Raw genomic sequence first — 72,089 nt, forward strand, 5'->3', positions numbered from 1 at the left:
ACTGGAAACAGGGAACAATGACAGAGACAATACAACATACTGGAATTAATTTTGTTAAGGGGGGCAGGCATCTGCTGCCAGGTTGAGAGCTCTGTGGCACAACAGAGACTGGTTACCTGACTACTACCCACTCGTATCAACTAATTTAGGATCAGCCATGTGACGTTACTTATTGTGAGCCAAAACTGTTAATCCAGTTGATTAGCATAACGGAGTGCCTACGGATAGGGATACTCTGTATCCAAATTTGCCCAGGCTAAAATGACAAATATTTATGTGCACCAGTGGTGTACAGAGAACCCAATTGTCACACTTGTGTAAAAGTAAAGATACCTTACCTGAAAGTCATGCAAATACTACTTAAAAGTATTGGGTTATAAATATACCTAAGTATCAAAAGTAAATGCAATTTCTAAAATATACTTAAGTATCAAAAGTCAAAGTCAAAGTATAAATCATTTCAAATTCCTTATATTAAGCAACCCAGACTGCACCATCTTCTAGTTTTTTAAATTTACGGATAGCCAGGGGCACACTCCAACACTTTGACATAATTTACAAATGACGCATTTGTGTTTAGTGAGTCCGCTAGATCAGAGGCAGTAGGGATGACCAGGGATGTTCTCTTGATAAGTCAGTGAATTGAACCCTTGAGTGTCATGGAAAATTAATGGAGTAAAAAGTACAGTATTATCTTTAGGAATGTAAAAGTTGTCAAAAATATCAATTGTAAAGCACAGATACAAAAAAAACGACTTAAGTAGTACTTTCAAGTATTTTTTACTGAAGTACTTTACACCACTGATGTGCATGTGCAGTATCTTTTTTATGAAGCCAAGGGCTCAGTGCTCTGTTGCCGCTCCTCCCTCTTTGATCGCCTTTGTCTGGTCACTGGTGTAGCCTACAAACTTCATGATGTACACAAAACTGTTCGAACTATTGCATTCCCTCAGTAGGCTATTAAGCATAACTGTGATTTCCTACAAACTTCATGTTGTACACAAAACTGTTTGAACTATTGCACTCCGTGCCTCAGTAAGTATAAATGTAATTTCATGTAATTTTTTTCAGTAGTGGAGTAGGCTACAAATATTTACATATTTTAAACAAAATACATCATCGACATGTTTGTACAAACCTGTTGTCAGTATTGCAAACATAACCACGACACTATTTACTCTCGCTACGATATAGCAGCATATTTGGCTAAACTATAGCTTGGGCGATGCAAAACAAACTCACCCATTGTAAAACTCTTTTTACCAGTTCGGATACACGCTTGGCTGCCCAGAGGCAGAACGCAGCAAGACACAGACACAGAGTCTAATTAGCGATTTCATGTCTGGTGCTTTATCCATTGAAAAAGTGTCATCCTACAAATACCTAGGTGTATGGTTGAATGACAAGTTGTCCTTTAAAGTTCATATGGATAATCTTGTGAGGAAGCTTAAATTAAAATTGGGTTTTTATTTTCGTAATAAGGCTTGCTTCCCGCTTATGGCTAGAAAGAAGCTTGTTCAGGCCACTTTTCTTTATGTTGACTTGTTGTATATATGCATGCAACCTCCTCCATCTCACAGAGACTGGACTCTGTTTATCATGCATCCTTGCGCTTTATTACAAATGCCAAGTCACTCACCCACCATTCCACATTGTACCAAAAGGTAGGTTGCACCTTACTTTGTATGCGCAGAAAGCTACATTCGTATGTGTTCATCTACAAAGCCCTTTTGGGTAAACTCCCTCCTCACCACCAGCAGTTACCATACCCAGTCTGCTAGGTGGTTGCTACTTAAAGTCCCCAGGACATTCACAGTATTAGGCCAGACTGCCTTCTCTTCTTATGCACCAGAGGCATGGAATAGTCTACAATCCATGCTTCATCTTGATATGTTAGTGCCAATTAATTAATTAAAAAATATTGATGGAAGACGGAGGAGTGTAAATGCTTTTTTAAAATGCTGAATCATGTTGTATTGTTGTATGTTTTAATTCTGTAATGTATTGATTGTTGCTGCCTTCTTGGCCAGGTCTCCCTTGAAAAAGGCTTTTCTCAATAGGCTTTTCCTGGTTAAACAAAGGTTAAATGAAATAAAAATGATATTTTTTATGCATCAATGCAAACATTGGCTATGCCACACAGGAGGCAGACAGGCAGTCAAGTAGTGTTCTTTTTTCAGGAACTACGATAAGGAAGCAACTATAAAGATTAGCCTACATCGACACAGAAAACGCTGAATGTATTTGCTCCAAAGTGTAGGGACTAGGTCCTGTAATATCTGTTACAATAGACAGGGAAGATTGTAGAATTCATAAAATATGTTTTGGAATGTTTGTTCAAATCACCGTAGGATTTTTTTTCAGCTGTTCAGAAATATGAGGCAGAGAGAGACATCCGCAACAAAAATCATCATGGTTCAGAAGAGGGTGAATAAAGAGGGAAATGTGAAGGGAGGGGGAGTGTGAGCAGCAGCTATGCTAGATTAACAGTATGTGATCCGGATCCTTAGCTTTGAGAAAAAGGTTTCCAGACCGGATTCCGATTCCCTCACAGTAACCAGTATGTAGCTACTTCAGGAACATGGACAGCTACAGCCAGTACCATGTTCATTTCAGGATCATGGACAGCTCTAGTCTGCATCCTGATCTCAGTCTAAACTGATCAGCTCCAGCTAAAGTGGGAAGACACGTTGGAGAAGCAAGTTGCAAGAGGCATTGTGTTTCCTGCTATCTCTATCAATAAGAGCCAATGGAGACCATCACACCATTGTCTTTCAGAACTACAGTACCAGTCAAAAGATTGGACACCTACTTATTTATTTTGTACTATTTTCTACATTGTTGAATAACAGTGAAGATATCAAAACTATGAAATAACACATATGGAATCATGTAGTAACCAAAAAATATTTGAACAAATAAAAATATATTTGAGATTCTTCAAAGTAGCCACCCTTTGCCTTGATGACAGCTTTGCACATTCTTGGCATTCTCTCAACCATCTTCACCTGGAATTCTTTTCCCAAAGGCTTGAAGGAGTCCCCACATATGCTGAGTACTTGTTGGTTGCTTTTCCTTCACTCTGCGGTCAAACTCATCCCAAACCATCTCAATTGTTTTGAGGTTGGGTGATTGTGGAGGCCAGGTCATCTGATGCAGCACTCCATCACTCTCTTTTTTGGTCAAATAGCCCTTAAACAGCCTGGAGGTGTGTTGGGTCATTATCCCGTTGAAAAACAAAGGATAGTTGTAGCGCAACGCTGTGGGACTATATAGCCTCGCTACTGTATATAGCCTCGCTACTGTTATTTTCACTGTCTTTTTACTGTTGTTTTTATTTCGTTACTTACTTTACTTCACCTAATACCTTTTTTTGCACTGTTGGTTAGAGCCTGTAAGTAAGCATTACACTGTTGTATTCGGCGCACGTGACAAATACATTTTGATTTGAAGTGATTTGAAATCACTGACAGTGTCACCAGCAAAGCATCCCCACACCATCACACCTCCTCGTCCATGCTTCACGGTGGGAACCACACATGGAGAGATCATCCGTTCACCCTACTCTGCGTCTCACAAAGACACTGTGGTTGGAACCCAAAATCTCAAATTTGAACTCATCAGACCAAAGGACAGATTTCCACTGATCTAGAGTCCATTTCTCGTGTTTCTTTACCCACGCAAGTCTCTTCTTATTATTGGTGTCCTTTGGTAGTGGTTTCTTTGCATCAATTCGACCATGAAGTTCTGATTCACACAGTCTCCTCTGAACATTTGATATTGAGATGTGTCTGATACTTGAACTCTGTGAAGCATTTATTTGGGCTGCAATTTCTGAGGCTGGTAAATCTAATGAACTTATCCTCTGCAGCAGAGGTAACTCTGGGTCTTTCTTTCTTGTGGCAGTCCTCATGAGAGCAAGTTTCATCATAGCTCTTGTTGGTTTTTGCAACTGCACTTGAAGAAACTTTCTTGAAAGTTCTTGAAATTTTCCAGATTGACTGATCTTCATGTCTGCCATTTATATTGCCATAATATGGACTTGGACTTGTACCACCATTTTTTATTTATTTGATTTATTTCACCTTTATTTTAACCAGGTAGCCAGTTGAGAACTGGAAGTTCTCATTTACAACTCTGACCAAGATAAAGGAAAGCAGTGCGACACAAGCAACACAGAGTTGCACATGGGATAAATAAATGTACAGTCAATAACACAATAGAAAAGTCTATATACAGTGTGTGCAAATGTAGTAAGATTAAGGAGGTAAGGCAATAAATAGGTCATAGTAGCGAAATAATTACAATTTAGCAATTCAACACTGGAGTGATAGATGTGCAGAAGATGAATGTGCAAGTATAGATACTGGGGTGCAAAGGAGCAAAAATAAATCACAATATGGGGATGAAGTAGTTGGGAGGACTATTTACAGATGGGCTATGTACATGTGCAATGGTCGGTAAGCTGCTCTGACAGCTGATGCTTAAAGTTAGTGAGGGAGATATAAGACTCCAGCTTCAGTGATTTTTGCAAATCGTTCCAGTAATTGGCAGCAGAGAACTGGAAGGATAGGCGGTCAAAGGAGGAGTTGGCTTGGGGATGAACAGTGAAATATACCTGCTGGAGCGCGTGCTACGGGTGGGTGCTGCTATGGTGACCAGTGAGCTGAGAAAAGGATAGGTCTATCTTCAGTATACCACCCCTACTTTGTCACAACACAATTGATTGGCTCAAACGCATTAAGAAGTAAATCAATTCCATAAGAACTTTTAACAAGGCACACCTGTTAATTGAAATGCATTCCAGGTGACTACCTCATGAAGCTGGTTGAGAGAATACCAAGAGTGTGCAAAGCTGGCATCAAGGCAACGGGTGGCTACTTTGAAGAATCTCAAATATAAAATATATTTAGATCTGTTTAACACTTTTTTGGTTACTACATGATTCCATGTGTTATTTCATAGTTTTGATGTCTTCACTATTATTCTCCAATGTAGAAAATAGTACAAATAAAGAGAACCCTGGAATGTGTAGGTGTGTCCAGACTTTTGACTGGTACTGTATATCTGTCTCCTATTCATTTCACATGGATGGACAGTAAAATATTAAAATCAGACATAGCCATAGTTTCCCCATGAGTCCTCTCTGACCTCTGGACATTCTGTATAAACCATTTTAGACACATCATTAGCTCAACAATGTACTGAAGTGCAGTCACATTTAACACACCAGTCAATAAACGGATAGGTGTGCATATGATTTTAATCAACTCAAATTGTATTTGTCACATGCACCAAATACAACAGATGTAGCCCTTACAGTGAAATGCTTACTTACAATGCAGTTTTAAGAAAATACTTTTAAAAAGTAAGAGATAAAAGTAACAAATAATTAAAGTTGTACTTTTCAGGTAAGACCCAAATGCAGAATGTGTTGAAGTAACAATGTTTATTACAGCAACAGGGGCAGACAAACGACAGGTGCAGGCAGGCAGGGATCGATAATCCAGAGTAGTGGCAAAGGCACAGGATGGCAGGCATGCTCAGGGTCAGGGTCAGGCAGAGATCAAAACAAGGAGAGCGAAAAAAAGAGAGACGCTGGTTGGCTTGACAAACAAGACAAACTGGCAACAGACAAACAGAGATCACAGGTATAAGTACCCAGGGGATAATGGGGAAGATGGACAACACCTGGAGGATAGTGGAGACAAGGACAGGTGAAACAGATCAGGGCGTAACATAAAGATCAGCAGTAAAATAACAATAGCGAGGCTATATAGAGGGGCTACCGGTCAATGTGCGGGGGGGGGGGGGGGGGCACCGGTGTTGAGGTAATATGTACATGTCGGTAGAGTTATTAAAGTGACTATGCATAGATAATAACAGAGAGTAGCAGCAGCGTATAAGGGGGGGGGGGGCAATGCAAATAGTCTGGGTAGCCATTTGATTATATGTTCAGGAGTCTTTTGGCTTTCGGATAGAAGCCTCTTGGACCTATACTTGGCGCTCCGGTACAGCTTGCCGTGCGGTAGCAGTGAGTACAGTCTATGACTAGGATGGCTGGAGTCTTTGACAATTTTTAGGGCCCTCCTCTGACACCGCCTGGTATAGAGGTCCTGGATGGCAGGAAGCTTGGCCCCAGTGATGTACTGGGCTGTCGTCAACCTGTCAGCATGCCTTTAATGATAAAAGCCTCAGGCCCAGCCCTAGGCCAGACCCCTGGCTACATTTCTCAGGACTGTGTCCAAAGACTCATTTGAGGAGCCTCTTTCAGAAATATATGATGGATTAACTAAAGAAATGCAGTTTCCTTGATGATTCCCATTGTTTCTTTAGATTCTGGTTAATTCTGGCACCAAATAATGTTAGACCTTTAAATCGCAATGTGTTTTCGTCATGACAAGTAGTCTCCCGGAAACATATTTCCATATCAGCATGGAGGCATTTATCAGCATGGAGGCATTTTCTGTGAAAATCACAGTATTTCCAGGTATTCATAACAAAATGGCAGTGGATTTGCAGCTATTTATTGCCACTAAATCCAATTGTGGTTCAATTGAAAGCACACAAATCAAAGCCATAAAGGAAAGCAGAGGTTTGAATTTGTAAATTTCCTGACAATAAGAAAATTGCCAGATGTAAAAGTGCACAACATAAGAGCCTAGCCCTCATGTGATCACAATCACTGGGCTATAATGCTGCAGCAAGGTGCTCAGTCTTTATTTAAATGAACCAATGAGAATAATCTAGATGAGGGTATACTGGAGGGAAAATGTAAAGTTATTGAGAGTGACTCGGAAGCTGGCTATTCTGGAAAAGTGTTGGTACATGAAGCTCATTTACTGCATGTCTATACAATGAAAGCAACTTTGATATGCTATTTGGAAAACAGCAAAAACAAGCAAAAATTACCCCAGCCATTAAAACCTGTTTGGGCTGAGATCCCGCTAACGGGATCGATATGACAACAGCCAGTGAAAGTGCAGGGCGCCAAATTCAAAACAACAGAAATCCCAGAATTAAAATTCCTCAAACATACAAGTATTTCACACCATTTTAAAGATACACTTCTTGTTAATCCCACCACAGTGTCCGATTTCAAAAAGGCTTTACAGCGAAAGCAAACCAAACGATTATGTTAAGTCAGAGCCGAGTCACAGAAAAACACAGGCATTTTTCCAGCCAAAGAGAGGAGTCACAAAAAGCAGAAAGAGGTAAATTAATCACTAACCTTTGATGATCTTCATCAGATGACACTCATAGGACTTCATGTTACACAATACATGTATGTTTTGTTCGATAAAGTTCATATACAAAAAATCTCAGTTTACATTGGCGCGTTAGTTCAGTAGTTCCAAAACATCTGGTGACTTTGCAGAGAGCCACATCAATTTACAGAAATACTCATAATAAACATTGATAAAAGATACAACTATTATGCACAGAATTATAGATACCCTTCTCCTTAATGCAACCGCTGTGTCAGATTTCAAAAAAACTTTACGGATCTAGCACACCATGCTATAATCTGAGTACGGCGCTCAGAGACCAAAACAACCCAAACAGATATCCGCCATGTTGTGTAGTCAACAGAAGTCAGAAATAGCATTCTAAATATTCACTTACCTTTGATGATCTTCATCATAATGCACTCCCAGGAATCCCAGTTCCACAAAAAATGTTTGTTTTGTTCGATAATGTCCATCATTTATGTCCAAATACCTCCTTTTTGTTCGCAGACGAAAAGTAAAAAAGTTCCATTACAGTCCATAGAAACATGTCAAACGATGTATAGAATCTTTAGGATGTTTTTAACATAAATCTTCAATAATGTTCCAAGCGGAGAATTCCTTTGTCTGTAGAAATGCAATGGAACTCAAGCTAACACTCTGAGCGCGCGTGTCCAGCTCGTGGCTCTCTGGCAGACCTCTGACTCATTCCGCTCTCATTCACCCGCACTTCACAGTAGAAGCATCAAACAAGGTTCTAAAGACTGTTGACATCTAGTGGAAGCCTTAGGAAGTGCAATTGGACCCCATAGACACTGTGTATTCAATAGGCCAAGAGTTGAAAAACAACAAACCTCAGATTTCCCACTTCCTGGTTGGGTTCTGTTATACTCACAGACATCATTCAAACAGTTTTAGAAACTTCAGAGTGTTTTCTATCCAAATCTACTAATAATATGCATATATTAGCAACTGGGCCTGAGTAGCAGACAGTTTACTCTGGGCACCTTATTCATCCAAGCTACTCAATACTGCCCCCAGCCCAAAGAAGTTTAACACTTTGGCTGCCATAGGCTAATTTACCTCAGTCGATTTACAAACATAGCGTATTAGCTATAAAATGGTAATGTTATAACCCTGAAAAGGGGAAATATGAGAAATGATTCACACTGACACGTAGAATCAGCAACTGTTCAGTCAGTTGTAATGTTGAATTACATAAAATCATAAACTTTTTAAAAAGGTATATTTTTTCTCAAATGACAGTGTTCACATTTGTATTCCAATGCATTACTAATCAAGCTCAGCAGAAACAAACATCAATGGAGCACACAGATGATTGTATTATCACATTCACGTGAATTAATAAAATATGAATTAATAAAATATTGGGTAATTGGTCAACTATAATCTCCAGTGGGCAATCGCTATAAGACGAACAACCACCGATATAAACGAAAACATACGACATTTTTAGAACCGTATTATCTCCCTCTAATTTTAAGCATCAGCTGTCTGAGCAGCTTACCGATCACTGTACCTGTACACAGCCAATCTGTAAATAGCACACCCAACTACCTCATCCCAATATTATTACTTACCCTCTTGCTCTTTTGCACCCCGGTATCTCTACTTGCACATCATCATCTGCACATCTATCACTCCAGTATTAATGCTAAATTGTAGTTATTTTTGCCTCTAGGGCCTATTTATTGCCTACCTCCCCACTCTTCTACATTTGCACACACTGTAAATAGATTTTTATTTTCTTTTGTGTTATTGACTGTACGTTTGTTTATGTGTAACTCTGTGTTGTTGTTTTTGTCGCACTGCTTTGCTTTATCTTGGATGCGTCGCAGTTGTAAATTAAAACTTGTTCTCAACTGGCCTACATGGTTCAATAAAGGTGAAATTAAAAATAAATACTTTTCCAAATAATTTCATTTTAATTTAGGCCTATAAGGGAAGATATAAACATAACTTGTAACTTCTAATTTGTTTGATAAGACTAGTACAGTACTAACCTGTTTGCTTGGTTCCTCTCTCTATGCGTCTCCCCTGCGTCCACCTGAATTCATTGTAGCCTGCCTCAGCCTGACCACTGTCCGTCTTAGTAGCCTACTCTTTGTAAAGCAATGCTATTATGAGAACAATTTTCTGCTCCTGCTGAGGTAGGCTCCGTTTAAAGTAAGCTTCTTACTTGTCGTAGTTAGCTGTTTGAGAGAATGGTGAATGTGCTGTTAAATCCGGGAGACGAACATAACAAACAAACCCCTGTTCATGATTCCACTCGTTTGCAAAGAGGCAGGCCCAAATAGAAGAACATAAGCATTATGAGTTTTCATCAACGCTGAGAGTAATATTAAGATGTTGATCTGTAATTGATTTTCTTTATGGTGTACAAAATAGCCAATATATGTGACCGCCCGGCTCAAATCGGTCTTATGTAACAAAATTTGAAATTATGTTTTTTACATTGGATAAAAGTAGAGACTCAGAGCTACAAAATGGCATATCGTACATTGCCTTTGAATGATTTGGTACTACTACTGGAGGGCCCTTCTTTGTCTACACCCATTCAGGATCTTTCACACCCTCTTAAGCTTTAGCCCCACCCATCTCTTTAAGGGTTGAGCCGAGCGGTCTGTACCTACAACAGCAGTCAAGCGCCCATGTGAAGACCTTAATTATACACAGATTCAAAATAGCTATTGATAACAAATGTGTATTTTGTGGTTGTGACCCAGAGACTCTTGACCATTTATTTTGGGATTGTTCTTACGTCAGAAGATTTTAGTGAGTTAGAAGATTTTATTTTAAAATAAACTACTCTTAATGTTCATTTTAAAGACTGATATGTTTTATTTTGATCCAAATAATATGGACCCTCGATTTAACTTTCATTGTTAATTTGTTCGTAACTATATATATATATATATATATATATATATATATATATATATATATATATATATATATATATATATATATATATATATATATAAATGAGCGCGTTGGTGACTGCGACTGTGCTGTCAGATTGTCCATTTTTTTAATTCAGAGCGTATTGTTCTCGGAGAGTTCAGAGCTCACACTGGACGCTCTGGCCGATGGGTAGGGTTGATCTGAACATTCTAACCTCATAACGGCAGTCAAGCACATAAGCTAACTGGCTAACATTGGCTAGCTACTTCCAGACACATAATGAGAGAACACCCTACTCTGACAATTTTACTCACCATAGCAGAGCTGGTTAGACGCTTTTCATGTTATCCAGAGTGTTGGTGACAGTAAGTGTGCTGCAGGCAATAATTGAATTCTGCTTTTTTCCAACGTTTACTGACACTGGCCTTATGCAACTGTTGTGGAGCGTTCATAAATTCATTACGAGTTTACGAACGCACCCAAAATGGTTACTTGCATAGTGGAGTCCTTTGTTAAAACATGTAGCTAGCTAGCTAAACAATGAACCATAATCACAACTCATGACGATAATACCCTGCATGAATCTGCAAGTAGCTAACCAATATCCATCAACAGTTCTCGCAGGGACATTCTATTGAAATGGATACTTGCATGCATAGTGAAGGCTTTCATTAAGACATGTAGCTAGCTAAACAATGAACCATAATCACAACTCATGATGTTACTACCCTGCATGAATCTGCAGGCAGTATTTTCCTGAAACGGGTCACATATATGCAGTACCAGTCAAAAGTTTGGACATTCCAGGGATTTTCATTATTTTTACTATTTTATACATTGTAGAATAATAGTGAAGACATCAACTCTAAAAAATAGCACATATGGAATCATGTAGTAACCATAAAAGTGTTAAAAAATCTAAATATATTTTAGATTCTTCAAAGTAACCACCCTTTGCTTTGATGAGAGCTTTGCACACTCTTGGAATTATCTCAACCAGCTTCATGAGGTAGTTACCTGAAATGCATTTAAATTAACTGGTGTATCTTCTTAAAAGCTCATTTGTGGAATTCCTTTCCTTCTTAATGCATTTGAGCCAATCAGTTGCATTGTGATAAGGTAGGGGTGGTATACAGAAGTTAGCCCTATTTGGTAAAATACCATATTATGACAACAACAAACAAGCATAGAGAAACAACAGTGGAAAATTACTTTAAGACATGAAGGTCAGTCAATCCGGAAAATTTCAAGAACTTTGAAAGTTTCTTCAAGTGCAGTTGCAAAAACCATCAAAAGCTATGATGAAAATAGCAATCATGAGGACCGCCACAGGAAAGGAAGACCCAGAGTTACCTCTGCTGCAGAGGATAAGTTCATTAGAGTTACCAGCCTCATAAATTGTAACTCAAATAAATGCTTCACAGAGTCACGTAACAGACACATCTCAACATCAACTGTTCAGAGGAGACTGTGAGAATCAGGCCTTTGTGGTTAAATTGCTGCAAAGAAATCACTACTGAAGTTCACCAATAATAAAAAGAGACTTGCTTGGGCCAAGAAACATGAGCAAGTGCTTAGTGGCACTATTATTTGTTTTTCAACAGGACAATGACCCAACACACCTCCAGGCTGTGTAAGGGCTATTTGACCAAGAAGGAGAGTGATGATGTGCTGCATCAGATTACTTGGCTTCCACAATCACCTGACCTCAACTAAATTGAGATGGTTTGGGATTGGGAGTTGGACCGCATAGTGAAGGAAAACCAAAGTATTCAGACCTCTTGACTTTTTCCACATTTTGTTACTGTCACGCCTTGGTCTTAGTATTTTGTGTTTTCTTTATTTATTTGGTCAGGCCAGGGTGTGACATGGGTTTATTTTGTGGTGTGTTTTTAGAGGAGCTTTCCTCCTCTACAGCGCTACTGGAGTCTCCCGCCTGTTCAGCGCAGCCAGAGCCTTCCTCCTCTACAGCGCTGCTGGAGTCTCCCGCCTGTTCAGCGCAGCCAGAGCCTTCCTCCTCTACAGCGCTGCTGGAGTCTCCCGCCTGTTCAGCGCAGCCAGAGCCTTCCTCCTATACAGCGCTGCTGGAGTCTCCCGCCTGTTTAGCGCAGCCAGAGCCTTCCTCCTCTCCTGCGCTGCCGGAGTCTCCCACATGTTCTGCACTGCCAGAGCCTTCCTCCTCTACAGAGTTGCTGGAGTCTCCTGCCTGTTTGGAGCAGCCTGAGGGGCCAGCCTGCATGGAGCAGCCTGAGCTGTCAGTCTGCATGGAGCAGCCAGAGCTGTCAGTCTGCATGGAGCAGCCAGAGCTGTCAGTCTGCATGGAGCAGCCAGAGATGTCAGTCTGCATGGTGCAGCCAGGGATGTAAGTGTGCATGGAGCAGCCAGGGAAGCCAGTCTGCATGGAGCAGCCAGAGCTGTCAGTCTGCATGGAGCAGCCAGAGATGCCAGTCTACATGGAACAGCCAGATCTGCCAGTCAGCCAGACTCTTCAAGATCTGCCAGTCAGCCAGACTCTTCCAGATCTGCCAGTCAGATCAGGACCCTGGGATCAGCCTGGAGAATATCGCCTTCCTCCTCTACAGCGTTGCTGGAGTCTCCTGCCTGTTTGGAGCAGCCTGAGCTGCCAGCCTGCATGGAGCAGCCTGAGCTGTCAGTCTGCATGGAGCAGCCTGAGCTGTCAGTCTGCATGGAGCAGCCAGAGCTGTCAGTCTGCATGGAGCAGCCAGAGCTGTCAGTCTGCATGGAGCAGCCAGAGCTGTCAGTCTGCATGAAGCAGCCAGAGCTGTCAGCCTGCATGGAGCAGCCAGAGCTGTCAGCCTGCATGGAGCAGCCAGAGATGTCAGTCTGCATGGTGCAGCCAGGGATGTCAGTCTGCATGGAGCAGCCAGGGATGCCAGTCTGCATGGAGCAGCCAGAGCTGTCAGTCTGCATGGAGCAGCCAGAGTTGCCAGTCTACATGGAACAGCCAGATCTGCCAGTCAGCCAGACTCTTCCAGATCTGCCAGTCAGCCAGACTCTTCCAGATCTGCCAGTCAGCCAGACTCTTCCAGATCTGCCAGTCAGCCAGACTCTTCCAGACCTGCCAGTCAACCAGACTCTTCTAGATCCGCCAGTCAGCCAGGATCTGCCGGATCCAACTACCTGCCTGAGCTTTCTCTCAGTACTGGGCTTTCTCTCAGTGCCGAGCTTCCCCTCAGTGCCGAGCTTCCCCTCAGTGGCGAGCTTCCCCTCAGTGTCGAGCTTCCCCTCAGTGCCGAGCTTCCCCTCAGTCCCGAGCTTCCACCTCAGTCCCGAGCTGCCCCTCAGTCCAGTGGGGTCCTTGGTGAGGGTTATTAGGCCAAGGTCGGCGGCGAGGGTCGTGAATCAAAGTACACGTTACAGGGGGACTAAGACTTGGTTGGAGTGGGGTCCACGTCCCGAGCCAGAGCCGCCACCGTGGACAGACGCCCACCCGGACCCTCCCCTATGGGTTTAGGTTTGCGGCCGGGAGTCCGCACCTTGGGGGGGGGGGGGGGTTCTGTCACGCCTTGGTCTTAGTATTTTGTGTTTTCTTTATTTATTTGGTCAGGCCTGGGTGTGACATGGGTTTATTGTGTGGTGTGTTTTTGTATTGGGGTTTTAGTAGGTATTGGGATTGTGGTTGAGTAGGGTTGTCTAGCATAGTCTATGGCTGCCTGAGGCGGTTCTCAATCAGAGTCAGGTGATTCTCGTTGTCTCTGATTGGGAACCATATTTAGGTAGCCTGGGTCTCACTGTGTGTTTGTGGGTGATTGTTCCTGTCTCTGTGTTAGTTGTCACAAGATAGGCTGTATAGGTTTTCGCGTTACGTTTGTTGTTTTGTATTTGTTTGTTTGTTCTTCTTTATTAAAGAACATGATTAACCACCACGCTGCATTTTGGTCCGACTCTCCTTCGACGGAAGAAAGCCGTTACAGTTACATTGCAGCCTTATTCTAAAATTTATTTTTTTAAATCCTCAGCATTCTACACACAATACCCTATAATGACAAAGCAAAAACAGGTTTTTAAAACGGAAATACGTTATTTTCACAAGTATTCAGACCCTTTTCTACGAGACTCTAAATTTAGCTCAGGTGCATCCTGTTTCCATTGATCATCCTTGAGATGTTTCTACCACTTGATTGGAGTCCATTTGTGGTAAATTAAATTAATTAGACATGATTTGGAAAGGCACACACCTGTCTATATAAGGTCCCACAGTTGACAGTGCATGTCAGAGCAAAAACCAAGCCATGAAGTCAAAGGAATTGTCCGTAGAGCTTTGAGACAGGATTGTGTCTGCAGCATTGAAGGTCCCCAAGAACATAATTCTTAAATGGAAGAAGTTAGGGACCACCAAGACTCTTCTTAGAGCTGGCTGCCCTGCCAAACTGAGAAATCGGGGGGGAAAGGGCCTTGGTCAGGGTGGTGACCAAAAACCCAATGGCTACTCTGACAGAACTCTAGAGTTCCTCTGTGGAGATGGGATAACCTTCTAGAAGGACAACCATCTCTGCAGCACTCTACTAATTAGAGCTTTATGGTAGAGTGGCCAGACGGAACCCACTCCTCAGTACATGACAGCCCGCTTGGAGTTTGCCAATAGGCACCTAAAGACTCTCAGACCACGAGAAACAAGATTCTCAGGTCTGATGAAACTGAGATTGAACCGTTTTCTTTCTCCCTTTTTTTCATCATATCCCAATTGGTAGTTACTATCTTGTCCCATCACTGCAACTCCCGTACGGACTTGGGAGAGGCGAAGGTCGAGAGCCGTGCGTCCTCCGAAAAACAATCCCGCCAGGACACACTGCTTGACACTATGTATGCTTAGCCCGGAAGCCAGCCACTCCAATGTGTCGAAGGAAACACCGCCTGTCCCGCCACAGGAGTCACTAGTGCACGATGGGACAAGGATGCGCAATGGGACAAGGCCATCCCAGCTGGCCAAACCCTCCCCTAACCCGGATGACGCTGTGCCAATTGTGCGTCGCCTCATGGGTCTCCTGGTCACGGCCGGCTGCAACACAGCCTGGTATTGAAGCAGGATTTGTAGTAACACAGCTAGCACTGCGATACAGTACCTTAGACTGCTGCGCCACTCGGAGGCCCCTCAAGATTGTACTCTTTGGCCTGAATGCTAAGCATCACGCCTGGAGGAAACCTGGCACCATCTCTACGGTGAAGCATGGTGGTGCCACTATCATGCTGTGAGGATGTTTTTCAGTGGCAGGGACTGGTAGACTAGTCAGGATCGAGGCAAAGATGAACGGAGAAAAGTACAGAGAGATCCTTGATGAAAATCTGCTCCAGAGCACTCAGGACCTCAGACTGGGGTGAAGGTTCACCTTCCAACAGGACAACGACCCTAAGCACACAGACTAGACAACACAGGAGTGGCTTCAGGATAAGTCTCTGAATGTCTTTGAGTGGTCCAGTCAAAGACCGGACTTAAACCCGATCAAACATCTTTGGAGGGACCTGAAAATAGCTGTGCAGCAATGCTGCCCATCCAACCTGACAGAGCTTGATAAGATCTGCAGATGGGAGAAACTCACCAAAGACAGGTGACCCAAGCTTGTAGCATCATACCCAGGTTCTAATTGCTGCCAAAGGTGCTTCATAAAAATGTCTACAAACCTGGTTTCAATGTTTATGGGGTATTGTGTATAGATTGATGAGGGGAAAAAACGATTTAATCAATTTTAGAATAAGGCTTTTACCTAACAAAATGTGGAAAAAGCATTCCAGGTGAAGCTGGTTGAGAGAATGGCAAGAGTGTGCAAAGTTGCCATGAAGGGAAAGGGTGGCTACATTGAAGAATCTAAAATCTAAATATATTTAGATTTGTTAACTTCACTAGGGTAGGGGGCAGCATTCAGAATTTTGGATGAAAAGCATGCCCAAATTAAACTGCCTGCTTCTCGTGCCCAGAAGATATTATATGCATAGAGCTGGTAGATTTGGATAGAAAACACTCTAAAGTTTCCAAAACTGTTAAAATAGTGTCTGTGAGTATAACAGAACTAATTTGGCAGGCAAAAACCTGAGATAACTACTTCCCGAATGGGTTTTTCTTTTTGGTTTTGTAGTTTTCTATTCAATGCCATTACAGTATCCATTGACTTAGGACTCAAATTGTAGTTCCTATGCCTTCCACTAGATGTCAACAGTCTTTAGAAATTGTTTCAGGCTTGTATTCTGAAAAATGAGGAAGTAAGAGCGGTCTGAATGAGTGGACCCTAAAGTGTCACAGAGCTTTTTCATGCGAGCGACCAAGAGAGTGCCTTTCTTGTTTTCCTTTTATATTGACAATGTTATTGTCCAGTTGAAATATTATCGATTATTTAGGCTAAAAACAACCTGAGGATTGAATATAAACATAGTTTGACATGCTTCTATGAACTTTGCGGATATAATTTGGATTTTTTTGTCTGTCTGTTTTGACTGCGTTTGAGCTTGTGGATTACTGTAGAAAACGCGCGAACAAAACAGAGGTTTTTGGATATAAAGAGACTTTATCGAACAAAAGGAAAATTTATTGAGTAAATGAATGTCTACTGAGTGCAACCATATCAATATCATCAAATGTAAGGGATTAATTTTATCTCTATTTCTGACTTGTGTAACTCTTATACTTGGCTGGTTACTGTTTGTAATAATGTGTCTGCTGGGCTATGTTCTCAAATAATCGTAAGGTATGCTTACGCCGTAAAGCATTTTGTAAATCTGACACCGTGTAAAATATGTTTTGTTTTCTGAATTTTTATAATGAGTATTTCTGTATTTGAATTTGACGCCTAGCAGTTTCACTGGCTGTTGAAGAGGTGGGACGCTAACGTCTCACGTACCCTAGAGAGGTTAAACACTTTTTTGGTTACTATATGATTCCATATGTGTTATTTCATAGTTTTGATGTCTTCACTATTATTCTAAAATGTCGAAAATAGTACAAATAAAGAAAAACCCTTGAATGAGTAGGTTTGTCAAAACATTACGGCCCTATTTCAGTCGCATTGAAATAATGTATTGGAAGAATGTCAAGCAATTTTACCTGATCTCACATTTAAACCTTCTCCTCCAAAATAATTTAATAGTTTTTTGCCAAATCAAGCTCTCAGAAAATGTACAATAAACACATATGTAAAACCACAAATAATTAAGTAAAAATACAACTTATTGGATAACCAACTACTGTTGGAACATAAAGGTTTGTGGTTGGTTGACAGATAATATAGTAGCCAGAGCAAGGCGGTAAGCGGTGTAAGAATGGAGGGGTCATGGCCCTGGTGCGTTTCCTGCCCATAGGCCTAATGAGGCCCAGCTCGCTGGTGTCTCATCTTTATTATATTGTGTTATAATGAGGGGATGGCTGGAAGGCCATTAAGCTCTGATGAACCTTATTAGTGACTCTGCTTTCCTAAGCCTTGTAAAGCACTGGTTTTGTGAGAGTTTATTTTTATTCTCACCATTATTTTCCATATTTTGTCATGAAAATATTAATACCTTCAAAGGAAACTCAATTCAGCGTGAAACCTCCTTTGATACCGTTGAACAGCAGTAAGTATTGAACAGTTAGTGAAGTGAAACAGCAGTAATGTATTGTAATCAGTTGTATCTTTCTGTTTCTGTTTTTACAGTGCACATTTCAAACAAATAAATTATGCTTGATAATGTTTCTATGCCATTCTTTTGTTTGTCTTAAAAGGAGAGGAAGAGAAATCAATGAAGACAAGTCATGCTTTCAAAAGCTCCCATGCGGTGCACCCATGGAAAACACAGGGTCATTAATTTACTGTGCTTGAGACACGAAAAGGTTAGATATTTTTCTCTCTCTGCTGCAACTATACATAGGGTCATTAGTGGGATGAACAATCCGATGAAGCAGAGGCAACTACGAAAAACATCTCCCAGAAATCATTCATGGAATGCATATGTTTTAGCCAGAACTAAACAAGGAAAGTATCTCTGTCTTTAGAGAATAATGAGTCATTTGGGACTGAAACATGGAAAAGGTAGATAGATGTATGATGAATACAGTAGATCAAGGTCAGATTCCCTCTCTTCTCCCTCTCATCTTCTTTCCTAGAATTTCACCACCCCCTGTTCAGACCCACACCCATATTGACCCTAGTTATTCTCTGGATTCCCCTTCTCCATAGGACCTCAAGACCCATTGCTCAACACAGTATGATGTATTGTGATTTTTTTTATGGAGATTGACGCATGAATTCCCTGATTGCTTTGTAGAGTTTTGCCAAGGCTTTCTTCACAGGTCCTCAACAGCATGCATCCTAAATGATCCCCTGTGTAATTAGCATGGCAGAAGATGTAAGATGGGAGCTCACATGTCCTCTAATAATGACATGCTCAGATTATGAGTCTTTCTTCTCTGCTTGATAAGTAGCCTACAAACAATTTTCTCAGGGTAAAAACGAATCCTGTGGCCTTTAAATCAAACTCCACATAATTACAACAAGTGGAGGACAGGATATGACATATGAAAGCACAGAGGAGAGTGTGCAATAATGACAGGTAATGTGGGAAAGGACCATAAATGATGTCAAAGAGAGTGGGCTGATAGAGCTGCCATGCATTTAAAGTAGTGTGGCTCTTTGAGTACACACAACGCGGCGGCACAAGGTGTAATTGCATTTTGACTGGGGCGTACTTCTGAGTCATTTTACTATGCGAAGAGGCATAGGCATACAGTATGGGTTACCAGCTGGCTGCCTTCACAAAAATGTGACCCTGTACTGAAAGGAGTGTGATAGGGTAAAGTTAAGAGGGCCCGCAGCACAGTGTCTTCTCTGAGTAATGAGCCACTAATTACTCTCCAAATTACAACCCATGAATACAAACTGACTGGGAATCTGCTGAGACAAGTCTATTTGGTTTTATTTGTTTAAAAATTCATATCAGTTGCCATTATGAAGTAAATGTGGTATTTATAGGATTCATTTTATTGGGATGTTATGTCAAGGTTATTGGGGCGTGGGTGAGATCATACCATTCATCCTCATCCTGCATACAGCTTCTGATGGAATTAACTGCCCTCTTCTAACCAGGGGTGAGGGAGCCCTTTTGGAGAGATTAGGGTTAGGTTTGAAACGGGGTGTGGACATGACGCTAAGGTTAGGGTTAGTAGGCCTGCTTTTATCCTAGTTTCTATCTTACTCCTCTCTGGACCAAGAAAGTGCTGGAGCTCGTCTCTGCCTGGTTCCATCTTTAAAACTTCTTAGGGCTATGCCCCTTTTTTCTCCATTTCTGCCTGAATGATGTACCCAAAGTAAACTGCCTGTTGCTCAGGCCCTGATGCCAGGATATGCATATAATTGGTACCATTGGAAATAAAACACTTTGAAGTTTGTAGAAATGTTAAAATAATGTAGGAGAAAATCCAAAGAAAAACCAACTGGAATTTTTGCAATTCATATTGCTTCCACAGGGTGTCAGCAGTCTATGTTCAAGGTTTCAGGCTTGTAACTTCAAAAACGAATAAGAAATATCACTTTTAGTACAGGGACACAGTCTTGGAAATTCGTGTTTGCGCGCGCCATGAAGACAGACGCACTGTCACGAATTTCGCCGAAGATGGTGCCTCTTCCTGTTCGGGCGGCGCTCGGTGGTCGTCGTTGCCAGCCTATTAGCTGCCATCGATTCCCTTTCCGTTTGTTTCTGTTTATTGGGTTTAATTGGGTACACCTGTTTTGAGTTAGTGTTTGTCTGTAGGCTATTTAAGGGCACTAGGCCCGCTGGGTATTTGTGCGGGCTTGTTCTCTGTTATTTTGGTGTTGGTGTATAAGTGTATTCCTCATTATTTTCCGGACAGTTTTAGTCCTGTGTATTTTGGACGGGTGGTTTCTTACGCCCTAGTGTTGGCATGTCCATGTCTCCGCTGTCGTTGGAATAAATAGATTCGCGTACGACATTACCTGCTCTCTGCGTTTGACTCCTCACCGAACCATTTGTAGAAGTCATAACACGCACCTGCTAAAATCAGTTTCCTATTGAACATACTTCTTTCCGTAAGAAATATTATAGTTTGGTTACATTTTAGGGTATCTGAGGAGTAAATAGAAACTTATTGACTTGTTGAAACAAAGTTTAGGGGTAGATTTTTGGATTCCTTTCTCTGCATGTTGAATGAGTGGATTACTCAAATCAATGGCACCAACTAAACTGACTTTTTGAGTTATAAAGAAGGATTTTATCTAACAAAACGACACTACATGCTATAGCTGGGACCCTTTGGATGACAAATCAGAGGAATATTTTCAAAAAGTAAGTGAATATTTAATCACTATTTGTGACTTTATGTAACCTGTGCCGGTAGAAAAATATTTTGATGTGGGGCGCCGTCCTCAAACAATTGCATGGCATGTTTTCGCTGTAATAGCTACTGTAAATCGGACAGTGCAGTTAGATTAACAATAATTTAAGCTTTCAGCCGATACAAGACAATTATATGTACCGAAATATTTAATATCCATAATTTTTATGATTATTAATTTATTAATTCCAGTTTCACCGGAAGTTGTCCCGCTAGCGGCGCGCTATGCTACTGATCCTTCATCTATAAAAATCTCTTGCACAATGAGCTAAATGTATTTGTATCACCTTATATGGTTGTTTTGGGATTCCACCCCGTAAACTTACTTTGCCTGATGATGCACGATTGGAGAAGGACAGTGTAATTTCATACCAGAACATTTTCGTCCACTTTCCCTTCCTCACCGCCACTCCTCGATTACCTTTGACCTTTTTCAAAAGGAGGACAGATGAGGGAATGCAGGAGTTGAGCGAATCCAATTGAGAAAGGCCCTGCAGACTGGCAGATCTCATGAGCATCCCTCCTCAATGAATGGAATGGAGGGAGAGAGGGAGAATGTGGTGAAGATATAGTTCGAGTGGAGGTACAGCATATGCCCGGGGCCAGTGCATCCTGATGTGTCCTCTTTAAAGGAAGGAAATTAGGGGGGTGATGGAGGGAGATGCCACTCGCCACGCCAGGCCATGCAATCTCCTTATCACCAGGAGCAGATTATGGCTTTAGGGGCCCACACAGATGAGAGAAGCGACAGGTTCAGAGGCCACATTGTACAGACTGAGAACACTCAATATATGGATAATGTATAACAAGATTGTGTTATTTAAATTCAGAATAGCCTCTAAATTAGGCTCAACCAAACTCTTATTAAGGCCAGGCGCCACACCCTCATAGGGTAATTTGGTTTCCCTTAGTAATATCAATATCAACTTTTAACAATTTTTCTGGACACTAAATATTTTCATTTTTTCCAAAGACTATGCTATCTATATAGAATAACAAATGTACCTCATATCAACAATTCCCTCTGGCCAAGTCTGGAGAATATATCTAAGGATAACCACACACAATTTTGTGAATGCAGATGCTTCTCAAGCTGACAAAATTGAGTTGGTGTGTGGGAAGAGTCTGACTTTCGAGAATGGCAGTTAAAGACAAGTAGACTGAATTTCGACTACCAAACAACAAATGTCTATTTAGACCAGTGATGGTCGGTGCCATTTAAGATGATGGAGGACAATTATTTTATGAGCCTTATTTCTATTACATCATATTGGATGACTGTCATTCATATTCCATTCACCCAGCTCAATATAACACCGATAGTGTCACGTTCATTGTCTTCAAACTCCCTGTCATAGATGAGCCAAGGCGCAGCGTGCATGAAATAAATACATTTTAATAAAGTGAAACCGTCACAAAAAAACAGGTGAACAAAACCGACCGTGCCGTACACAAACACACACAGAAAATAAATAATTACCCGCAACATTAGGTGGGAAAAAGGTTGCCTAAGTATGATTCCCAAACAGAGACAACGATAGACAGCTGCCTCTGATTGGGAACCACACTTGGCCAAAAACAAAGAAATAGAAAACATAGAATGACCACCCAATCTACACCCTGACCTAACCAAATAGAGAAATAAAATGTCTCTCTAAGGTCAGGGTGTGACAGATAGGTTTAGGCTACTACATGATACTCGAATTGAGGTACCTACAACCTAGCCTACGAATTAAAGTTTATAACGTACTGTAGGTGCACAGGTCGAGAGACAAATTGGAGTAATCAAGTTGACATACAGCAACACATTCAATACCACCTTGCACACTCTTGCCTGCATCTATCAGATCTACTATGTAATCATTAGTTCAAACATTTGCAAACTATAGTATCCATTGGACAAATTCAGGTAGTTTTATCACCGTTTCATTCTGTTTGCTTCCGTTTTAAGAAAGGTTTTTCAGTTTTTCAACAGAATCGTCGGAATAATCACCTGCACACACAGTTCACTTTAATAGCAGCCACATACAAACAGCATCATTACTTTGCTCGTTGTATAATTCCTTCTCGCATCTACGCACTCTCCTCCGCTCATCTTTTCCCTTCACTTGTGGACTTTAGTGCACATCACTGCAGGTGTCTGTGACCAGGCAAAAAAAGCCTTCATACCATAACATCATTGTCAATGTCACCATATTACTATTATTTAACTAGGCAAGTCAGTTAAGAACAAATTCTTATTTACAATGATGGCCTGCTCCAGCCAAACCCGACGACGCTGGGCCAATTGTGCACCACCCAATCGCTGGATGTGATATATCCTGGATTCAAACCAGGTACTATAGTGACACCTCTTGCACTGAGAGATTACCTTAGTGCAAGCCTTAGACCGCTGTGCCACTCGGGAGCCTAACTATATATTAGCGAACATCATAGTCAACATAGCTACTATAACTAACATGTTAGTAAATCCGCTACAACCACACAGTACAGTGTAAAACAAGCAGTTTAGCAGTTACTCCGGCGGGCCCAGGTGGCAATAAATTAATACAACTGAAAGCTTACATTGACTTGGAATTGATCCAGTGCTGGATAGCCTTAGCCAGCTAGCTAACATACATAGCATTCCTCTCTGTTTGAGTAGGCTAAATTAGCTTGCTGTATTTGCTAGCAAAGTAAGTGGAAGTGAAAGAAATACAACAAAATATAGTTAGGTTTCTCTCTCTGCTGCTTCTCATACATTTTAAAGAAATTAATTTGTCTTTCTTTCTCTTTGAGTCAACTACTCACTACATTGTATGCACTGCAGTAGCTTATGCTTTCAGTACTAGATACATTCTCTGATCCTTTGATTGGGTGCACAACATGTCAGTTCATGCTGCAAGAGCTTTGATAGGTTAGAGGACGTCCTCCAGACATAGTAATAATTACTGTTTAAGTCAATGGAAGGAGATGAGAACGCTGAGCCTCCTAGATTTTGTATTGAAGTCAATGCACTCAGAGGACGGAAAATAGCTGTCCTCCGGCTACACCATGGTGCTACCCCAGAGAGTGCTGTTGAGGCTACTGTAGACCTTTATTGCAAAACAGTGTTTTAATCACTATTTCAATCTTTCTGAAATTCACTGATTCGGATCGTCCTCCCATTCCTCTTTGAAGTTAATAAATATAATTTTTTTTAAAGTGTTTTTAAAAACATACATATTTCAAATCAAATCAAATTTATTTATATAGCCCTTCGTACATCAGCTGATATCTCAAAGTGCTGTACAGAAACCCAGCCTAAAACCCCAAACAGCAAGCAATGCAGGTGTTGAAGCACGGTGGCTAGGAAAAACTCCCTAGAAAGGCCAATACCTAGGAAGAAACCTAGAGAGGAACCAGGCCTCTTCTGGCTGTGCCGGGTGGAGATTATAACAGAACATGGCCAAGATGTTCAAATGTTCATAAATGACCAGCATGGTCGAATAATAATAAGGCAGAACAGTTGAAACTGGAGCAGCAGCACAGTCAGGTGGAAGTTGAAACTGGAGCAGCAGCATGGCCAGGTGGACTGGGGACAGCAAGGAGTCATCATGTCAGGTAGTCCTGGGGCATGGTCCTAGGGCTCAGGTCAGTTGAAACTGGAACAGCAGCATGGCCAGGTGGACTGGGGACAGCAAGGAGTCATCATGTCAGGTAGTCCTGGGGCATGGTCCTAGGGCTCAGGTCCTCCGAGAGAGAGAAAGAAAGAGAGAAGGAGAGAATTAGAGAACGCACACTTAGATTCACACAGGACACCGAATAGGACAGGAGAAGTACTCCAGATATAACAAACTGACCCCAGCCCCCCGACACATAAACTACTGCAGCATAAATACTGGAGGCTGAGACAGGAGGGGTCATTTCACCTTGATTTAACTAGGCAAGTCAGTTAAGAACAAATTCTTACTTTCAATGAGAGCCTAGGAACAGTGGGTTACCTGCCTTGTTCAGGGGTAGAACGACAGATTTTTATCTTGTTAGCTCTGGGATTCGATCTTGCAACCTTTCGGTTACTAGTCCAATGCTCTAACAACTAGGCTACCTGCTGCCCCTATACAATTTTGAATTCAGTTAAAATGTTGATGACGATAGTATATACATTTATCATTTTTTTTACATAAAAAATTGAATAATCAAAAAATTGATAGGTACAGTAGATGCAAAAATGTCATTTCAGCCTTTGGTGCCTGACCTTAAGTTGTGCAAATGTATAAGTCAACTTAAGGTCAGGCACCAAAGGCTGAAATTACATTTTTGCATCTACTGTACCTATCATTTTTTTGATTATTCAATTTTTTATGTAAAAAACTTGATAAATGTATATACTATCGTCATCAACATTTTAACTGATTTCTAAATTTTATAGGGGCAGCAGGTAGCTTAGTGGTTAGAGCATTGCAAGGTCAAAAGTCTAATTATCTGATTTAAATCTCTAGGGAAAGACACCTGGGACTATACAGTGTATATCGTGTTGCTTCCACCAATTTGTATTTCACAACAGACTGTGGAGGAATGAGAATCTTTCACCAGTCTCTCCTCTGCTAAACTGTTTCAGACTGCGTTTAAAACATTACCATTGGCATTTTGATGCTGAACCAGCCTACCGCTAGTTTAACACACATCTGTTCAATTATACCTGAGAACTTCCAGATAATTACCACTCTTCCCTCCGGCTCCACTGAATGACTATTGATCCAGGGAACGTCAGAGTCAACCAGAGTTCATATCTCCACATCCTTATAAGAGAGATGTTGCTGTCACAAAATTCCTTCCTGCTTCTCAACTTTCTCTCCTTCTGTCTCTTGTCACAAACAGAGATTATTGAACTATCGTGTGCTTGATACAGGCGAAACTGGTTTATGTCAATTAGTGTAACATCAACATTCTCAAATGTTTATGTTATTGTGAATTATTGACAGAAAGTAAAACAATCAGGGAAGGTCCCCTGTATAATATACTTTAACTGCAGTTAATAACCTTCAATGTGCACAGACAGGAGGAGGAGCCAAAGAGACAATGGTGTGTTAATATTCTTGTTGGGAACATGGACAGTGGGAAGCTGTTATGGAGAATGGAGAGGGTAACATCTATTCTTTAACAATGCATGTATGTATTTATCAAGCTGAGAGGTCCAGAGTGTGGGAAAAACTACAAACAGTAAAACCCTATTTCAGCAGCTTCACTCATTCACATTCACACACATTCGCACACACACGCACACACTAATTCTAGGACAGAGTGCTTTATTCTGACAGTAAATGACAGCAATGTTGGCCCACGAGGTAGAATATTAATCCTTCTGAGACAATTGTTGAATTTTCTGCTTGCTAACTAAGACAGCCAGAGGAATTTACATGTGTGTTAATCGTCCAACACTTTTAATTTAATTAGTAAGAGCAGTGACAGTAGCAGGAGAATATGGTTGCATGGTTGGATTTACAGAACAGAGCTTCAGATGTTCAACTTCATCAGATTAATTTTTTAATCTGGAACCAAATATTTTCCTTTTTTATTTCTAATGCTCTTGAATCGATATTCCGTCAAACATATGGCCAGTAACCATGAAAACAAAAATATAATCTCACAAATAACGCTTTTTTGATCATAAGCGTTTACAGAGCGAAAAAGACAGGATGTTCCAGTCGAGCAGGAGAATCTTGGGATAATACCATTACCTTTATGGGGAGTGAGCGGAAGCAATAGACCAATTTCCATAGCACCCTCCCTTGCCGATCGATTAGGTGATAAATCGGAGATAAATTGGAATTTAATTTTCATGTTACAGTGTATTGTTGTAAATGGGTCGTTCTTGAATTCTGGTGATATTTGCATCCCTTAGCAACCATGAAAAACATCACCCACATGACAAAATACTACAGTTTACTGGGGCGGCAGGGTATCCTAGTGGTTAGAGCGTTGGACTAGTAACCAAAGGTTGTAAGTTCAAATCCCCGAGCTGAAAGGTACAAATCTGTCGTTCTGCCCCTGAACAGGCAGTTAACCCACTGTTCCTAGGCTGTCATTGAAAATAAGAATTTGTTCTTAACTGACTTGCCCAGTTAAATAAAAATAAAAATACGAAAGTACTTACTATATAATTCTCTAGTAAACGGTAGAATACTACTGTATTGTACACACTATAGTATCCCACAATCATGTAGTGCCTACTATAGAATTTTGTAGTATACGCTAGAATACTATAATAAATACTACAATATTATCCGCAAAAAAACACTGTAGTAAATATTACAGTAAAGTCCGCAAAAACACTACACTTTTTTTTACTATAGTAAATACTACAGTTTTTAATTTGCAGATACCCTGCCCATTCCCCTCAGCCATATCCAATTTTGTGCCACCCATAAGTTAAAACCTACATTCCAAGTATAGACTATATATTGTGTTCCCAACAAGTTACAGAAAAGAGCAGAAGCTTAAAACTACCTACCTACAGGTTATGGAAAATGTTTTTTTTGTATTTCTCCAGTAGGTTTTCTCAAGGAGAAAGCCTGCATTTCTATGTCAAAGATAATGATTTTTTCATGTGGGCATATACTGTATGTTTTTGTTTATATTGAACTGTTAATCAATGATAAAAAAGTTGTTTATACTGCAAACCTTTATGCTTGCAGGGGCAGCAAGTAGCCTGGTGGTTAGAGTGTTGGACTTGTAACCAAAAGGTTGCAAGATGAAGTCTCTAAGCTGACAAGGTACAAATCTGTCCTTCTGCCCCAGAACAAGGCAGTTAACCCACTGTTCCAAGGCTGTCATTGAAAAAAATAACTTGTTCTTATCCTGTTTGGCGGAAGGGGGCAGCATTTTCACTTTTGGATAAATAGTGTGCCCAAACTGAACTGCCTCGTACTCTGTCCCAGATCCTATTACATGCATATTATTATTAGTATTGGATAGAAAACACTCTGACTTTTCTAAAACTGTTTGAATCATGTCTGTGAGTATAACAGAACTTATTTAGCAGGCGAAACCCCGAGGACAAACCATTCAGATTTCTTTTTTTTAAAGTCTGTCTTTTCAATACGTTTTCATTAGGAATCCAGAATTCTAATCGACTTTCCTGCAGTTCCTACCGCTTCCACTGGATGTCACCAGTTTTTCCTTTGTGTAATGAAGAAGTACCAAAGCTCAGAACAAACGTCACTTCATGTGTACCTTTTGATGGACATTTTGGTTATATATCGACGGAATTAATCGAACAAAAGGATGATTTGTGATGTTTATGGGACATATAGGAGGGCCAACAATAGAAGCTCTTCAAAGGTAAGGCATGGTTTATATTGTCACGTTCTGACCTTTATTTCCTTTGTTTTGTATTTATTTAGTATGGTCAGGGCGTGAGTTGGGTGGGCAGTCTATGTTTGTTTTTCTATGATTTGGGTATTTCTATGTTTCGGCCTAGTATGGTTCTCAATCAGAGGCAGGTGTCATTAGTTGTCTCTGATTGAGAATCATACTTAGGTAGCCTGGGTTGCACTGTTTGTTTGTGGGTGATTGTCTATGTTGTAGCTTCACGGTCGTCATTTGTTTATTGTTTTGTATACAGTGTCAGTACTTTCTTTATTAAAGATTTACCATGGACACTTACGACGCCGCATTTTGGTCCGATCCTTCTCGCCTCTCCTCTTCTGATGAAGAGGAGGACGACCGTGACAGAATCACCCACCAACCAAGGACCAAGCGGCGTGGTAACGGGCAACGGCAAAAGCAGCAGCAGGAGAAGCAACAGAGGCAGCAGCAGCAGGAGCAGCAGCAGCAGTGGGAGAGGCTGCACTATTTGGAGAGATGGACTTGGGAGGAGATTCTAGACGGTAAAGGACCCTGGGCAGAGCCAGGAGAATATTGCCGCCCCAAGGCCGAGCTGGAGGCAGCAAAAGCAGAGAGGCGGCATTATGAGGAACTAGCACGGCAGAGCGGATGGAAGCCCGAGAGTCAGCCCCAAACATTTCTTGGGGGGGGCTCACAGGGAGTATGGCTATGCCAGGTAGGAGACCTGTGCAAACTCCCTGTGGTTACCGGGGGGCAAGAGAGACCGGGCAGGCACCGTGTTATGCGGTGGAGCGCACGGTGTCCCCAGTGCGGGTGCACAGCCCGGTGCGGTACTATCTAGCTCCGCGTATCGGCCGGGCTAGAGTGGGCATCGAGCCAAGTGCCATGAAGCCGGCTCTACGCATCTGGTCTCCAGTGCGTCTCCTTGGGCCGGCTTACATGGCACCAACCTTGCGCACGGTGTCCCCGGTTCGCCTGCATAGCCCAGTGCGGGCTATTCCACCTCGCCGCACTGGCAGGGCGACCGGGACCATTCAACCGGGTAAGGTTGGGCAGGCTCGGTGCTCAAGAGCTCCAGTGCGCCTGCACGGCCCGGTCTATCCGTCACCACCTCCACGCACCAGCCCTCCGGTGGCAGCCCCCCGCACCAGGCTGTCTCTCCGGCCCATCCTTACAGGGGCTCCCTCCTCTCCAGCGCTGCCGGAGCCTCCCGCCTGTCCAGCGCCGCTGCCGGAGCCTCCCGCCTGTCCGGAGCCTCCCGCCTGTCCGGCGCCGCTGCCGGAGTCTCCCGCCTGTCCGGCGCCTCCCGCCTGTCCGGCGCCGCTGCCGGAGCCTCCCGCCTGTCCGGAGCCTCCCGCCTGTCCGGCGCCGCTGCCGGAGCCTCCCGCCTGTCCGGCGCCGCTGCCGGAGCATCCCGCCTGTCCGGAGCCTCCCGCCTGTCTGGCGCTGCTTCCGGAGTCTCCCGCCTGTCCGGCGCTGCGGCCGGAGTCTCCCGCCTGTCCGGCGCTGCTGCCGGAGTCTCCCGCCTGTCCGGCGCTGCTGCCGGAGTCTCCCGGCTGTCCGGCGCTGCTGCCGGAGTCTCCCGCCTGTCCGGAGTCTCCCGCCTGTCCGGCGCTGCTGCCGGAGTCTCCCGCCTGTCCGGCGCTGCTGCCGGAGTATCCCGCCTGTCCGGCGCTGCTACCGGAGTATCCCGCCTGTCCGGCGCTAATGCCGGAGTCTGAGGCGCCAGAGCTTCTGCCCCTCTGTCCAGAGCTTCTGCCCCTCTGTCCAGAGCTTTCGCCCCTCTGTCCAGAGCTTCCGCCCCTCTGTCCAGAGCTTCCGCCCCTCTGTCCAGAGCTTCCGCCCCTCTGTCCAGAGCTTCCGCCCCTCTGTCCAGTGGGGTCATTGAGAGGGGTGGTCATGGTTAGAAAGCCACGGAGGCGGACAATAAGGCGGACAAAGACAATGGTTAAGTGGGGTCCGCGTCCCGCGCCAGAGCCGCCACCGCGGACAGACGCCCACCCAGACCCTCCCCTATAGGTCAAGGTTTTGCGGCCGGAGTCCACACCTTTGGGGGGGGGGTACTGTCACGTTCTGACCTTTATTTCCTTTGTTTTGTATTTATTTAGTATGGTCAGGGCGTGAGTTGGGTGGGCAGTCTATGTTTGTTTTTCTATGATTTGGGTATTTCTATGTTTCGGCCTAGTATGGTTCTCAATCAGAGGCAGGTGTCATTAGTTGTCTCCGATTGAGAATCATACTTAGGTAGCCTGGGTTGCACTGTTTGTTTGTGGGTGATTGTCTATGTTGTAGCTTCACGGTCGTCATTTGTTTATTGTTTTGTATACAGTGTCAGTACTTTCTTTATTAAAGATTTACCATGGACACTTAAGACGCCGCATTTTGGTCCGATCCTTCTCGCCTCTCCTCTTCAGATGAAGAGGAGGACGACCGTGACATATATTTTACTTCTGCATTTTGTGTCGAGCCTGCAGAGTTGAAATATGCTACTCTCATTGTTTACTGGTATGCTATCATCAGATAATAGCATCTTATGCTTTCGCCGAAAAGCCTTTTTGAAATCTGACATGTTGGCTGGATTCACAACGAGTGTAGCTTTAATTTGCTATCTTGCATGTGTAATTTAATGAAAGTTAGATTTTTATAGAAATGTATTTGAATTTGGCGCTCTGCATTTTCCCTGGCTATTGGCCATGTTGGATGCAAGCGTCCCGCCTACCCCAGAGAGGGGGTTAAATTAAAAAACAGTTTAAGGTATTTAGGGGAAGCTTGTTGAGCTATAGTGACATGTTTTGGGGATTTAGAGATAGCTATCTATTATTTTGAATGCTAGAAAGTGAACAAAAGTTATTTAATATATTGTATAGATCAACGGAAAAAAATAAGGCAATTAAAATTATATATTTTTTACTAGTATAATGTGTCCCTCAGTTTTATGCAATTGGTGTTACCACCTTAAAAATCACTCATTACAACGATATACAAGGACCTTGAGCATTCTCAACAGTGGCAAACTGTTATCGGAGGAGGGGTCTATATTGCATAAAAGTCATTAGTAAATTATTTTTAAAGGATTGATGACCTTAGATTTGAGCATGTGCAGCCTCCAATTCAGAAAATCCTAATTTACCTAAAAATTCTCATTGGTGTTACCATCATTGGTGAAATTCTGGTGTCACAATGTTATTATAATGGTATTTTAAAAAAGCAATAATTAAGTTACCATATTTACATTGAAATACATTTTAAAAATGCCTTGATCAAATGCCACCGTAATTCAAGAACTCCTAAACGGAATGAAGTTCTAGAATTGTTTTAGTATACCATTCTAAGGTTATTACGAAATAAATACAGGTGCACTCCTATTGGTCTCTGTAAATCACGGACTCACTCAAAGACAAGGTCAATGTGGACATTATTAGAGACCCTTTTCAGCAGAGGAACATTTTGTTCGGTCACATGGATTCTTCTCCCAGAGCCAGCCACGGGTCATCCTCCAAGGTAACCTTAAAAACAAATGTCCTTTTGATAGTATGGTTAGGGTATTATCAGTGACAGCTTTATACTGCTCTAATACAATACCTCTGCTATGCTGGAGCTACACCTGCTCATAAAATAAATGCTGGGTCATTCCTTTAACTCTATGACTGTTTAAAATCTTGATAACTTAGGATGTAGATGTGGTCGATACAGCTCATACTAGTGTACAGCTCAGAAAGAGATACATGGACAGAGTGAGACAGAGAAAGAAGCAGGAATAGCAATCCCAATCAATCTATTGCCTTATTTCCATGCATCAGAAACTTTGACACTTCATTGGTTGTCTGGAAGAAATATTTTGTTTTTGTGGACAGCCAGCCCCGGGAGTACATGCTAAAATCTCTGTAGGCTATGCAAGACCAGCTCTCCATACCCTGTTATACAAAAAAATGGATTTGCACTCTTCAAAATGAACTGTGTCCAATCGCCTAGATATGTTAATTTCATTGACTACAAATGAGATTATGGGCCCAGAAAACACCCGTAGCAAATCCACTTCATTCAGGCATAGCAGACACAACCTGTATATGGGTCTTCCTATAAATTAGGGTATACCAGTGAGGATTTCCTACACTGGACAACTTGTTACAGCTGTTGATAAGTCATCGATAATAATCATTGATAATAAATAATGTCATTACAAATAAGGAGGGATTCAAATTCACAAGTTTATTTCGAACCTTAATCCTTTGTCATGGTTGGTGTCTTGGCAGTTTTGTCCAAAATCGTGCAAGGACATGACTTCCTGTCCTTGCATTTATGGCTGTGTAAATTGTTGTTATAACATCAATAAGCATGAATCAGTTAAATTAGACATTGAAATCCTGGATCTACAGCAGCTGTCAGTTTTTTTTGTAATAGAGATCTCAGAAATGCAGTGTAACTACACGTAACATTTTTTGTCTTCTTATGTATGTTATGGGGTGAAAACAGCACACAAATCCAAAATAATAAATGTGATTGCAAAATCTAATGCTTCTAACCTTGATACTTAAAACCTAAATAAATGCTGTGAATAATGTAGTTCTTCAATAAAATTATGCAAAATACTGCATTTGGTGTCTAGCTGATTAGTTACTGCATGATAATTTCACACATCATCATCTGATCTAGGAAGGAATTTTCCAAATTACATTCAAGTGTCAAACAGCTGTTGTGATAGCACATGCGATGCAACAAACGCCCAAGTGCTTGAAGAAAGGTGTCCCTTAAGAATGTACATAATATTTTGATCTCTCATTCGTTTTGACCGTGAAGACAATTGTGCCTGGATCCAATAGTCAGGGGCCCAACTTTCACTGGGGATGGGGGGGATCATGTCCCCTCACATTCTGAATTTGCATTTTTGTCCCCCACAGTTTTATCATTACAATGTGATATAAAAAGCGACAACTGTGAGCTTTAGGACCAGAGCGGTGGTAGGCTGTTTCGAGTGTTCAACCTGTTGGATTTAGGACAGCAAGGAAACCACAGGCTAAGTGAAGGAAAAGCTTCTGGGAGGTTGGCTGGACCTGCACGCGAGAGTTGAGCATAGTTCTGTGTATATGTGTTGTTGTGTATATGTGTTGTGCTCTTTCACCGAGTTGTAAAAGCAATCAGAGAAGGAACTGGCTACTCTTTATTTGACTGATGTAGCTGGCAAGGTAACTGCTGTTTAACTTAAAAGAAAAAAACAAAACTAGTGTTTATTCACAGTGCTGAGCTAGTATTGTAACTGACTTGCAACGTTAGCTAATGTGTCATCCCTCTCGACTGAGGTGAATTAATTAGCTACACTAGCTAATAGCTACCACATCCAGCCTCTAGATGTCTGTCAGATGGCGATATGTGGCTATTATTACTATGTAACAGCTGCCGTTTGTATGGACATGTTTTGTTGCCATTGTTTTGTCCCATTTCAACAGAAATAAACAAACTTGGCTAGCTTTCGCCATTTGATGTACAGTTTGAGAGAGAGCTGGCCAAATGTTGGCAAACCGTAGCTATTCTTTTTGACTCAGTCACACTAGACCTGAATCAAATGATGAAACCATGGGCCAAATGATTGAAGATTGTGTCGGGAAATTCTTACACTGGGACACTCAAAGTCAATCTTAAATTAATCATTCTTTATTGTCAGCACGCTGGAGAGGTTCCAACCAACTCAATTCACCATAGTACACATGTCAATCAGGAGCTGTCCCTGGGCAATCCCAGCAGTTGTCTTATATACGGCTATGCACAAACAAGTTATATTTGCCTGATTTATCATATTTAATTCATCATTACCGTTTTGTTTCATTCATGCGAACGGCCAATACTGGTTCAAAACATGTGACAGACCAATACCTGATGAGGCTTCTTCTATCTAAGCTGAGACCTTGAAACTTGAAATCTTTCATTCTCATTCTCAAAAGAAGGTCTGGGTTTACTGCCAAATTGCAGCTACTGAGAGTGAGGATTCGTTCAGTCAGCCACTTGCATGAACACCGAAAATGGAACAGCACATTAATAGAACACAGAAATTAGTTATAAGAAAAGCAAAAACATAAAAATACCCATTACAATTGATGCCCATACAGTGACTTGGTCTATAAAAAAGTGGTCAGATGAAGCAGATGCTAAACTACAGGACTGTTTTGCTATCACAGACTGGAACATGTTCCGGGATTCTTCCGATGGCATTGAGGAGTGCACCACATCAGTCACTGGCTTTATCGATAAGTGCATTGAGGACGTCCCCACAGTGACTGTACATACATACCCCAAACAGAAGCCATGGATTGCAGGCAACATTCGCACTGAGCTAAAGGGTAGAGCTGCCTCTTTCAAGGTGCGGGACTCTAACCCGGAGCTTATAAGAAATCCTGCTATGCACTCCATTGATCCATCAAACAGGCAAAGCATCAATACAGGGCTAAGATTGAATCGTAACACACTGGCTCCGACACTCGTCTTATGTGGCAGGGCTTGCAAACTATTACAGGTTACAAAGGGAAGCACAGCCACGAGCTGCCCGGTGACACGAGCCGACCAGATGAGCTAAATCACTTCTATGCTTACTTCGAAGCAAGCAACACTGTGGCATGCATGAGAGCATCAGCTGTTCTGGACGACTGTGTGATCACCCTCTCCGTAGACAACTTGAGTAAGACCTTTAAACAGGTCAACATTCACAAGGCTGCGGGGCCAGACGGATTACCAGGATGTGTGCTCCGGGTATGTGCTGATCAACTGGCAGGTGTTTGCACTGACATTTTCAACATGTCCCTGATTGAATCTGTAATACCAATATGTTTCAAGCAGACTACCATAATCCCTGTGCCCAAGAACACTAAGGCAACCTGCCTAAATGACTACAGACCCGTAGCACTCACATCCATAGCCATGAAGTGCTTTGAAAGGCTGGTAATGTCTCACATCAACACCATCATCCCAGAAACCCTGGACCCACTCCAATTTGCATACCGCCCAAACGGATCCACAGATGACGCAACCTCTATTTCACTCCACACTGCCCTTTCCCACTTGGGCAAAAGGAACACCTACGTGAGAATGCTATTCATTGACTACAGCTCAGCGTTGAACACCTTAGTGCCCTCAAAGCTCATCACTAAGCTAGGGATCCTGGGACTAAACACCTCCCTCTGCAACTGGATCCTGGACTTCCTGATGGGCCGAACACCAGGTGGTGAGGGTAGGTAGCAACACATCTTCCACGCTGATCCTCAACACTGGAGCCCCTCAGGGGTGCATGCTCAGTCCCCTCCTGTACTCCCTGTTCACCCACGACTGCATTGCCAGACATGACTCCAACATTAAGTTTGCAGACGACACAACAGTGGTAGGCCTGATCACCGACAACGACGAGACAGCCTATAGGAAGGAGGTCAGAGACCTGGCCACGTGGCGCCAGAATAACAACCTATCCCTCCACGTAACCAAGAGTAAGGAGATGATTGTGGACTACAGGAAAAGGAGGACCGAGCACTCCCCCATTCTGATCGACAGGGCTGCAGGTTGAGAGCTTCAAGTTCCTTGGTGTCCACATCAACAACAAACTAGAATGGTCCAAACACACCAAGACAGTCGTGAAGAGGACACAACAAAGCCTATTCCCCCTCAGGACCCAAAGATTTGGCATGGGTCCTCAGATCCTCAAAAGGTTCTACAGCTGCAACATCGAGAGCATCCTGACCGATTGCATCACTGCCTGGTATGGCAATTGCTCGGCCTCTGACCGCAAGGCACTACAGAGGGTAGTGTGTCCGGGCCAGTACATTACTGGGGCTAAGCTGCTTGCCATCCAAGACCTCTATACCAGGCGGTGTCAGAGGAAGCCCTAAAAAATGGTCAAGGATCTCAGCCACCCCAGTCTTAGACTGTTCTCTCTACTACTGCATGGCAAGCAGTAAAGATAAAAAGTATTCTCAACAGTTTTTACCCCCAAGCCATAAGACTCCTGAACAGGTAATCAAATGGCTACCAAGACTATTTGCATTGTGTGCCCCTCCACCCTCAACCACTCTTTTACACTGCTGCTACTCTCTGTTTATCATATATGCATAGTCACTTTAACTATACATTCATGTACATTCATCTGCATTTTGTCCCACCACCCACCACCCACCACCCACCACCCACCAACCCCTCTTTTACGCTACTGCTTCTCTCTTTTTATCATATGTGCATAGTCACGTTAACCATATCTACATGTACATACTACCTCAATCAACCCAAATAAGCGGTGCCTGTATACAGCCTCGCTACTGTTATTTTCACTGTCTTTTACTGTTGTTTTTATTTCCTTACTTACCTATTGTTCACCTAATACCTTTTTTGCACTGTTGGTGAGAGCCTGTAAGTAAGCATTTCACTGTAAGGTCTATCTATACCTGTTGTAATCGGCGCACATGAAAAATAAACTTTGATTTGATTTAATTTATTGTGACATTTTTTCAGTGCAATGAAAGTTATTACTCAGTAATGCAATGTAACATTATTGATCTGTCAGTTTCCCGAGTTATTTCCCTACTTTTCACACTGACACAGTAATAAATAGATTTAACTTTACAGGCTTCAATGTAATGGTGCACAGTAGAGGACTGCCCTGGATCGATTTCTTCATCCTGCTCCTGCCTGCACCAGCAAACTTTCTGTCCGACTCCCACCTGCTACCGCAAGAACTGGTCCCAAAAGAAACTGCAGTCAGTTTAACAATATCATTTTAAGCATATGTGAAGCATGTACTGGGTGCGTGTTGGTGGCAGGGAAGTCAGGCGCAAGAGAACGAACTTGGTAAAAACGGAGTTGTTTAATAAATGCTGATAGAACTCCAAAAACACAAAACAACAAAAATGGGTACAAAACCCTTCGCACACCAACATAATACATGCACATCACACACAATCAAACAATCTCCAACAAGGACATGAGGGGAAACAGAGGGTTAAATACACAACATGTAATTTATGAGATTGGAACCAGGTGTGAAGGAAGACAAGACAAAACCAATGGAAAATGAAAAATGTATCAATGATGGCTAGAAGGCCAGTGCCGAACACTGCCTGAAAGAGGAGAGGGACCGACTTCCATTCGTGACAGAAGCAGCTCACTTGCCAGCTATGGTCCCAGCCATTTTGCACCGTATAAGCATTATAAAATGTGCAAAAATAACTTAAGAAATAGGTTAAGTAGGTTGAGTTTCTCACATGGCACTTATCTTTTATCTTAGTCTATCTGCATTACTGGGCTACATCAGCCAACATGGTAGATGAATTTTGAATAGAGCAGAGTTGGAGAGACTTGCCCTTTCTCTTGAGCTATTTTTATAGCCTACCTTTTATGAGCAGGAAGATTTGGGGCGGCAGGGTAGCCTAGTGGTTAGAGCGTTGGAGTAGTAACCGAAAGGTTGCAAGTTTGAATCCCCGAGCTGACAAGGTACAAATCTGTCGTTCTGCCCCTGAACAGGCAGTTAACCCACTGTTCCTAGGCCGTCATTGAAAATAAGAATTTGTTCTTAACTGACTTGCCTAATAAAGGTAAAATAAAAATGTAAAAAAATTTCAGACAGAGAAATATGGATGATCAATATTTAGGCCTTTCTAGGCAATGTTGTAAACTATAGCCTAATCATAGGCCTATATAGGAAGTACATTTCCTTGGAAAGATAACAGTCTCATGCTTCTCCGTCAATGCGCAGGTATGGCTACTGAACTTGAAGCAGCAAGAATGATGACAGCGACACTAGCTACGTTTTGCAAAGGCTTATAGGATATAGCCTAACTTTTAGGAAAATGATTTGCAGGTAGAGACAAATAAATGGGTAATTAATACTTTTTGAAAATGAAAAGGTGCAACGCTTGCTCACCATAGCCTGACTTATGTGCGCATTATGCCTTTTCCTTTTCAATGATGATTACATTTTATTAATATCAATATTTATTTATAGACATTATAGTAAACTACAGTCTAGTCATATAAGTTCATATTTAAGTTAACTGCCATGTGATTCTCCACCTATGAAGGCAGCCTACTTGATTTCAATGAGACCACACATACTAGGCACACTTGAACCCAACTAGGAGAGGTAGCTAGGCTTCTGAATTTGAAGCAGCGAATTCTGAGTGTGAATAGTGAAAAAAATATGTGCTTTTAATACAATAGGTAGGATACCACATACAAAGCAGAAAGAGGACCTTTTCCAAATAATCTGTGGAACAACAAAATATTTTCATCCCAAAATCATCTGTCTGACCCCCCGCTCCCACCCGCAGTCCATGCAGCAATGATCTTTGGCAGGCATCCAGCGGGAATGCACAGTGCACAGTCAGTATACAATACTATGCTCAACATGGCTTAGCAGGATCAGATAGATGGTGACAGGGGTCCCAGCAGGGTCAGAAAGCCAGGGAACACCAATCTACGGAGCTGAGGTGAATTTGGCCATATATTAACAATATCAGTGAATGATACTTAGTTCCATCTTGAATTGATGGGTAGACCTACAGTACCTACAGGACAGCATCTTAAAGCTACAGAGTGGGATCGGGGAATAATGATTATTTCAATTATTGAACCATAGATTCTATTCTTGGATAAAATAATGTATAAATGTACACAAAGGTCATTCTTTGTCATGCCTCATTTTAGGAAGATCAGAAGGTGACAGGGTCAGGCAGCCTGGGAAGACCAGTCTGTGATGGAGCTGAGGTAAAGTTATTTTTAATTCTATCTCTGCAGCAAACACTGGACAAACCAGATGCTATTTTAAGGCAGTCTGACAATTCTCCAAATTTGATTTACAAACTGTATCAAGGGAGGCTTTTCCCAAAGACACAAACCATGTGAAAGAAAATGTGAGGAAGACCTGGTAGAAGCTAATGATGATGATGAATGGATTAACAGATATGTTTGAAATCCCAGTCCCATGTTTATATTATGTCAAACATAAATAACTGCAGTTTAAGACAATCCATAAAACGTGCTAAACTCAGAAAAAAAAATAATCCTCTCACTGTCAACTGTGTTAATTTTCAGCAAACTAAACATGTGTACATATTTGTATGAACATAACAAGATTCAACAACTGAGACATAAACTGAACAAGTTCCACAGACATGTGACTAACATAAATTTAATAATGTATCCCTGAACAAAGGGGGGGGGGGTCAAAATCAAAAGTAACAGTCAGTATCTGGTCTGGCCACCAGCTGCATTGAGTACTGCAGTGCATCTCCTCCTCATGGACTGCACCAGATTTGCCAGTTCTTGCTGTGAGATGTTACCCCACTCTTCCACCAAGGCACCTGTAACCTCGGTGTAACGCTCATTCCTTCAACGATAAACAAGAATCCGACCATCACCCTTGGTGAGACAAAACCGCGACTCGTCAGTGAAGAGCACTTTTTGCCAGTCCTGTCTGGTCCAGCGACGGTGGGTTTGTGCCCGTAAGCAACGTTGTTGCCGGTGATGTCTGGTGAAGACGTGCCTTACAACAGGCTTACAAGCCCTCAGTCCAGCCTCTCTCAGCCTATTGCTGACAGTCTGAGCACTGATGGAAGGATTGTGTATTCCTGGTGTGGCAGTTGTTGTTGCCATACTGTACCTGTCCCGCAGGTGTGATGGCCGGATGTACCGATTCTGTGCAGGTGTTATTACACGTGGTCTGTCACTGCGAGTACGATCAGGTGTCTGTCCTGTCTCCTTGTAGTGCTGTCTAGGCGTCTCACAGTACGGACATTGCAATTTATTGCCCTGGCCACATCTGCAGTCCTCATGCCTCATTGCAGCATGCCTAAGGCACGTTCACGCAGATGAGCAGGGACTCTGGGCATCTTTCTTTTGGTGTTTTTCAGAGTCAGTAGAAAGGCGTCGTTAGTGTCCTAAGTGTGACCTAAATTGCCTACGTGTCTAAGCTGTTAGTGTCTTCACGACCATTCCACAGGTGCATGTTCATTAATTGTTTATAATTCATTGAACGAACATGAGAAACAGTGTTAAACCCCTTTATAATGAAGATCTGTGAAGTTATTTGGATTTTTACTAATTATCTTTGAAAGCAAGGTCTTGAAAAAGGGACATTTCTTTTTTTACTGTGTTTATGTGCCAGTGAAACAGAATTACATGCACTCAGAAATGTTAGGCCAGAAATGTTAGGCCAGAGTTAGGATATCCAACAAGTGGAATTTGTATCACCTGCAAGCTGGATTCAGAATGACTGCCAGGTAGGGAAGTTTGAATACTGAGACTACCTCAATCATCTAAACTGGAACAACCATCTCAGTAATGGGTGCAATAAGTCCAAATACTAATAGATTGGATTAGTTTAGAAAAAGGCATTCTATTTATATTTATGTAGCATAAAATCTATCAACCAATCAACATAAATATACATGCAACATGCAACAATTTCAAAGATTTTACTGAGTTACAGTCAGTCAACTGAAACAAATTCATTAGGCCCTAATCTATGGATTTCACATGACTGGGAATACAGATATGCATCTGTTGGTCACAGATACAAAAAATGTAGAGGTGTGGATCAGTCAGTATCTGGTGTGACCACCATTTGCCACATGCAGTGCGACACTCCATCGCATAGAGTTGATCAAGCTGTTGATTGTGGCCTGTGGAATGTTGTCCCACTCCTTTTCAATGGCTGTGTGAAGTTGCTGGATATTGGTGGGAATTGGAACAGGATGTCATACACATTGATCCAGAGCATCCCAAACATGCTCAATGTCTGACAGGTCTGGTGAGTATGCAGGCAATGGAGGAATTGGGGCATTTTCAGCTTCCAGGAATTGTATACAGATCCTTGCGACATGGGGCCGTGCATTATCATGGTGAAACAGGAGGTGATGGCGGCAGATGAATGTCACGATAATGGGCCTCAGGGTCTCGTCACGGTATCTCTGTGCATTCAAATTGCCATTGCTAAAATGCAATTGTGTTCGTTGTCCATAGCTTATGCATGTCCATACCATAACCCCACCACTTCAATGAGGCACTCTGTTCACAATGTTGACATCAGAAAACCGCTCGCCCACACCAAGCCGTACATGCTGTCTGCTATCTGGCCGGTACAGCTGAAACAGAGATTCTTCCATGAAGAGCACACTTCTCCAGCATGCCAGTGGCCATCGAAGGTGAGCATTTCGGTTACAACGTCGAATTGCAGTCAGGTCAAGACCCTGGCGAAGACGACAAGCACGCAGATGAGCTTCCCTGAAATGGTTTCTGACAGTCTGTGCGGAAATTCTTTGGAAGTGCAAATCCACAGTTTCATCAGCTGTCCAAGTGGCTGGTCTCAGAGGATCCTGTAGGTGAAGAAACCGGATATGGAGGTCCTGGGCTGGCAAGGTGTTGAGGCCGGTTGAACGTACTGCCAAATTCTCTAAAATGATGATGGAGGAGGCTTATGGTAGAGAAATGAGCATTAAAATCTCTGGCAACAGCTGTGGTGAACTTTCCTGCAGTCAGCATACCAATTGCACGCACACTCAAAACTAGAAATATCTGTGGCATTGTGTTTTGTGACAAATCTGCACATTTTAGAGTGGCATTTTATTGTCCCCTGTGTAATGATCATGCTGTTGAATCAGTTTATTGATATGCCACACCTATCACGTGGATGGATTAAATTGGCAAATGAGAAATGCTCACTAACAGGCATGTAAACAAATTTGTGCACAAAATGTGAGAGAAATAAGCTTTTTGTGGGACCGTTTTTGTGGGATATTTTATTTAAGCTCATGTAACATGGGACAAACACTTTACAAACACAGATATTAAAACAAACAATTCAGAAAATCACCATGCAATAGAGCATGCTGAGAAATAATAATATGGTTCCATGTAGAACTCTTCTTGCCTTCCAAAGAACCCTTCTTGCCTTCCAAAGAATCCTTCCTGCCTTCCAAAGAATCATCAAAGAACTGTTCCTTCCAAAAACAGTTCTTAGGATGTTAAGGGTTCTAGGAAGAACCCTTTGCCTTCCAATAAGTGTTATTCAGATCAAAACGTTTCTTAGTAGAACCCTTTTGGAAACCCTTTTTCTAAGAGTGTCGGTATCACATACACAGAAGAATATTAACTGGGTATAATATCTTTGAATGCTCTCCCACTCCACAGGTATCCATGAGCAGTACAGCTTCAAAGACTATGAGAGATGATCACAGTGTTGAAAACAATGACTTCCATGTCCAGTGGGATACATTATATGGTGCATTATAATACGTTGGACAGATATTCCTTCTCACTCTGGTAAACATTTAGGCCTATAGCTCTGAACACCAAACCATGCTTGGACTACTACAGTACACTCTCAATATTGACCTGCCAAGAGCTCCCCTGTCATCAACACCCTATTGAAACCCAATATGGTCAGTCTTGGTTATTCAAGCTAACTCTCTTTATCCTTGCATTCATGACCCATGCTTGTTCTGTAGATGCAGTTTTTTTTACATGGTTACCTTACAATCAATACAACCCACAGACAGAACAATATGAGGCATAGGCCTACATGAGCAGAGGATATTTCCAAAGCACAGCCTAAATCCACACATACTTAACTACCTGTACCGTTCACGGTTTTGGACAAAACTCTTATTGAAATCCACTCCAACCATTTCAGAGGCAATTTATGGTAACTCCAGCTGAAGGATGTATGCTGCCAAACTTCCACTAATGACTTGGAGGCAGACAGACTGAGCCTCTGGCTACTCTGACAATAAACACATCCACCTTCATCGTTTCAAATGGCTCTCTGGAAAACAAACCTAACTACTTTGACAACTTTAGATTGATATTATGCCATGACCTGAGGCTTATGTCGTTATAGACCATAGGTATATTGTTTAATTGAAAAACAAATGTTATGATAAACATGATAAGCACAGACTGGAATCTTATATCTTTGTAAGAAACATGATATACAAATTGACTGTGAGACCCTAAAGCCGATACAATGGTTGAAAAGGAACAACTACTCTCTGCCTTCAACCAATGTTATGGTTTAAACACTTCTTGGATCAATGGTAAACATTGTTCTGGGTGGGTTATGTTAGCAACACAGACATGCTACCACCTCCTCCCCCTCCAATGATGGGTAAACTTTACATTAACATAATGTGACTGTGGTAACACAGCATACAGCACAAACAGGTATACAGCTCATGTGTCTATAAAGTTTAGACTCAAAACTACATCAAAATCAGATAGGACCCAAGGATCAATTCCCCCTAAATTGAATGTCTCCCAGCTGAAAATTTTTGCCAGTGGGTGTACATGTGTAGGCAACCTGCCCCTCTGCCACCGAAGCAAAGGCTATTGTAGCCTACTGATGTTACAAGTCGTGATTCAGAGTCGTGATTTTTCATTAGAGTAGAATGTATACAATAGTTTTCACGATTCACATAGGATTTATTACAAAAAGGTAGGACGTGTTTTTAATTATGGTGCTGCTCTGCACACACAAGTTTTAGCTAGCTAGTTAGCTCTAGTCCAACGTTAAGCCAACTATCAAAAGTTCAAAAACATTCAAAGTTCCTCCGTAGAAGCCGCTCCTCCGTAGGTATATTTCAGATAATGCATGTCATAACAAGATGCCCAGCGCTTCAAGCTAAGCCTCCTCCTCTGCCCTCTCTCATTCTTTCCCCACCCGCAAAATTTCAGGCACATCTCACGCCCTACACTTGTCTGTACACCTACCACATCGTACAGTATGGGCTTGATCTGATTTATTTCTAGAGAAACTGCAATTAGAAAATGCGCATTGGGCTCAAAGAAAAAATGGAATGAAATGGAACTCAAATAATTGAACTGACATCTGTCAAATAGTTATTTAAAAACAGAAAATAACCAGACATTTTGGTTTATTGCAAAGCACTAAAAAGTTATGAGATTCAGCCAGACTTCTCCCTCTTATTTATCTAAAGCCAACACTGACATCCTGGAATAGTTTATCATCTCTTCTTTCCAATGTACTCATACATCTTGTTTTTCTTTCCTGCACCACATAAGAGCATGTCTCTTATCAATGCTTTCTCTTGAGCTTATAGGTCAACTTTGTTGAGAAATTGAGAGGTAAAATGTTTTGATACAAGGCAAACAATGTCATATCAATTGCAGGCAATTTCATGAATGAGATTGAACATACTATTTGAGTTGCGCAAATTCCCAGACACTTTGGAAAGTGTTCAATCGTAATTCTCACCACTTGACCCAGAGCTCTGAAGGTGAGTGCATCCAGCCCACACTCTCTCTCTGCACTCCAATGGCACCACTGTGTGTGGCGGCGGTGAGGTGGCAAAGCTGGGTTAGCTAGAATCACCTGGAGGAGTGTGGAGTCTGTTGTTTGGCTGCTTGAGGAGGGGGAAGAACTGAGCAAGTGTGTGTGATTACTCAGACCTGCTGAGAGTGCCCTGGTGCACCTGAGGGGTGGCAGGGGACTTATGGCAGGGAAGGACCCGAATGGTAGATGCCAACTAGCATTAGTCACACCCATTACTCACACACTGTCTCCTGGCTGATAAGTGACTGTGCCACAGACATCTTCATACAAGGGTTCTTTCAAAACAACCTGTACAGAAAAAACACAATGAGAGCGAGAGAGAAAGAGAGAGCGGGGGAGGGAGGGATTTTTTTTTAAGGCTGCAGGCTGCTGTTTGTCATCATCACCACCATCACCACTAGGTGGGTTAAGAGGAGAGATTTAGTTACATTCACGTTTACAAAATGTACAAAGAAGCACAAATCCCTATGAACTTCAGTCACATTGGGGTGGCAGGTAGCGTCGTGGTTAGAGAGTTGGACTAGTAACTGAAAAGTTGCAAGATCAAATCACTGAGCTGACAAGGTACAAATATGTTGTTCTGCCCCTGGACAAGGCAGTTAACCCACTGTTCCTAGGCAATCATTGAAAATAAGAATTTGTTTGGTTAAATAAAACATTCCACAGTAACTTTCTTTATTTCTACTCATCAATGGACAAACTTTGTTTCTGGTCCTTATACAGGACCAGTCAAAAGTTTAGACATACCTACTCATTCAAGGGTTTTTCGTTTTGTACAATTTTCCGCATTGTAGAATAATGACAAGGCACAATTCACCAGCATGGCTACCACAGCATTCTGCAGCGATGCGCCATCACATCTGGTTTGAGCATAGTGGGACTATCATTTGTTTTTCAACAGGACAATGACGCAACACTCCTCCGGGTTGTGTAAGGGCTATTTGACCAAGAGGGAGAGTGATGGAGTGCTGCATCAGATGACCTGGCATCCACAATCACCGAACCTCAACCCATATTGAGATGGGTTGGGATGAGTTGGACCGCAGAGTGAAGGAAAAGCCAACAAGTGCTCAGGATATGTGGGAACTTCAAGACTGTTCGAAAAGCATTCCGGGTGAAGCTGGTTGAGAGAATGCCAAAAGAGCGCAAAGTTGTCATCAAGGCAAAGGGTGGCTACATTGAAGAATCTAAAATATATTATTATTTGTTTAACACTTTTTTGATTCCACTTTTTACATGATTCCAAGATGGCGTAGCAGTCAGACGTCTTTGTCCTGTCGTGTCCCTTGTATATATCGTTTTACATATTTTTCGTCGCATATCCTTTAAAATATTTTGCTAAACCTCATCATCTAAATACTCCCCTGCAACCCGCCTCACCCAATGTGGCGTGGATCTGCTTTGTTTTCCTAAAGTATTTATATTTACTTCGGATCTGGAATCCCTCAATTGAAGCTAGCCAGCTAACTACCAGATATCAGTCAGCAAACCATTGCCAGCAGTCATCAGCTAACCTTCAGCTCGGAAAGCTCTCACCAGTTCGAACAACGTGACTCTAACCAGAGCATAACGGACCTTTTGTTTTTATCCCCAAATTCCTACCGCAAACTGAACATTTTCATCTGGATCTTCACAACTAGCTGACCGCAATCCCGGATGACTACTCCTGGCTAGCATTTCCATCCCAGAGCAAGCACCAATTTAGCTTGAGCTAGTCCGGCCAGGGCTCCTGTGCTACCACCGAAGCATACTCCAGGGCTACAATATCAGCCTGCTAGCTACCTAGAGCTACTTGGAACCCTACTAATTCCACGACTGGTCTATTGACGTCACCGCACGAAGAGGCAAAAACAGACTTACCCCCATCGCGACGTCCCCTCCCCAAAGGCTAACTTTCTAGCCCCTGCTATCTGCTTGCTTGCTAACCCGGTCTGCTAACTGCTAAACTGCCGGGCCCTGGTCTGCTAACTGCTAGCTTGCCTGCCCGGTCTGCTAACTGCTAGCCCTTACTAACTGCTTGCTCGCTAACCCGGTCTGCTAACTGCTAGCTTGCACTGGTCTACTAACTGCTAGCCCATACTAACTGCTTGCTTGCTAACCTGGCCTGCTAACTGCTAGCGTGCCCTGGTCTACTAGCTGCTAGCTTGTTTAGCTCCGGCCTACTAACTGTTAGCTTGTTAGCCTGCTAACTGCCTGAATCGCCGTGTCCCCAGCCAGCCCAACCACTCACAGGACCCATATGTTCACTTGACCATGCATGCCTCTCTCTAATATCAATATGCATTGTCAATTACTGTCCTGGTTAGTGATTAATGTCTTATTTCAATGTAGATCCTTTAGCCCTGCTCAATATGCCTCAACCAACCATGTTGTTCCACCTCCTACATATGCGATGACATCACCTGGTTTAAACATCTCTAGAGACTATATCTCTCTCTTCATTACTCAATGCCTAGGTTTACCTCCAATGCACTCACATCCTACCTTACCTTTGTCTGTACACTATGCCTTGAATCTATGCTATCGTGCCCAGAAACCTGCTCTTTTTACTCTCTGTTCTGAATGTACTAGACGACCAGTTCGTATAGTCTTTAGCCGTACCCTTATCCTACTTCTCCTCTGTTCCTCTGGTGATGTGGAGGTTAATCAAGGTCCTGCAGTGCCTAGCGCCACTCCCACCCCCCAGGTACTCTCATTTGTTGAATTCTGTAAACGTAACAGCCTTGGTTTCATGCATGTTAACATTAGAAGCCTACTCCCTAAGTTTGTTTTACTCACTGCTTTACCACACTCTTCCAACCCAGATGTCTGAATCCTGGCTTAGGAAAACAACAAAAACCCTGAAATCTCCATTGCTAACTATAACATTTTCCACCAAGATAGAACTGCCAAAGGGGGCGGTGTTGCAATCTACTGCAAAGATAGAAAGTAATACAGAACTCTGCAGGCTAAGTCTGTACCCAAACAATTTGAGCTTCTACTTCTAAAAATTCACCTTTCGAGAAACAAGTCTCTCACTGTTGCCGCTTGCTATAGACCTCTCTCTGCCCCCAGCTGTGCTCTCAATACTATATGTGAACTGATTGCCCCCCATCTATCTTCTGAGCTCGTGCTACTAGGTGACCTAAACTGGGACATGCTTAACACCCCGGCCATCCTACAAACTAAGCTTGATGCCCTCAATCTAACACAAATTATCAATGAACCTACCAGGTACAACCCCAAATCAGTAAACACGGGCACCCTCATACATGTCATCCTAACTAATTCGCCCTCCAAATACTTTGCATCCTGTAGTACTAACTCAAAAAGGTTATGGGACACTGTAAAGTCCATGGAGAATAAGAGCACCTCCTCCCAGCTGCCCACTGCTCTGAGGCTAGGAAACACTGTCACCACCGATAAACCCACTATAATTGAGAACTTCAATAAGCATCTCTCTACGGCTGGCCATGCTTTCCACATGGCTACCCCTACCCCGGTCAACTGCCCGGCACCCTCCACAGCAACCCGCCAAAGCCCCCACCATTTCTCCTTTCCCCAAATCCAGATAGCCGATGTTCTGAAAGAGCTGCAAAATCTGGACCCCTACAAATCAGCCGGGCTAGACAATCTGGACCCTCTCTTTCTAAAATTATCTGCCAAAATTGTTGCAACCCATATTACTAGCCTGTTCAACCTCTCTTTCGTATCGTCTGAGATTCCCAAAGATTGGAAAGCTGCCGCTGTTATCCCCCTCTTCAAAGGGGGTGACACTCTAGTCCCAAACTGCTACAGACCTATATCTATCCTACCCTATCTTTCTAAGGTCTCCGAAAGCCAAGTTAACAAACAGATCACTGACCATTTCGAATCCAACAATACCTTCTCCGCTATGCAATCTGGTTTCAGAGCTGGTCATGGGTGCACCTCAGCCACGCTCAAGGTTCTAAACGACCTCATAACCGCCATCGATAAGAGACATTACTGTGCAGCCGTATTCATCGACCTGGCCAAGGCTTTCGACTCTGTCAATTATAACATTCTTATTGGCAGACTCGACAGCCTTGGTTTCTCAAATGATTGCCTCGCATGGTTTACCAACTACTTCTCTGATAGAATTCAGTGTGTACTCAACAAACTCGATTCATTCTATCACAGTGCCATCTGTTTTGTCACCAAAGCCCCATACACTACCCACCATTGCGACCTGTACGCTCTCGTTGGTTGGCCCTCGCTTCATACTCGTCGCCAAACCCACTGGCTACAGGCTATCTACAAGTCTCTGCTAGGTAAAGCCCCACCTTATCTCAGCTCACTGGTCACCATAGCAGCACCCACTCGTAGCATGCGCTCCAGCAGGTATATTTCACTGGTAACCCCCAAAGCCAATTCCTCCTTTGGTCGTCTTTCCTTCCAAATCAAATCAAATCAAATTTATTTATATAGCCCTTCGTACATCAGCTGATATCTCAAAGTGCTGTACAGAAACCCAGCCTAAAACCCCAAACAGCAAGCAATGCAGGTGGAGAAGCACGGTGGCTAGGAAAAACTCCCTAGAAAGGCCAATACCTAGGAAGAAACCTAGAGAGGAACCAGGCTATGTGGGGTGGCCAGTCCTCTTCTGGCTGTGCCGGGTGGAGATTATAACAGAACATGGTCAAGATGTTCAATGTTCATAAATGACCAGCATGGTCGAATAATAATAAGGCAGAACAGTTGAAACTAGAGCAGCAGCACAGTCAGGTGGAAGTTGAAACTGGAGCAGCAGCATGGCCAGGTAGACTGGGGACAGCAAGGAGTCATCATGTCAGGTAGTCCTGGGGCATGGTCCTAGGGCTCAGGTCAGTTGAAACTGGAACAGCAGCATGGCCAGGTGGACTGGGGACAGCAAGGAGTCATCATGTCAGGTAGTCCTGGGGCATGGTCCTAGGGCTCAGGTCCTCCGAGAGAGAGAAAGAAAGAGAGAAGGAGAGAATTAGAGAACGCACACTTAGATTCACACAGGACACCGAATAGGACAGGAGAAGTACTCCAGATATAACAAACTGACCCCAGCCCCCCGACACATAAACTACTGCAGCATAAATACTGGAGGCTGAGACAGGAGGGGTCAGGAGACACTGTGGCCCCATCCGAGGACACCCCCGGACAGGGCCAAACAGGAAGGATATAACCCCACCCACTTTGCCAAAGCACAGCCCCCACACCACTAGAGGGATATCTTCAACCACCAACCTACCATCCTGAGACAAGGCTGAGTATAGCCCACAAAGATCTCCGCCACGGCACAACCCAAGGGGGGGGGGGGGGGGCGCCAACCCAGACAGGATGACCACAACAGTGAATCAACCCACTCAGGTGACGCACCCCCTCCAGGGACGGCATGAGAGAGCCCCAGCAAGCCAGTGACTCAGCCCCTGTAATAGGGTTAGAGGCAGAGAATCCCAGTGGAAAGAGGGGAACCGGCCAGGCAGAGACAGCAAGGGCGGTTCGTTGCTCCAGAGCCTTTCCGTTCACCTTCCCACTCCTGGGCCAGACTACACTCAATCATATGACCCACTGAAGAGATGAGTCTTCAGTAAAGACTTAAAGGTTGAGACCGAGTTTGCGTCTCTGACATGGGTAGGCAGACCGTTCCATAAAAATGGAGCTCTATAGGAGAAAGCCCTGCCTCCAGCTGTTTGCTTAGAAATTCTAGGGACAATTAGGAGGCCTGCGTCTTGTGACCGTAGCGTACGTATAGGTATGTACGGCAGGACCAAATCAGAGAGATAGGTAGGAGCAAGCCCATGTAATGCTTTGTAGGTTAGCAGTAAAACCTTGAAATCAGCCCTTGCTTTGACAGGAAGCCAGTGTAGAGAGGCTAGCACTGGAGTAATATGATCAAATTTTTTGGTTCTAGTCAGGATTCTAGCAGCCGTATTTAGCACTAACTGAAGTTTATTTAGTGCTTTATCCGGGTAGCCGGAAAATAGAGCATTGCAGTAGTCTAACCTAGAAGTGACAAAAGCATGGATTAATTTTTCTGCATCATTTTTGGACAGAAAGTTTCTGATTTTTGCAATGTTACGTAGATGGAAAAAAGCTGTCCTCGAAATGGTCTTGATATGTTCTTCAAAAGAGAGATCAGGGTCCAGAGTAACGCCGAGGTCCTTCACAGTTTTATTTGAGACGACTGTACAACCATTAAGATTAATTGTCAGATTCAACAGAAGATCTCTTTGTTTCTTGGGACCTAGAACAAGCATCTCTGTTTTGTCCGAGTTTAATAGTAGAAAGTTTGCAGCCATCCACTTCCTTATGTCTGAAACACATGCTTCTAGCGAGGGCAATTTTGGGGCTTCACCACTTCCAGTTCTCTGCTGCCCATGACTGGAACGAATTGCAAAAATCTCTGAAGCTGGAGACACATCTCCCTCACTAGCTTTAAGCACCAGCTGTCAGAGCAGTTTACAGATCACTGCACCTGTACTTAGCCTATCTGTAAACAGCCCATCTATCTACCTACCTCAGGCCCATACTGGTATTTATTTATTTTGCTCCTTTGCACCCCAGTATCTCTACCTGCACATTCATCTTCTGCCGATCTACCATTCCAGTGTTTAATTGCTATATTGTAATTACTTTGCCACCATGGCCTATTTATTTCCTAAACTTACCTCATTTACACTCACTGTATATAGACTTTTTGTTTTCTTTTGTTCTACTCTATTATTGACTGTATGTTTTGTTTATTCCATGTGTAACTCTGTGTTGTTGTATGTGTTGAATTGCTATGCTTTATCATGGCCAGGTCGCAGTTGCAAATGAGAACTTGTTCTCAACTAGCCTACCTGGTTAAGTAAAGGTGAATTAAAACAATATATAAAAAATGCCATGTGTTATTTCATAGTTTTGATGTCTTCACTATTATTCAACAATGTAGAAAATAGTAAAAATATAGAAAAACCCTTGAAAAGTAGGTGGGTCCAAACTTTTGACTGGTATGGTATGTGCTCCGGGAGGTGTTAGCTGGGCACGTTCATTTCCTCTTTTAGAACCCAGCTAATGAAGTCACAAACAGGCTGACCCTCTGGGAGATGCAGGAGATGGTGGGAAACTTGGGGTCTAATTGGCAGCACCCTTGTTTCCAGTGTAATTGCACTTATCTAGTGAGTCACCTTCGAGTGTCATTAAGACCTTTAGGATTAATTGAGCAGAGCGTGGCTCCACCACGACGCAGAGAAGAGGAGCTGGAAAATGGAATATTTGGCCCATTACTCTGATAGAAAACTCTCTGAGTATGACAAATCTGCTCATGTGGGACACAAAGAGCGGCTAAATCGCTCCTTGACTTTGACTAAATGCATGGCAAAATTAGTATTTTTATGGAATTCTAGCGGTTATCTTCTTTCACAGCGCTCTCTCTCAAAGATGCAGATACTTTCTTTATATTATTACAAGGATACATTTAATATATAGTACCAGTCAAAAGTTTGGACACATCTACTCATTCAAGGGTTTTTCTTTATTTGTACTATTTTCTACATTGTAGGATAATAGCGAAGACATCAAGACTATGAAATAACACATATGTATAATGATCGTCTGTTGAAGAAGGTGTGGTAAGTGTTCATACTTTTATTTCAACTGAACACTAAATAACAAAGAGTGAACAAAAACCAAAACAGTCCTGTCAGGTGCATAAACAGAAAATAACTACCCACAAAAACCCTGTGGGAAAAAGCTACCTAAGTATGGTTCCCAATCAGAGACAATGATAGACAGCTGTCCCTGATTGAGAACCATACCCAGCCAAAAACATAGAAAAAGGAACATAGAATGCCCACCCAAATCACACCCTGACCAAACCAAAATAGAGACATAAGAAGCTCTAAGGTCAGGGCTGTCACGACTTCTACCGAAGGTAACTCCTCTCCCTGTTCTGGCTGCGCTCAGCGCTCGGCGTAGCCAGTTTACTAGCCGCTACCGATCCCTTTTTTCCTTTTCTGGTTGTTTTGTCTGTGTTCCTTTTCACACCTGGTTTCAATTGCTTTTATTTCTGTGTGTATATAGGGCACCTGTTGCCTGCCTTAATTTGTGCAGGATTAAGCTTGTGGGTATTTGCGTTCGATTATCTATGCTGTTTATTGTTTTCGCTATTACTTACGTGTATGTAGTGTCGGAACTGTGGTTGTTCCTCCGTGTATTGACACTAGTTTCTGTTCCTTCGAGAGCGTAGTTTTGGATTTTCATCTGTGCCAATTTCGTATTGGTGGACTATGTGTGTATACATATATCTATATTAAACACGCTTCTCAGAAATCCCTGCTCTCCTGCTCCTGACTCCTACACCTCTCACCGAGACGCACCTTATCACAAGGGCGTGACAATATGGAATAACTTAGTAACCTAAAAAGTTTAAAACAAATCAAAATATATTTGATATTTGAGAATCTTCAAAGTAGCTGCCTTGATGACAGCTATGCACACTCTTGGCACACTTTTGGCATTCTCTCAACAAGCTTCATGAGGTAGTCACCTGGAATGCATTTCAATTAACAGGTCTGTGTCACACCCTGACCTTAGAGAGCTATTTATGTCTCTATTTTGGTTTGGTCAGTGTGTGATTTGGGTGGGCATTCTATGTTCATTGTTCTATGTTTTGTATTTCTTTGTTTTGGCCGGGTATGGTTCTGAATCAGGGACAGCTGTCTATCGTTGTCTCTGATTGGGAACCATACTTAGGTAGCTTTTTCCCACATGTGTTTTGTGGGTAGTTATTTTGTGTTTCTGCACCTGACAGGACTGTTTCGGTTTTCCCTCTTGGTTTATTTTGTTCAAGTGTTTGTTGATCCAATAAAATCAACACTTACCACGTTGCGCTTTGGTCCGATCCTTCATGCAACGACAACTGTTAGTCTGCCTTGTTAGAAGTTAATTTGTGGAATTTATTTTCTTCTTAATATATTTGAGCCAATCAGTTGTGTTGTGACAATTTTAAGAGTGGTATAACAGATATAAAAACTAGTCCATATTAAGGCAAGAACAGCTCAAATAAGCAAAGAGAAACGAGAGTCCATCAATAGTTTAAGACATGAAGGTCAGTCAATCCGGAACATTTCTAGAACTTTCTTCAAGTGCAGTCGCTAAAACCATCAAGTGCTATGATGAAACTGTCTCTCATGAGGACCGCCACAGGAAAGCAAGACCCAGAGTACCTCTGCTGCAGAGGATAAGTTCCCTAGAGTTACCAACCTCAAAATGCAGCCCAAATAAATGCTTCACAGAGTTCAAGTAACAGACACATCTCAATATCAACTGTTCAGAGGAGACTGCATTAATCAGGCCTTCATGGTCGAATTGCTTCAAAGAAACCACTACTAATGGACACCAATAAGAAGAGACTTGATTGGGCCAAGAAACACGAGCAATGGACATTAGACAGACGGAAATCTGTCCTTTGGTCTGATCAGTCCAAATTTTAGATTTTTGGTTCCAACCGCCGTGTCTTTGTGAGACACAGAGTAGGTAAACGGATTATCTCATTTGTGTCTCACCGTGGAGGAGGTGGTGTGATGGTGTGGGGGTGTTTTGCTGGTGACACTGTCAGTGATCTATTTAGAATTCATGCCACACTTAACCAGCATGACTACAACAGCATTCTGCAGTGAAACGCCATACCATCTGGTTTGCGCTTAGTGGGACTATTATTTGTTTTTCAACAGGACAATGACCCAACACACCTCCAGGCTGTGTAAGGGCTATTTCACCAAGAAGGAGAGTGATGAAGTGCTGCATCTGCAAGGACCGATGCTGGAGACGAGAAGCAAGTAAAGGGAGTGAACATTTAATGGAAAACGGACATCAAACAAAACAAGAACAGCATCTGGATGTGGGGAACATATCGACATTGCGATAATAATGCTGACACGGAACAAAACTGAGGAACAGACAGATATAGATGGGGCAGTCAACCATGTGAAGGACTCCAGGAGAGTCTAATGAGCGCTGATGCACGTAATGATTGTGACAGGTGTGCATAAGGAAGGACAGTAAAAAATAAAGAAAAATCCTTGAATGAGTAAGTGTGTCCAAAATTTGACTGGTACTGTATGGTAAAGATATTGTGCAATGCCAGTTCAGTCAAGGCTTTGTCAAGATTTGCTACAACATGTCTATTATAAGGCTGCAAGAACCTATTTCAAATAGGAAGTGTAGTGGAAAATCGGTTCAAATATGACAACCAAGAACTTTGAATTCAATGATAGACTTTTAATACACCCATATTACAAGCCGGAGAGCCCCGCAGGACCCACACCCTTTTTCAGAGCCCTCGCTCTGAGTTATACACCTACCATATAAGTCCCTCCCATATGCAAATTAAGTTACATCCCAATCCGTGCATTCTGCTTGTTCAGCCCAATAACGCCCCCATCTGCTTTCCATTTGATCCTAATGGTGACAAGACCCTTGCTTTGACCTAAAGATAATATACATCCCCCTTTCCTGTGGCCTGTGTTCATACCCTGTAATTAACTCCATGTGTCCCTTTGTATGTCTTTATCTCTAGTTTAGTGTGTCCAGCTGCCCTAAAAATACTATACATTCCTCTATGCTATAGGCTTGCTTTGTCCCTGCGATTGATGTCTGTAATCCATCAGTTGGTCATTTGGCTGACCCCCCTCCTTTTTCTATCCCTTTGATCCTTGTATGCCCAGCTGGTCTAGGAGTGTTTCTCAGCTATCCCATACCCCCACGGCCTCCATCCGCTTCCTGCCCCACACAACAGACAATGCACTTTACCAGAACAGGAAACCCATATGTGTACCTTTTCTCTTGTGTTACCAAATCATGTATATAATCTCTCCCACATAACCAATTTCTCCCACAGAAGCAAACAACTAACGATGTGGTTGTGTCGGCTCCTCACAGTCAAATTACTGTATGTGCATTTGTGTGATTCTCTATGCATGCATATCTGCAGACAAATACACATATCAATAACCTGCACGGACATTACCATTCCTTCATCCCATCAAGCACATAACAGCCAAACCAGGACTCAGTTCTAAGCAGAGTAATATGAAATGTGAAGGAATGGTGGTTGAATGCAGACATCATCCTCATGGGACTGGCTCAGGGGTGTTTTCTGACTCATTTTAAAGTGGAACTGACAGCATTTTAGCAACATGAAATCTGATTAAAATCGGTTAATATATCCCGCAGAAAGAACATGACACTTTAAAGATATATCTGACAAGCGTGCACTTAGATATGGTCATTTTCAAATTTTCGTAAATTCTTAGAATGTTTGGGAATTACATTCTAAGGCATTTGTGAACATTCTATAGCAATATAAAGTGGCAAAGAGGCCATGCATTTGGAGAATTAGTAGACACTGCAGTAAATAAAACCTAATAAAAACATGCGTCTCATCCAGGACCAGCGTCTACGCACACAGGTGTACCATAGCGAATCAGAGCTACAGTATGCCTTTATTTACAACACATGCCTGCCATCATTCACTTTGAACTGGACTGTGTGTTTACAGGCAGTTGCAACTTTAGATCATTAGAATGCAGTCGCCAAAATACACATAAATGGATTTCTGAAAATATGTCAATACCACTTGGGAGTCGTCTTACATTTGAGAACATTACAGTACTATTGATCAAACAACCATGAAAAAGGTAGGCTATTGCTCCCTCAGTTATGCACAACAACAAAAATGTCAACAACTAAGTCTAGTCAGTGAAAGAAGAGATAAAATCTAACAAAGGAACATTAAATAAGCCCTCGCAAACTTTTTTAGCTAGTTGGCCGTCAATATTACACCGATAAACAATGGGGAATTGTAGCCCACTCGTCCTTATGAAGCTTGCTTGTGTTAATAATTTGATATGTAGACGGACGAGTCGGTCAAGGATCGATTCAGACAAGGTGGTAAATTGTATGACAAGCTACAGTTTATTCAGAGTGAAGATATCTAGAACAGCGTAATTACGGCTCTCCCGCTGGTTCGTACGGAAGCGCAGACGAAGAAGAGGCCGTTACAATCAGTACACCACTATTATATAGAAAAGAATGTAGGTTGATTCTGGAAGATCGGATCTTTGGATTGGTTCAGCTGGGGTGTAGTCTGTAGTCTTCCGCCATTGGCTCAGTTGTCTGTCCGTCATCGTAGAATCCTCTTCGGGCATTCAACGTTCAGCTACAACGGAGATCATGTGTGTGTGCGCTGGTTTTGGCCATTAGTGTAATGCGGGAGCTATCCTGTAGGGGACCCCACAGGCTCAACTCTGAGTTGTAGCCCTTTATCAACAATAGTTTGGTCACCTACATAAGAATTAGCATTTCTCTACAAAACCCTCTCTTCACGTCTCACCAGAGACGTGACACAACCTAACTGGATCCAGACACAAAGAGAAACTTCTCCCAATGGGACTATGAAATAAGGCACGGTTTTAAACAGAAATAGATATATATGTATTACATCATGTTCTCCATTCAATCCCACTATGTACTAAGTTGGCTACCAGCCACCTAGGAACTTACAACCCTCATTTTACAGAGCGGAGAACAACAGCTCAAAATAAAAGTAAATGCTTGTCTACATAAGCCAACTTTTTTCCCGCAGGAAAAAGTTGTGATTCCCTCTCTTCACATCTCCAAAGAGATGTGACTTAAACTAGGCAAGTCAGGCGGAATGATCCACTTGCATAACACATACATACATCCCCATAAGGCAACAGCAGATATAATGTAAACCTAAATAGGCACTCTCCTCCTCATCCTCGAATTCATGTAGGTCTTTATCCAGCAGAGGAAACATCTGGGAAGGGGAGGAAGGGTCAATGGCTTTAGAGATAACCCTAGTTGCAAGGGAACGGATGCATGGAATGCAACAGCATCCACAGAGAACTAAAATGGCAGCGAACACCGAAATGGATACCAAAATGGAGGACACCAGGGTTTTATATTTACCAAACGCACTCATCCCGGAGTCCCACATCGAGGTATCCATCCCAGAATGAGATTTCATTTTACCATTAAGCGTCCTCAAACCTTCTAGGGCCATGGTCAAGCTACCATCGGAGGCTGCGTTATTAGGGATGAAAGTGCAACACTGTTCACCACACATAGTACAAGCTCCACCTTTCTCCGCCAGTAGCATATCTACTGCAATGCGATTCTGGAATGTCATAAGAGAAGTTGCAGCCAGGCTCTCATGCTCCATACCGTTATCACGCACCTGGCTCCTGTTATCTAACAAAAAAACGCTTGTTCTCGCAACCCCACGCTCTGAATGTGCCCTCCCTTCTGTATTTTTCCAGCATGAGAAAGTCCCCTGGCCCTGACACTTTTAACAATGTTTCAAGTCAGCTATGTTGCATAACACTTGCATACATCAACACAAGCCAACAGCAGATAATATTCAATCATATATATGGTAATGGCTATAATGTAAAACACAGGAACCAATAATCCCTCTTTTTCACACCCCCCAGGGTGTGAACAAAAATTCAGCAATGAATCATATAACAGTCACAGAGTTTAAAATACCTTCATGTCAAAAGAGAACAGCTCATTCAAAAACCGAACATTAAAAAAAAATTGTGTGAAATTTAAGTCCCCCTTTTGACACCCACAAGGGTGTCACTTAGCAAAAACAGGATAACACTTTATTGTTTATTGACATGTAAGATACCGGATAAAACTTTGGTCATGGAAAACAGAGTAAAACAAAGCAAAGCATTATTATAAACCATCTGGTCCTCTCAGCTACTCCTATCCTGCACCAGTTGGGCTTCATGCCACCCAGGGACTCAAAACCTTCACAACAGGGAGAACAAACATACTGGAAAGAAAACCCATCATAAAGATGTATAACAAGGAACTGTGGTGGTGTAAGATTTATTCTACTACCTCGCCCACAGCATACCGTGGGTCATCCTCAGTCAGTCTCATCCTCCCCTGAAAGCATGCTTCAGTATCAGCATCTCCAACTGGAGCATCAAGCAAAGGCATCATCATGCCTGAAGCCTTCACCACATCTGTAACAGACTTCTTGAAACACGGTATGATGCAAGCAGCACAACACATCAATAACAAAAATACAAAAATTAGCGTCAGAAATCCAGTAACCACCATTCTAGTGTACTTACCAAAACCAGGCTCCCACTCAAGAGAACAGGCCAGACTCCTCCACCCCCGCCATGGTCCTCATCTCAGCAGATAGTGCATCAAGCCCACTAAGGGCCTTAGATATACTACTATCTGGACTGGTGTTATTAGGAATATACGTGCAACATTGTTCACCGTACATCTTGCATACGCCCCCCTGACTGGCAAGAAGCATATCCAAAGCAAGTCTATTCTGTCTGGCAACCCTAGATATGGCCTCAAACTGTTCAGACATACCAGTGAGTGCATCACGGGGGTAATTAACAAAACGCTGTTGATCATAGTAGATGTAATGAATCCATGCAGTCTGTCTTGCATCCACCATGGCTAGACCTATAATCCATCATTCCTGCCCAAGGCCTGAAGCTCATGAGGAACCCCCACCGGCACTCCTAACAGGTTAGTGTGTATGTCAACTACATCCTCTGTCCATGGAGCACTACTTCTATGTCTCCCATGGGATGGAATGTTTTCAGGTCCCCTGGATACAGAACCCAACAACTGTTCAGCAGTAACATCAACAATGGTCAGTGGAATTATCAAACTGGTCAGAGCACACGTACCTTGCCAGTCTCCTCTAAGAATGGGTCTCAGCACTCTTTTGGGTCCACAGATCCACCACACATCAGCCAGACCACTAGTTTGGTTTAGGCCTGTAACTGGCCAAGTGGAATTAATGGTTATGTTACTACTGCAATCAGCTTCAGGCAATCTCCCATAATCAATGCCATTACCTGTACCCGTGATGCAACTGTAATTGCCCTCATATGCCTCAACACCCCAAGGGGCCCGATGAGGAGGTACTGTAGGAAACACAAGGCTCAGAGGAACAGAGAGTTGAATTGGCCTCAACCAGGTAAAAACCTCTCAGAATACACAACCACCCCTCCTTTTCTCCTATAGCAAATGGGTGTGTGGCCAGAAGAGGTCTATCATGACCAATGTTTCATGTAACTCATGCAGTCCTTTCTTTTCAGGGTCTTAACTGTATACCTCATATAAGAAAGCCACAAATTGTCCCTACCAATAACAGCAGTCTCAGTGCCTAATTGATCAATAGCTGAATAGTCTAACATTAATTACCTGAATGGGATTTTTAACACAGTGGTGGCAGGTTCGGTCCAGGAGTGGTAGAGGAGTGTGTCTGGCCCTGGTTCATCTGGGACCTCTGGTTTTGGCAGCACCTTAATAGAAAACACACCCATCGTGTCTGTCCCGGTCCTTTGTAGTCCGAGGGTCTAAGTGCCTGCATCAGAGAGCTTAATAGTTTTGATGGTTAGCAAGATTTCATCACCTTTACAAAGTTCAACAGTGCTCCCAGGTTTTCCCATATCATGAAAAACCTATCCACCTTTGTGGGATCCCCTATGCTATAAGGATACCCTATCTTCCAATCCCAGAACTGTCCCAAGTCGGTTATCCTGTAATCCCCATACGGACACCCTCCACTTGTTCTGTAGACATACATTCAGCATTCCACGGGTCAGAACCTGGAATCCGCTGGTACATCACCATCTATTTCCATCGATTTCTCCAGAGTCCTGGAAATAAGGCCTCATAGACAACAGCCCCATAAAACTAAAACAGTCACACAGGTGAATGTAGCCCATAATACAGTGATCATAATGTTTTCCCCATTTTCTAAACATATTATCAAACCCAATTAATCAGAGAAGTATCCACCCCAGTGTTTTCTGTCAACCCGTGAGCCAGGGTGGTCAAACCAGCTGAGGCTTCGGGTACTGATTCATCCGGAGCTGTGTTATTTGGGATGTCACCCACGATAAGACAGCTCAGACAAACAGCTTCCATGTGAAGCCCCACCCTTTCCCCGAGAACACATCACTTAGCAAGAGCCAGACACATCTTCACTTCTATGAACAAAAACAGGGGTGACAGGACAGGGAGGATTTTCTTCATTCGAGAGATGGCCCCCGGAATTCTGTTAATTCCAGTTCTCCTCTCGAACACTGTTTATTGTTCGATAGTGTCAGTGTGTCTTACCCTCCCACCGTGCGATATGAATCCGGGTAGCTCTTTCAGCTAGCTGCCACCAGGAGACCTTGGTATGGTCCCCCCAACAAGCCTCTGGGACTGGATTGAGTGACTTCACCTGCAGTTCACCTATAATGCATAAAATGCTGGACATACAGGCTTGGTTAACAAACAGTTTCTCATGTTTGATCTGATTCTATCTTTAACTTCTATGCCCATTTGTTAGCTACATTTTAAAAATATTCGTTTATCCAATAGGCCCCATCCTATCCTAGACCACAATTTACCTATCCCCCTTTTGATACCTGGCTCTGCCCAGGTAACAACTTTACCTACTCTAAATAATGACTTAGGTAAGATTAGTATATTATCCGTCTGTTCTGACATTATCATGTAGGAGCGCCCCTTTAAATTTCCCACATGTCCAATTCTCCCTTTTGTCTCCACTCAGTGACTGTTATCTACACACTCCGTTATCTTTGCTCGTCCTGGCTCCCTTCTAAAACTTCTCCTCTCTGCTCTCCAACCGTCAAGGTCTCTGCAGTGCGGGGGAGGGCTCATCTGTCTGCCTTTTCCCATGTTTCCACATTTTAACTAAATGTCTCACTGTTTGGCTTTATCTAAACTCATGGATTTTTATTTTTTGAAAAACATGTCTATGGTGGCAATTACTAAAGTCTTTATATAGGTTAAGTAAACTCCACTATAATTAAGTTACCTTAAAAAATTAAATTTCAAAAAAAATATTTTTTTATTTTTTATTTTTATAAAACAGTATTACCCATGACCACAAATGTATTATTCAAATGGCACCCCCTTGTGGCTGATCAGACCACCCGAGAGAGCCATGAAATCCGGTCACGGGTTACACCATCCCCCCACATTCGTGTTCCATACCATATTAGACATATTAAAGAACCCTTTATCCTTAAAATAAAATAAAAATCACTTGTGTAATTAAAACTCATAAAATAAAAAACTCATAAAGGTTCCATATGTGAGCGTGCCTCTTTAAAATATCATGTCTCTGGGAACATGGAAATCCCCTTAACCCAAACATTTACTACAAAAACAAAACCTAATAATTATGATAATCCCCTCAAACTCAAATAATTTGTCTCGATGTTTCATGTCTTATTCGTGTTTCTCCAAATTTTCTCCCAAAAATACTTCTTAAATACCCAGCCATTAGACAGACACACACAACTGTGATAAATGTGCACTGTCCCTTTAACATAAAAACCTCAGCCTGCAATCCACTCTGCGGGCCTTTCATAGTTCTCCATAATGAAAACAGATTCTAATGTTAGTATACCTTGACCTCCTGTTTAATTTCAATGATGTTATCTGAACAATCAAACCAAAATCAATACCCGGGAAGTACTTGTGTAAATGAATTAAAATAACTAAATAATTTGGTTAGAACACCACTCCCGTCTTACATCGACCACACCCTTCGCCCCGTACCTAGTGTACAGCTTATCTATTACTCAGTGGCTCAATTAATGTTTAACGTAAGTATGTTCAGATGTTGATTATGTAATTCTACAACATTAGTATAGTTCAAACCTCATAATATAAATCCGCAAAAAGAATTTTGCGTTAATAGAGTTTAACACTCTTTCCAACAGTCATGCACCCCCCTCAATATTCTATGATATAACTCTCATCAGCAAGCCTGCGACTTTTTCAACATTCTCACCGGTTCCAGCTCCAACTGAAACACCTCATGTACCACACTCGCTTTGTCCCCGACCTCATTCATATCGATATTAGTCCCCGACTGAATATCAAGCGTGTTTCATGCACAGGATTTGATTCTTACAAATCTTCATTTACGCCAGTAAGCAGACCAGTGGGAGACGCAATGGCCCCGCCTTCTATTCATTCTCTGTTTGGTCCCTTAGTTCTTAAATACATGGCTTTTATTTCTTTCAACTTCCTTGTCTCTGGCCTCCTGCTACGTCCCTCTCAACTCACATTCCATTGTTTTCAGCTGGGCCCCTGTTGGCGGCCACCCCCCTAGATAACCTGCTTGTGTCCATTTTAACTTCAATCCCTCCCAAACTTTCTTTATAGGCTTCCATTGTTCCTGTCCCCCTGATCTATATTCAATTTTTTGTTCTAGGAACTCATTAAACCTCAGCTTTGGAGTATTGGGGTTCGCCATTGTGAATTTGCTTTAAACGTAATTTAATTTAATTCAATCGGAATTTAATCGTAGTTTTAATCGAAATTCTCTCCTTCTATCTGAATATAGTTAGCATATACTTCGCCCGACGTTGATTAATGCCCACGAGGTATTCGAAGAGACACTATTGCTCGTGCTCTGCCTTATCTCAGAGCTTCTCCTTCGTATATTCAGGTTGAGAAAAACCGCATGGGTTTGTATAGCATTATGGAGCGCACAACCAAGGGATCTATTCGACTATTTAGTCTCAATATTTAAATATTATATTCAGATATTATTTCAATTATACATCAGTCATTTCATTCCTGATTATACATTTATACATGTACCTATTAACATAGGTACATAGGTACAATATAGAAGTTTCGGATTTATCCAATATCCCTTATTATAATTCTCTCTCTCTCCCTCTATCTAACCACCAACAATCTTAATGGAAACAATTACAACCACATTGCATTTTAACATAACATAACATAAACAGTTACAAATAGACAAAACAAGACAAAACAGCACGTTATATCTCTGACCCCTGAAAACCGATCCTTATCAGTGAATTTCCATCAGACTGAGCCGTACCGGACCACAGGATAAAATTACAACTTATCACCTTTGGCGCCAGATTTGAAGAATAGTAATTAGCTATCCCCTACTGATCTCTATTCCTGATCCCTATCGAGCTGACCCCTATCAGAATTATTACACATGTCCGACCCCTATCGGTGAATCTCTATCAGACTGAACCACACCGGGTCACGGGTCCCAAAATTACAATTTGTCCCCTCGGCTGCAGAATTAATGAATAGTAATTAGCTATCCCCTACTGATCTCTATTCCCGACCCCTATCGGAACTATCAAAGACAAAACAGTGATCACTCATCATTGAAAGCTAGCAGACTGTGCTGACCGGGTCACGGGTCCCAAAATTACAATTTGTCCCCTCGGCGCCAGAGTTAATGAATAGTAATTAGCTATCCCCTTACTGATATCTCATCAATGATTTAAATCACACCGGCCGTCGCCGGTTCGTTACTACATATGTTCACGTACACTGTTATTTCGACTCGTCAGCAAATTATAAATTTACACAAGAATTCATACTTACTCGGAAAAACTGATAAAAATTTGGACAGACTATTCGACAATATGCAAAGTTTGATTTAACAGGCTTTTGCTTACCTTATTTTTTTTTATGGTGCACCTTGAAATCAATTTTCCGAGTTGAGCAGAATTGTTGCCCTCCCCCGAAAGTCTTCACCCGTCTTTCTTATTTATTTAATGAATCGTCCTTTCCCCAACTCGCCTTCTCCACACCCAAATCAACTCACTTCGACTGGATCGTTAGTAAACTATACTCTGCTACCATTTCTGTTAATAATTTGATATGTAGACGGACGAGTCGGTCAAGGATCGATTCAGACAAGGTGGTAAATTGTATGACAAGCTACAGTTTATTCAGAGTGAAGATATCTAGAACAGCGTAATTACGGCTCTCCCGCTGGTTCGTACGGAAGCGCAGACGAAGAAGAGGCCGTTACAATCAGTACACCACTATTATATAGAAAAGAATGTAGGTTGATTCTGGAAGATCGGATCTTTGGATTGGTTCAGCTGGGGTGTAGTCTGTAGTCTTCCGCCATTGGCTCAGTTGTCTGTCCGTCATCGTAGAATCCTCTTCGGGCATTCAACGTTCAGCTACAACGGAGATCATGTGTGTGTGCGCTGGTTTTGGCCATTAGTGTAATGCGGGAGCTATCCTGTAGGGGACCCCACAGGCTCAACTCTGAGTTGTAGCCCTTTATCAACAATAGTTTGGTCACCTACATAAGAATTAGCATTTCTCTACACTTGCCAACAATGCATGCTTGTCGGAACCAAGCACCCAAAGCTAACTGGCTAAAGTTGGGTAGTTTGCCAGCTAGCTTGCTAGCATATTGTAACGGTTTTCTTCCTGGGAAGGAGAGGAGGACCAAAATGCAGCGTGGTTATTTATTAACATCTTTAATGAAAGATGAAACCGTGAACACTATACAAAATAAGAAAATGTTGAAAAACCGAAACAGTCCTAACTGGTGCAAAACACAGAGACAGGAACAATCACCCACAAAATACCCAAAGAATATGGCTGCCTAAATATGGTTCCCAATCAGAGACAATGATAAACACCTGCCTCTGATTGAGAACCACCCTAGGCAACCATAGACTTACCTAGAATACTAAACTGAACACAACCCCATCAATCTACAAAAACCCCTAGACAAGACAAAACACATGTCACACCCATGTCACACCCTGGCCTAACCACAATAATAAAGAAAACACAGAATACTAAGGCCAGGGCGTGACACATATTACCCACATTATGACTGACTTGTGATCATTGACCTTGCTAGTTTGATTGTATTGACATTCCCAGCCTTAGTTACATTTGTCAATTTTTGTCCAAAATATTGAGCCAACTGAAACTGAAACAGTGCATCCTGAATGGAGGCAGCAAACAATGTACCAGGACAGCTGTGATTTACAACCTGATAGCAATATTTTTCTGGACTACAAAGAACATTATTGATGAATGATATTAATTATGCAGTGAACTGCATCCACCTATTCTGCCAACAATGCCTTAGCGCACATCATGAAATGTTGATCAAATTGAACATATTTGTTTTACCTCTTATAAAGTTGGTTTTGTAGCATAAACTGTGAATTTAAAATTTGATTTACTGATATTATGATTGTCTATTTGTTTCATATCTGCAAAGTAGTTCAAATGCTGTCAGTTCCACTTTATTGATACAACCAGGAAGAAAAGCATTTGTCAAGATTACATGTTGTGATGTACATTTTTATGTTGGTACTTTTCTATGTATAAATCTCTGTGTTCTATGTTTGTGCTCTTCTAATAACCATTTTCTGTGCTCATGCATGTGACCGATTGAAGAACCCGCACTATCAGTATCTGCAATTTGGCAGTATGCCGAGACCCTTGTTGTGAGAATGAAAGATATCACAGTTTCAAGGTCTCAGCTAAGAGACTAGCCTTGCGAGCGTTCTATTCCCATTTTTTTGTTCAATGTCACAATGCCTGCTTCGCTATTGTTGGCAATGAAACCTGCTCACGTTGTTTTATAGTTCAAACAACAAAATAATATTGGAACTCTGCGGTCTACCCATTGTTTCCTACGGGGGTAATATAGGCATGTCTGTCTATTTCGCCAAATATCTCGCAATGTGTAAATTTAGATTTTTTTAAAAGTTGGGTGTAACCAGTGTGAAATGGCTAGCTAGTTAGCGGGGTGTGCGCTAATAGCGTTTCAATCGGTGACGTCACACCGAGACCTTGAAGTAGTTGTTCGCCTTGCTCAGCAAGGGCTGTGGCTTTTGTGGAGTGATGGGTAATGATGCTTCAAGGGTGGCTGTTGTCTATGTGTGCAGAGGGTCCCTGGTTCGAGCCCAGGTAGGGGTGAGGAGAGGGACGGAAGTGAAACTGTTACACAGGCACCATTTTAATCAGAAGAATCTCCTCTTTGTAATTATGTAAGTCTGGGCAGCGAGCTCGTTTGTCATCGATTGCTAGACCAGAAAGAGTCCGAAGTTTGTATTTTCCCCCTACTTTTTCACTACGCAGACATGAGCACAGTTGACACCATCGAGGTGTGGGTGTTTACTTTCTACGGGGATCCAACAAACAGATTGTAGTGGTAAAATAAAAAGAGATACATTTTTTATTGAATTCTAAGCATCACTCCAGTCAAAACAGGCTCTGCAAACGTTTGATTTAAATCAAATCTAATTTTATTTGTCAGATACACATGGTTAGCAGATGTTAATGCGAGTATAGCGAAATGCTTGTGCTTCTAGTTCCGACAATGCAGTAATAACCAACGAGTAATCTAACCTAACAATTCCACAACTACTACCTTATACACAGAAGTCTAAAGGGATAAAGAATATGTACATAAAGATAAATGAATGAGTACCTTGCCCTGGTTAAAAGCAGTGGTTTCCGCTTTCAGTTTCGCGCAAATGCTGCCATCAATCCACGGATTCTGGTTTGGGAATGTGTTAATCGTTGCTGTAGGTATAGCATCGCCAATGCACTTTCTAATGAACTCGCTCACCGAATCAGCGTATTCGTCAATGTTGTTGTTGGACGCAATGCGGAACATATCCCAGTCCACGTGATCGAAGCAGTCTTGAAGCGTGGAATCAGATTGGTCGGACCAGCGCTGAACAGACCTGAGCGCGGGAGCTTCTGGTTTTAGTTTCTGTCTGTAGGCTGGAAGCAACAAAATGGAGTCGTGGTCAGGAGGGCGGGGGCGGGCCTTATATGCATCGCGGAAGTTAGAATAACAATAATCCAGGGTTTTACCAGCCCTGGTAGCACAATCGATATGCTGATATAATTTAGGGAGTCTTGTTTTCAGATTAGCCTTGTTAAAATCCCCAGCTACAATGAATGCAGCCTCAGGATATGTGGTTTCCAGTTTATCTAGAGTCAAATAAAGTTCGTTCAGGGCCATTGATGTGTCTGCTTGGGGGGGAATATATACGGCTATATAATCGAAGAGAATTCTCTTGGTAGATAATGCGGTCGACATTTGATTGTGAGGAATTCTAGGTCAGGTGAACAGAAGGACTTGAGTTCCTGTATGTTGTTATGATCACACTATGTCTCGTTAATCATAAGGCATACCCTCCTCCCCTCTTCTTACCAGAAAGATGCTTGTTTCTGTCGGCGCGACGCGTGAAGAAACCAGCTGGCTGCACCGACTCCATTAGCGTCTCTCGAGTGCGCAATGTTTCCGTGAAGCAAAGAACATTATGGTCTCTGATGTCTCTCTGGAATGCTACCCTTGCTCGGATTTCATCAACCTTGTTGTCAAGAGACTGGACATTGGCGAGTAGTATGCTAGGGAGTGGTGCGCGATCTTCCCGTCTCCGGAGCCTGACCAGAAGGCCGCTTCGTTTGCCCCTTTTACGGCGTCATTGTTTAGGGCTGGGTTCTGATCCATTGTCCTGGGTTGAAGGCAGAACACAGGATCCGCTTCGGGAAAGTCATATTCCTGGTCGTAATGATGGTGAGTTGACGTTGCTCTTATATTCAGTTGTTCCTTCCAACTGTATGTAATGAAACCTTACCTGGGGTACCAATGTAAGAAATAACACGTAAAAAAACAAAATACTGCATAGTTTCCTAGGAACGCGAAGCCAGGCGGCCATCTCTGTCGGTGCCGGAATCACCTGATTCCATTAATTTGCTATGGGCTCGTGCTAGTGTTCCAGTTTAGCCAACATTCTTAAAACTTCTTGCGACTCCAAACCCGTATCCGGGAGCGTAATCATAGCCTCAAGCTCATTACCATAACGCAACGTTTCCTATTCATGAAAATCGCAAATGAAATGAAATAAATATATTGAAACACAAGCTTAGCCTTTTGTTTACAACACTGCCATCTCAGATTTTCAAAATATGCTTTTCAACCAAAGCTACACAAGCATTTGTGTAAGAGTATTGATAGCCTAGCATAGCATTAAGCCTAGCATTCAGCAGGCAACATTTTCACAAAAACAAGAAAAGCATTCAAATAAAATAATTTACCTTTGAAGAACTTCGGATGTTTTCAATGACGAGACTCTCAGTTAGATAGCAAATGTTCATTTTTTCCAAAAATATTATTTGTGTAGGAGAAATAGCTCCTTTTTGTTCATCACGGTTTGGCTAAGAAAAACCCCCGAAAATGCAGTCACTACAACGCCGAACTTTTTTCCAAATTAGCTCCATAATATCGACAGAAACATGGCAAACGTTGTTTAGAATCAATCCTCAAGGTGTTTTTCACATATCTATTCGATGATAAATCATTCGTGGCAGTTGGTTTCTCATCAGAGGCAAACGGAAAAATACTGCAGCTGGAGATTACGCAATAATTGCGACGGACGACACCAAGCGACCACCTGGTAGATGTAGTCTCTTATGGTCAATCCTCCAATGATATGCCTACAAATACGTCACAGTGCTGCAGACACCTTGGGGAAAACGTGGAAAACGTAAGCTGACTCCTAGCTCCTCCACAGCCATATAAGGAGTCATTGCCATGAGGCGGTTTAAAAAAATTCGGCACTTCCTGATTGGATTTTTATCTGTTTTTTTTCTGTAACATCAGTTCTGTGGCACTCACAGACAATATCTTTGCAGTTTTGGAAACGTCAGAGTGTTTTCTTTCCAAAGCTGTCAATTATATGCATAGTCGAGCATCTTTTCGTGACAAAATATCTTGTTTAAAAACGGAAACATTTTCATCCAAAAATTAAAATAGCGCCCCCTATATCCAAGAAGTTAAGCCATTTTTTCAGCCTTGGGTGAATTTTGACTCGTTCTATTGTCCAGCCTATAGATAGCCAGAGCAAATTTACGAAATCACCCAAATGTCCATTGAGAAAGCACAACAACTATACCATTTAGCTAAGCTTAGAATGACGAGAATAATCAAGTCAATAAACGTTGGGTAGTTAGATAGCCTATAGTTAATATACTGGAAAGTTTGATGTATTACTACTAACATTAGGTAGCTAGCTAACATACTGCTATATACTGCTGTAATGATATGCTGTGTGGTTCATAAGGACAGCGTAGCTAACAAATTGTCAGCCAGCATAACGTGTAAGGTAACTTATTTGAAAAGTCATTACTTTATTACATTGAGTAGCAAGCTACCCCTTGGTCGTAGCTGGTCTGTGATAGGAGGGGGGGGTTTCACACCTAGCTCGGCAATCTTACTGTTCTTTAGTAAAGGTTGAATAATCTATTGTTCAGTTATTAGCCCTCCTCCCCAACTTGCAACACATTTCTGTTCCCATCTCATTCCCAGTGTTGCCAACTCTTCAATAAGGAAAGTAGCTATTGGCTGTCGCTAGAAGTCGCTAAATGAGTCATCACCTAATTTGCATAATTGGTCATATGCATGTAATTGTGAAGGACGCTGTAGGAGAGAGGAATAACATCGTGGGAGACAAAAAGTGAGTAAAAAAATATATATGTTTAGAACTACAAATGAACTTTCTTCTGCCAACCCCCCTCCTTTATCTGGGCTTGGGACTGGCAAAAGTGCCCAAAAGAGACACTGGCGGAGTTACTTAGTTTTAAATTTGATTTTGGATTAATGTTTTTTAGCTTAGTTTTCTTATTTTGGTTTGGTTTTTAACCTTATGGTCTACTTAGGAGCCTACCACAAGTCACAGTAAAACACAAACATTTTTAACCATAACATTTTTACATTTTTTTTGTTTACAGTCTACATTAACAATCTAAATGGACCAAAAAGAGACAATAGAAAAAACGGTCAATGGCAACAACAAAAAATGTCTCAGTATATATATTTTTTTTTTGTGGGGGGGGGGGGGTAGAATACCATTTTGGTATTTTGTATTTAGTTATTTGTTTCAAAATGTATACCTTCACCAATTTGGCAATTTGGGCTACTTGTTTGGGACACCTGGGTGAATTCATGATAAATGTCATGTAAGCACACTCATTTTGGAAGTTATCATTCTGAAAGTACTGTTGCCCTCTTATATCTTTCACTGAAATTGTCCCCATCATCCTATCTGAATGTTTGTTTTATCTTGTTCATTTTAAAGTTGATGATACAAAAATAAAAATAAAAAAACGGCTTTTTTCCATTGTTTTATCTAAACCAGATCTATTGTGTTATATTCTCCTACATTCAATTCACATTTACACAAACTTCAGAGTGTTTTCTTTCAAATGGTACCAAGAATATGAATATCCTTGGTTCTGTGCCTGAGCTACAGGCTGTTAGATTTGGGTATGTCTTCAGGAGGAAATTGCAAAAGTAGGGGGGTAGCTCTAAGAGGTTTTAAATTAAGATAACTTTCGGGCCAACTGGGGGCCCAAGGCTGGTTAGGAGACACCGCAATTGTGATGAACTGAGAGAATATTAGGGTAGCCATATAATGTATGAATCATATGCTGTCTGTCGCTGTTCTTACCTCCTTGTCTTTCTGTCTTCTTCACCTCTCTTCCCACCTCGTCTTTCTTCCTCATTTTATAATGGACACCATATGTGCATTGAAGTACAGATTGAACTTGAATTTATAATATTACAATTATCATAATTATAATGCATTTATGTACACTGCTCAAAAAATAAAGGGAACACTTAAACAACACAATGCAACTCCAAGTCAATCACACTTCTGTGAAATCAAACTGTCCACTTAGGAAGCAACACTGATTGACAATAAATTTCACATGCTGTTGTGCAAATGGTATAGACAACAGGTGGAAATTATAGGCAATTAGCAAGACACCCCCAATAAAGGAGTGGTTCTGCAGGTGGTGACCACAGACCACTTCTCAGTTCCTATGCTTCCTGGCTGATGTTTAGGTCACTTTTGAATGCTGGCGGTGCTTTCACTCTAGTGGTAGCACGAGACGGAGTCTACAACCCACACAAGTGGCTCAGGTAGTGCAGCTAATCCAGGATGACACATCAATGTGAGCTGTGGCAAGAAGGTTTGCTGTGTCTGTCAGCGTAGTGTCCAGAGCATGGAGGCGCTACCAGGAGACAGGCCAGTACATCAGGAGACGTGGAGGAGGCCGTAGGAGGGCAACAATCCAGCAGCAGGACCGCGACCTCCGCCTTTGTGCAAGGAGGAGCAGGAGGAGCACTGCCAGCCCTGCAAAATGACCTCCAGCAGGCCACAAATGTGCATGTGTCTGCTCAAACGGTCAGAAACAGAATCCATGAGGGTGGTATGAGGGCCCGACATCCACAGGTGGGGGTTGTGCTTACAGCCCAACACCGTGCAGGACGTTTGGCATTTGCCAGAGAACACCAAGATTGGCAAATTCGCCACTGGCGCCCTGTGCTCTTCACAGATGAAAGCAGGTTCACACTGAGCACGTGACAGACGTGACAAAGTCTGGAGACGCCATGGAGAACGTTCTGCTGCCTGCACCATCCTCCACCATGGTTTAGCGGTGGGTCAGTCATGGTGTGGGGTGGCATTTCTTTGGGGGGGGCGCTTAGCCCTCCATGTGCTCGCCAGAGGTAGCCTGGCTGCCATTAGGTACCGAGATGAGATCCTCAGACCCCTTGTGAGACCATATGTTGGTGCATTTGGCCCTGGGTTCCTCCTAATGCAAGACAATGCTAGACCTCATGTGGCTGGAGTGTGTCAGCAGTTCCTGCAAGAGAAAGGCATTGATGCTATGGACATCTGGGACATCATGTCTCGCTCCATCCACCAACGCCACGTTGCACCACAGACTGTCCAGGAGTTGGCGGATGCTTTAGTCCAGGTCTGGGAGGAGATCCCTCAGGAGATCATCCGCCACCTCATCAGGTGTATGCCCAGGCATTGTAGGGAGGTCATACAGGCACGTGGAGGCCACACACACTACTGAGCCTCATTTTGACTTGTTTTAAGGACATAACATCAAATTTGGATCAGCCTGTAGTGTGGTTTTCCACTTTAATTTTGAGTGTGACTATAAAACAAGACCTCCATGGGTTGATACATTTGATTTCCATTGATAATATCTGTGTGATTTTGCTGTCAGCACATTCAACTATGTCAAGAAAAAAGTATTTAATAAGAATATTTCATTCATTCAG

The sequence above is a fragment of the Oncorhynchus kisutch genome, linkage group LG1, assembly GCF_002021735.2.
Source record: "Oncorhynchus kisutch isolate 150728-3 linkage group LG1, Okis_V2, whole genome shotgun sequence".
NCBI lineage: Eukaryota > Metazoa > Chordata > Actinopteri > Salmoniformes > Salmonidae > Oncorhynchus > Oncorhynchus kisutch.